This window comes from Oncorhynchus keta, chromosome 29 (genome assembly GCF_023373465.1).
Source record: "Oncorhynchus keta strain PuntledgeMale-10-30-2019 chromosome 29, Oket_V2, whole genome shotgun sequence".
NCBI lineage: Eukaryota > Metazoa > Chordata > Actinopteri > Salmoniformes > Salmonidae > Oncorhynchus > Oncorhynchus keta.
Genome location: NC_068449.1, coordinates 38,739,208 through 38,811,296, shown reverse-complemented (window position 1 = coordinate 38,811,296; position 72,089 = coordinate 38,739,208). Strand labels below are relative to the sequence as shown.

The window sequence follows — 72,089 nt, the reverse complement described above, 5'->3', positions numbered from 1 at the left end:
ATCAATTACTGCATTTGGACAGTACTTTATTGGACAGTACTTTATTCCATTTTATAATGATACATTTGTTCAAATTAGTATAGTGCTTTTGGAGATATGATTTTTATTTTTATTTGATGAAATACGTCTGATTGCTTTGACTCCCTTTGTCTCCTATTCACGAGGCAAGGACCAAACATTGATATAGGTTTACGATAGGGCAGAACTGGCTATCAGATAACAGACATAAAACCGATTATGCCGCGCCCTGTCGTAGGATAATTATGCAGTTATAGATAGAATTATGGTCGACTGATGATATGCAAACACAATAAATTACCAGGAGTAGGGATGGATTTCGCCAGAATGTCACCTTGTCGAACATCAAGGTGTTCTAAATTCAAGTTTGCTTGATGCATCTGACACCACAGATGAAGTTCCCGCTGGGAAAACAAAGTTAGTCGTGTGCCATGCTAGGTTTCGCTACGCTGTGTTTCCAACAGCTTCAACTTGACTATCGAATTCATGTGTCACGTGAATTCGTTTCAAAAGAGACTTGTCAAGTAATCCATTCTAGAAGAAAATAACCAATGCAGCATATCATTTCACTACTCTACCTTCCCCACATCCTTTACCTTATAAACCGCCTCTACCACGCCACAATCATATTTTTCTTCAAAGTCAAATTTGGGGTTAGTGGGGCCCCTCAACTCAACAGCATTGTGTGTGTGTGTGTGTGTGTGTGTGTGCTTGACTTCCACACGTTTTCCTGGCGGCTCAGGCTTTGATGCAGTGCTTGACTCTGAAATAGGTGCCAGTACTCATTTTGGGTGCCGGTACTGTTTACATTTAGGTGCAAGAACGCCGCAATACTCTGACGAACTCAAACAGTAGAACAGTTGAGGTGGCGGTACTCAGTACGCAACTCCTGTCTAAGTCAAGGACTGCGTTTGATCAATGACTTTGCTTTGTCCTGTACAGTAGCATAGGGCTGTTTGACACCGGTCATTTCTTATACTTTATGGAAAGCCCGACCTTATGAAGTTGTTGAAGCTCTGTGTTGTGAATAGTCTCCCTTGTGGTTGGGATGAGTCTGGGATGACTGTCTTCTGTTCTGTTGGCTGTCTGGCGTCTGAAGCTGTCTCAGACCAGATGATGCCCCCCAACCCCTGCCCCTCAGTGCCCGCAGCAGCAGCTCAATCAGTCAGCTAATCTCTCCCAGGCCAGCCTAGCCAGATCTCCATGCCAACCAGGAGGCCCGGGTCGGGGCCATGCCTCACCGCTCTACTCTGCCTGCCCTGGGCTCTGCTCTGTTGGGTCGGCTGGGGCCGGAGATGTGTCTAGTTTGAGAAACAGTGTCTAGTTTGAGAAACAGACACCTCACAACGTCACGCCCTGACCTTAGAGATCCTTTTTATTCTCTATGTTTGGTTAGGTCAGGGTGTGACTCGGGTGGGAAAGTCTATGTTTTCTATTTCTTTGTTTTTGGCCGTGTGTTTCCCAATCAGAGGCATCTGTCTATCGATGTCTCTGATTGGGGATCACATATAAGTTGTCATTTTCCTTTTGGGTTTTGTGGGATCTTGTTTTCTGTTTAGTGTCTGTACCTGACAGAACTGCGTGCTTTCGTTTTCGCATTTGTTATTTTCGTTGGAGTGTTTTTGAATAAAGTATCACGAACACTTTCCACGCTGCGCTTTGGTCCACTCTTCCTTCTACCAACGAGAGCCGTTACAGAAGATCCCACCACCAAAGGACCAAGCAACGTGGCCAGGAGGATCAGGGTTCCTGGGTCCGGGAGAAAAGGGAGTGGAGGACATCCTGGACCTGGGAGGAGGTAATGGCAGGGGACAAGACCCTGCCATGGAAGCAGGCGGAGGCAGTGAGTGAGGAACGGCAACGATAGCGAGGAGTTCAGACAACGACGGAAGCCCGAGAGACAGCTCCCCCCCAAAATTGGGGAGATTGGCGGAGTCAGGGTTTAGACCTGAGCCAACTCCCCGTGCTTACCATGGGGAGTGTGTGACTGGTCAGGCACCGTGTTATGCGGTGATGTGCACAGTGTCTCCAGTGCGCATTCACAGCCCGGTGCGCTCTGTTCTAGATCCCCGCAGTGTCTCCAGTGCGCATTCACAGCCCGGTGCGCTCTGTTCTAGATCCCTGCAGTGTCTCCAGTGCGCATTCACAGCCCGGTGCGCTCTGTTCTAGATCCCCGCAGTGTCTCCAGTGCGCATTCACAGCCCGGTGCGCTCTGTTCTAGATCCCCGCAGTTGCCGTGCTAGAGTGGGCATTCAGCTAGGACTGATTGTGCCGGCTCAGCACTCCTGGTCTCCGGTGCATCTCTTCGGCCCAGGATATCCTTCGCCAGCACAACCCAGTGAGGCCTGTTCCAGCTCCCCGCACTTGCCGTGCTACAGGGGGTATTCAGCCAGGACCCATTGTGCCAGTTCTACGCTCCAGACCTCCAGTGTGCCTCCACGGCCCAGTATATCCTGCACCGGCTCTACGCACTATGCCTCCAGTGCGCCTTCATAGCCCGGTGCATCCTGTGCCAGCTCTCCACACTCACCGAGCTGAAGTGGGTATCCAGCGTTGTGGCAGCTCCACGTACCAGGCTTCCAGTACGTCTCCTCAGTCTGGTGAGACCTGTTCCGGCTCCACGTACGAAGCCTCCAGGGATGATCCATGACACGAAGCCTCCAGGGATGATCCATGACACGAAGCCTCCAGGGATGATCCATGACACGAAGCCTCCAGTGATGATCCATGGCACGAAGCCTCCAGTGATGGTCCCCAGTCCGGAGCCTCCCGGCGATGATCCCTGCACCAGAGACGCCACCAAAGTGGGGGGAGCCTCAGGGTACTGTCATGCCCTGACCTTAGAGATCCTTTTTATTCTCTATGTTTGGTTAGGTCAGGATGTGACTCGGGTGGGAAAGTCTATGTTTTCTATTTCTTTGTTTTTACATATAATAATAATATAAAAATATATGCCATTTAGCTGACGCTTTTATCCAAAGCGAATTACAGTCATGTGTGCATACATTCTACGTATGGGTGGTCCCGGGAATCGAACCCACTACCCTGGCGTTACAAGCGCCATGCTCTACCAACTGAGCCACAGAAGGACCGTGTGTGTTTTCAGAGGCAGCTGTCTATCGTTGTCTCTGATTGGGGATCACACATAAATTGTCATTTTTCCTTTTGGGTTTTGTGGGATCTTGTTTTCTGTTTAGTGTCTGTACCTGACGGAACTGTGCACCTTCGTTTTCGCGTTTGTTATTTTTGTTTGAGTGTTTTTGAATAAAGTATCACGAACACTTTCCACGCTGCGCTTTGGTCCACTCTTCCTTCTACCAACGAAAGCCGTTACACACAGGTCCTCAAATGGCAGCTTTGTTAAATAGTACACTGCTCCAGATACTCGTCTGAAGAAGGCCAGAAGGCCAGGTATTAGTCTAAAAAAGGCCAGTTTTATTGCTTCTTTAATCAGGAAAACAGTTTTCAGCTGTTCTAACATAATTGCAAAAGGGTTTTCTAATGATGAATTAGCCTTTTAAAATGATCAACTTGGATTAGCTAACACAATGTGCCATTGGAACACAGGAGGGATCGTTGCTGATAATGGGGCTCTGTACACCTATGTAGATATTCCATAAAAAATCAGCTGTTTCCAGCTACAATAGTAATTTACAATATTAACAATGTCTACACTGTATTTCTGATCAATTTGATGTTATTTTGATGGAACATTTTTTGCTTTTCTTTCAAAAACAAGAACATTTATAAATGACCCCAAACTTTTGAACGGTAGTGTATATTTCCTGAGCTTTCTTACACAGTATCTCCTATATATAGGAAAGACACTTCAAAACGTCTGGCTGTTGCGGATGGGTTATTAGTAATTGTGGGCGGGTGTGGGTGCCAAACAGCTGTACTGCGCATCACTAGTGGGTGTGTTTATACAAATCTAAATATATTTACATATCCAGCCCTGATTGGCGGATCGGATCGTCTAGACTCAAGACAAGAGACTACCCCGCTTACCCCTCCAAAGTAGGAAGATACATATGCAAATAAAAGACGACTGGTCATAGGTCAGAATAATCGACTGCATCTCAGTGCTACAGACCCTGGTTCGTTTCCAAGCTGTATCACAACCGGACGTGATTTGGAGTCCCATAGGGCACAATTGGCCCAGCATCATCCGGGTTAGGGTTTGGCCAGGGTAGGCCGTCATTGTAAATAAGAATTAGTTCTTAACTGACTTGCCTAGTTAAATAACAAAACAAAGAAATTGTGATGTCATGCTTTTGGCCAAAAACTCCATCCAACCTGAAGAAGCTGAAATTCCAGGAGTTAAAAATATAAATAATGTCACGACTTCCGCCGAAGTCGGTCCCTCTCCCTGTTCGGGCGGCGTTTGGCGGGCGACGTCACCGGTCTTCATGCCATCGCCGCTCCACCTTTCATTTTCCATTTATTTTGTCTTGTTTTCCTGCACACCTGGTTTACGTCTCCTCATAATTACTATGTGTATTTAGCCCTCTGTTCCCTCTATGTCTGTGTGAGGTATTGTTTATTATCGAGGTTGACACGCTTCCGGCTGGTTAGCGCCAGGTTTTATGTATACCTGTGTTTTGTGGCATCCGGTACTTTGTTTGTGGTACTTTGTGCTGCCTTAATTGTTTTGGGCATTTGGTGTTGGTGATGCTGTTGCATTCTGGACTTACTATTTTCCTCAGTAAAGTGATTTGTGTTCACTCATCTCTGCAATCCTGCACCTGACTTCCATGCACCAGCTACACCCACTGTTGACAAATAAGCTCTTACACTAAAATGGCATTATCATAATTTGAACAATTTCAGAATGTTATTTCACCCTCATAGTGTGGAAATATAATTTTAAAAAACAGGAAATCATGTTTTTGACAGGACTGCCTCTTTAAGAATTTTCGGCCGGCTTATATTATTTGAACCGGACACTTCTGGAATTGTCACGACTTCTGCCGAAGTCGTTGCCTCTCCTTGTTCGGGCGGTGCTCGGCGTTCGACGTCACCGGTCTTCTAGCCATCATTGATCCTTTTTTCATTTTCCATTGGTTTTGTCTTGTCTTCCCACACACCTGTTTTCAATCCCATTCATTACCTGTTGTGTATTTAACCCTCTGTTTCCCCTCATGTCTTTGTCAGAGATTGATTTGTTGTCAGTGTAGTGTTATTGTTTGTATAGGTGCGCGTCGGGTCTTCGTACCCATGTTTTGTTTGTTTGTACATTTATTGTTATGGAGCATACTTGTGGAACTTTATTAAAAGACTCCATATTTACACTCCATTTGACTCTCCTGCGCCTGACTTCCCTGCCACCTATTACACCTATGCTTGACAGGAATATTTTAGTTGTGGGAGTAGCGTAGCTCCCCAGAATGATGGATTGGGGGTCCATCCGGTGAGGTGAGAGTGGAGAGAGAGACAAAATACAGGCTGTGATTACGAACATACAGGCTGTGATTAGTTCATCGGGACTGTTAGTAAAACAAGAAGCCATGACATGTTCTAGGTCATTACTCCTGCAAATCTATCAGACAGAGGGAGAGATGGATGTTGGGATAGAGAGAAAGTGAGAGAGAAGTCCAGGACTGGGAGGAGAACATGTAGACAGGAAAGAGAGAGAGAGGGAGAAGGGGGAGGGAGGAGAGAGAGAGAGGGAGAGAAAGTGAGACCGAGAGTGTGGTATAGAGGGCCACGATTGGAAGGAGATAATAGTAGACAGAATACAGGAACATGGCCAGTAAATTGGGACTCAATCAATGTCCTTGTTTCTGTGATGCTCAAAGTCAGAGCCAGTCAGAACACACGCACGCGCACGCGCACGCGCACGCACACACACACACACACACACACACACACACACACACACACACACACACACACACACACACACACACACACACACACACACACACACACACACACACACACACACACACACACAGGAGAGGTTCTGTATGGTCACCACCTTTGGCTGTCCTTTCTCTTCTCTCCTTAATACTCCCATTACCTCATTATACTGATAACCCCCACGCTATGACGTCATCAGCATTGGAAACAATGAGCCACTAGCAAAGCTTTGATGTGGTTGCTAGGCAGATTAATGTTCCCACCACATCATAGTTTGTCCATAAACACCAGTGCTGTCAGCCAACAGGTTATTGACACCGTTAATGAGCAGACCGAAAGTACCACACCCATGCTTCAAACGTTACAAACATCTTACATTGATGTATAATTGTCACATCAGTGGCAGCTGTGGTGGTAACTTGATAGCACGGAAGCAACTCCTTTTTATGGATATACTGTAGGACGTAAACACATCATATCCTCAAAGAGTTTTCCCCCTCCAAAAGCCCTAAACGTCGCTCTTACTATTATCACGGGCATGTTTACGAGATTTATGTAGAGATTTTGTATCATGTCATTTCATCTGAGGCGTAGCTAAGCTTTCTTTCATCCATCCATCCCCAGGCCAGATACAGTCTGTCTACACACGCTACAGGCATCCTGAATTTAGGAGCAGATCCTGGTAACAAGTCACAGGAGATCAACATGTTGGCTACTTCCTCGTTGTCGTAGAGGCGGTGAACGAGTGGACGACTGCAGAGAAAACAACTTGTGTCGTTTGTGACTTTTTAACGTGGGGTGGTGTTTCTGTGTAGGTTGACAATCTTTTTGTTGGATGATTGCTCAGCTTAGTGTCACCGAGAAAACATTCCAGCGCCTCTCTGTGTTTGACTTGGATAAGTGTCAAGAAGTGGCTTACAGTCAAAACAAATACACTCCACACACGCGCACACACACACACACACACACACACACACACACACACACACACACACACACACACACACACACACACACACACACACACACACACACACACACACACACACACACACACACACACACACACACACACACACACACACACACACACACACACACACACACACACACACACACACACACACTATGGGAAGAGGCACCGACATGGTCAAATGTCAAGAGTGTATTTGTCCTTGTCTGCACTGTTCTAGACACATTGTGTGACTGTTCTTGTTGCATTCAGTGTTTGTGTGTAAAAAAATAGGGGGGTCAGCTACAAATATAACGAGAACATAACAAGAACATTTCACAGAGGTTTCTCATACTAGAATAATAGGATAATCTCATGGAAGCCATTGAGATAGATCGGTTCAGAAAACAATTATCTAAACCCATACCCGCCTACCCTCAAACTGTTCTCATCAAGACCAATTTCCAGCCGGGCATGTCGTTGGCAGGAACACAACTATTTGTTAGGGAAAAAAAAGAAGAAAAAAAAACAATCAACAGGATAAAAACAACGGTTTCCTTGACAACGTGTCATTATTTATCAGGGTTGTGTGTCCTGCGCCATGGTTACAAGAAGCTTAATCAAAACAGGATATGAAACGGGGATGTGTGTTTGATGATCGTCTATAGTAGTTTCCGGTTCTCTCTGGGTAGAGTGAGACGTGAAGCATTAGGTTCACCCTTATCAATGAAATGCAATATTTTATCAGCGAAATAAAATCTCTCCATCAACGTTCAAAGGAGGTTGAAGATATGACAGATGAATTCAAACGTGTGTGAATTGTCAATGACTTGGTCATCCAGATACACGACCCGCACTTTGCCTGAATCAAAGTGGACTTCGCGGCGTGAAAAAGCAATATTGTTTCAGTGTGACTATGAAAAGGTAAGGCATATTTTGGAAAATAAAACCTCGTCCAGAAGCATCTATATGTCATCACCATCTGGTTCTCAGTGCTGCAGTAGTCTTCCTCCATCTCCCCCAGCACTCTCACTGTGTTGTCATATTTACCGCTCCGATATGATTCACTTCATGATTTTTCACGGTACAAAACAGAACTTCTCCAATATTTGTTAACCGTTTGGGACAGAAACCTCATATATCACTTTGGCACTGTTTTCTATATATTGTTACAGCAGCTATAGGTATTAATTGTATCCGCAGATGTGTGTGTGTGTGTGTGTGTGTGTGTGTGTGTGTGTGTGTGTGTGTGTGTGTGTGTGTGTGTGTGTGTGTGTGTGTGTGTGTGTGTGTGTGTGTGTGTGTGTGTGTGTGTGTGTGTGTGTGTGTGTGTGTGTGCGTGTGCGTGTGTGTGTGCGTGCGTGCGTGCGTGTGTGTGTGTACGTGCATGTGTAGGTGCGTGTGTCCTGCTCAGACTGGCTCTGGCTCGTCCCTTCTTGTTGACAGGACATGCCCTCTGTGTGATCTTATGCTGAGAACACATCAGAGACATGACAATGATGATGAGACATGATGCGCTGAAGACAGACACCTTCGAATGCACAAATAGGTCCACTAATACGGGACTAGTAAAGGCTCAGTACACTATTTTTATGAAAAATTGTGAAAAAATATTAACTACACTACCGGTCAAACGTTTTAGAACACCTACTCATTCAAGGGATTGTCTTTATTTTTTAGTATTTTTTACATTGTAGAATAATAGTGAAGACATCAATACATATGGAATCATGTAGTAACCAAAAAAGTGTTAAACAAATATTTTATATTTGAGATTCTTCAAATAGCCACCCTTTGCCTTGATGACAGCTTTGCACACTCTTGGCATTCTCTCAACCAGCTTCAAGAGGTAGTCACCTGGAATGCATTTCAATTAACAGGTGTGCCTTCTTAAAAAGTTAATTTGTAGAATTTCTTTCCTTCTTAATGCATTTGAGGCAATCAGTTGTGTTGTGACAAGGTAGGGTTGGTATACAGAAGATAGCCCTATTTGGTAGAATACCAAGTCCATATTATGGCAAGAACAGATCAAATTAGCAAAGAGAAACAACAGTCCACCATTAATTTAAGACATGAAGGTCAGTCAATACGAAAAATATTCAGATTTTTCAGGGGGTGCTGCAGCACCCTCAGCACCCCTACTTACCCCGGCTATGCAGCTGAGTGTTTTATTATTACATGAAAGGCTCCAATTGTCTACACTCATACAATAGCCCTTTGATATAAAAGTAATGTATATATGAGTAAGGACCTGGAGTTTTGCCTGATAATGTGTCATCACCAGGAAAAGCTCTCAGGCCTACTTATGAGACCTAACTTCTTGAGAAGGTACAATTAGATACAATATAACCGAGACGAATGACAGAAACTTTTCATGACATCAATACTGTGAACAATGTACACCTTTTATCAAAAATATCATTTTCAAATATATATCCAACCAACTTTATTGATACCCTAGATCCCTGGGTGTCTCCGGTGACAGATCCGGTGATTTGTGTGAATGATCTGTCAAAAAAAATTAAGGATGAAAGAGAAAGAGAGAGAAATAATATGCATATTTTCGAAATGTTGCTTCAATATTTATGCTTTGTTTTTATCTGGATTGGATTTCCTCAGACTAGCAAGAAATGAAAAAGATACAATTCCTTCTTTGTGCTTTGGCCTGTATGAAATGAATGTACTTCATCCAGTTAATGTAAATCTACTCCCCTCTCCTTGGCCCCAAAAGATCCAAACATGCAGTGTAAATAGAAACCCGGGGTACGGTGTTGATCCATACACCAAAAGCCTAGTCATACCAGCTACACAGGCTCTACCAGTTACACAGGCTCTACCTACTGAGCTACACAGACTCTACCTACTGAGCTACAGGGGCTCTACCAGCGACACAGGCTCTACCTACTGAGCCACAGGGACTCTACCAGCGACACAGGCTCTACCTACTGAGCTACACAGACTCTACCTACTGAGCTACAGGGGCTCTACCAGCGACACAGGCTCTACCTACTGAGCCACAGGGACTCTACCAGCGACACAGGCTCTACCTACTGAGCTACACAGACTCTACCTACTACTGAGCTACACAGGCTCTACCTACTGAGCGACAGGGGCTCTACCAGCGACACAGACTCTACCTACTGAGCTACACAGACTCCACCTACTGAGCTACAGGGGTTCTACCAGCGACACAGGCTCTACCTACTGAGCCACAGGGACTCTACCAGCGACACAGTCTCTACCTACTGAGCTACACAGGCTCTACCTACTGAGCGACAGGGGCTCTACCAGCGACACAGACTCTACCTACTGAGCTACACAGACTCTACCTACTGAGCTACGGGGGCTCTACCAGTGACACAGGCTCAACCTACTGAGCTACAGGGGCTCTACCAGCGACACAGGCTCTACCTACAGAGCTACACAGGCTCTACCTACTGAGCTACAGTGGCTCTACCAGCTACACAGGCTCTACCAGATACACAGGCTCCATCTACTGAACTACACAGGCTTTACCTACTAAGCTACACAGGCTCTACCTACTAAGCTACACAGGCTCTACCTACTAACTACACAGCTCTACCTACTGAGCTACAGTGGCTCTACCAGCTACACAGGCTCTATCTACTGAGCTACAGGGGCTCTACCAACTACACAGGCTCTACCTACTAAGCTACACAGACTCTACCAGATACACAGGCTCTACCTACTGAGCTACAGGGGCTCTACCAGCGACACAGGCTCTATCTACTGAGCTACACAGGCTCTACCGACTGAGCTACAGGGGCTCTGCCAGCTACACAGGCTCTACCAGCTACACAGGCTCTACCTACTGAGCTACAGAGGCTCTACCAGGTACACAGGCTCTATCTACTGAGCTACAGGGGCTCTACCAGGTACATAGGCTCTATCTGCTGAGTTACACGGGACTCTTGACAGTCCTGAAGGTTTCTGTTGTGGGTGTGTAAAAAGTCATGCCTACCGCCTGGCTTCTGTCAGTTCTGGTAACTCTCTGCCATGCTTACGGTCCCACTCAGTTCTCAGCAACCTACTCTGGGTAGCCTACAAAGACAGGAAGGAAAACTCAGCATTGAATGTACAACTCTAAATAGTCCTGATAAGTTGTGAACTTTGAGTAGACATTAGTTTGGAGCCTGTAAGATGTGTTATGGTATATATACAATATATGTACTCTCAGGAAGGAGGGAAGGAGGGGTTATATGATTTTGATTAAGGATTAAAGGTTCTCCATTATGGTTTAGTGCACCATAAGGAGGTCTAATCAGTAATCACACACACATGGACCTGCAGACCTACAGTACATCAGAACGTTCTCCATGACAAAACCCCACTATTGAGAAGGTCTTCCACTCCTCCACTTTAACAGGCAATTTTACATTACACAGGGGTTTCCTTTTGATGTTTTTAATAGCTTAATGCTCGGTTTGAATCTCAACTGAAATTGTATTTAAACTCGGAACAATGTAGCCTACTGTACAGTATGTAAGTAATCATAGAAGCTATACCAGAGCTTTGAACGGCAACATTTCCATCCCTTCGTATAACCACATAAATACCCTTTCAGATCAATCCCTGTACCCATACTTCACAAACTGCAGGAAATTACATGTCTGTGCTATTTTGTCATAAGTCCTGCATATAACAAGTTAGTCCAGTACAGCAGTTCCAATATTCATTGCACAACAGCAGCCTCTGATTAACATAGTGTGGGATTTATTTAGAAGAATTATTATTGGACTCTGTTATTTTCTATGAAACATCAACTGGATAGTATTCCTCTCATGACTGCACAGCCAGGCACGACTCCGACACCGTTATTAAGTTTGCCGATGACACAACAGTGTCTGATCACCGACAACAATGAGATAGCCTATAGGGAGGAGATCAGATACCTGGCCGTGTGGTGCCAGAACAACCTCTCCCTCGACGTGATCAAGACAAAGGAGATGATTGTGGACTACAGGAAAAGGAGGACCGAGCACGCCCCCGTTCTCATCGGCAGGGCTGCAGTGGAGCAAGTTGAGAGCTTCAAGTTTCTTGGTGTCCACATCACCAACAAACTATCATGGTCCAAGCACACCAAGACAGTTGTGAAGAGGGCACGACAAAACCTATTTTCCCTCGGGAGACTGAAAGGATTTAGCATTGGTCCTCAGATCCTCAAAAAGTTCTACAGCTGCACCATCGAGAGCATCCTGATGGGTTACATCACTGCCAGGTATGGCAACTGTTCGGCCTCCGACCTCAAAGCACTACAGAGGGTAGTGCGTACAGCCCAGTACATCACTGGGGCAAAGCTTCTTGCCATCCAGGACCTATACACCAGGCGGTGTCAGAGGAAGGCCCTAAAAATTGTCAAAGACTCCAGCCACCCTAGTCATGGACTGTGCTCTCTGCTACCGCACGGCAAGTGGTACCGGAGAGCCAAGTCTAGGTCCAAGAGGCTTCTAAACAGCTTCTACCCCCAAGCCATAAGACTCCTGAACAACTAATCAAATGGCTTTTCTTTTTTTTTTTACTGTTGCTGTTTAATTATTTGTTACTTTTATTTTTTTACATGTTTTTTAAACTTTTATTACACACATATATATATATATACACATATATATATATATATATGTGTAATAAAAGTTTTATAGACATATACAAAAATTATATGTGTATATATATATATATGTATATATATTATTTTACTTTTATTATTTTTGTCGGTTAGTAAGCATTTCACGGTAAGGTCTACTACACCTGTTGTACTCGGCGCATGTGACAAATACAAATACAATGATTGACTTTGTATTGATTCATGTTCAGTGATTGTGGAATTCGTTTATATTATGGCAGTGTCCAATGGCTTTGATTCTAATAGGTTCTGATGGAAGAACAGACCAGAGGGAAGCTTGAAGCACAGGATGCATTATAGTCTGGTAGAGCAGCTGTGGCCACTGTTACTCCCATTAACCAATCTCCTCCATCAAGTCAGATGGCGTAAGGAATGAATGCTAAGATATGCTTTGTTGAATTCCCTCCGCTCCTTCTGAAAGCTTTAGTGGAGTCGTTTGATCTCTCTAGTAGCTGATTGTTCCCAACTTCCCTCTCGCACAATCTGGTGCTTGGACCGTTTGTGGGAAATGAATGGGAACAAATTAATAAAATGGACTGGTATGTGGAAAATACTGTACTGTAGTATGCAACAGGAGAGTTGTGTGAGGCAGTGGGGGAAAAAAGAACCAAAATAGGTCTCATGTATTTATGCCCTCAAAGAAGCAGTGTTTCTGGAGAAGTCATCAGTCAGGAGTCTCTCTTCGCTCCACAAAACCTGTGAACGGCAGAGACCCAAGCTGACCCAACATCAAATGGATGTCTGGTCACAGACTCATACCGTGGATCACTCTTCTGAACGGGTTCTGTCGGACAGTGTTCGCTACTGTACGGCCATCCTTATGTCATCTATTATATACAGTAGAAGAAGAAAAAGGGTATATCTACTGTAGCTGCACAGATCAAAGGGGGTCCATTTTGAATGAATAACAGAGTGGTTTTTATACTGAGCTGACCTCCATGGCCAGGTATGAGGCAATCTGGATTAAAGGTTCAATAATAATTAGAGGATGCTGACGGTACTCTGGGCTCAGTCTAGAAGGTCTAGCGGAGCTTTGGAGTCTCGTGAAACGTGACTCTCCTCCTAGTTGGAGTCGGTGCTGATCGTAAATCTGACTGTGAGCATTTAGTTCACTGCTTTCTTTCTCCCACCAACGTTGCTAGAACTCTCTGGTGGTTGCATTTGTGGTCTGCTGTTTACGATGGCTGTTGTTCTTTATAAAACCGGGCCATTAAGTATGGCAGAACTCTGGAAAGCACCAGTAAATCACGAGAGAGGTAGGCCGGGATTACAGATTCAGTAATGAAAAACACACCTAAATACGGGTAACTCACTACTTCGCCAGAATGACCATATTTACTCCAATCGGATATTTACTCTGTCATTAGGCCTTCAGATGTTTAGCAGTTAGAACTAGCTATTAAGCTGATACTCCACAGAGCTGACCACCATGGTGTAGTTCACCCCCGGCCAGTGATGGGTGGTGGTTACAGTGTTTCCCCTGTACTTTCCCGCTCTCTGCACTCCATTCCAACTGTATGAAGATATCTTCATCTCATTTGCAGAGATATTTGAACAACTCTCTCTGATGTGGTGGTTCTGTCCGTCCCAGAAGCCTGCCGTCTGAGTTCTGGAATGTTTCCTTATGGCAGTGCTAATGGGTGGGACAAGGAACAGAGTCTATCCAGAAGGTTCGAGAGAATTGAAGTGGATTTATGAGTATGACTGAGAGAAAAAGCAAATAGTGTAGACTTTGACGAACCTGGCAGGCCTAGAACTGGATTGATTGCATACGGCATGTTTGTTTCTTCCCTGCTAAAATATACATGTTCAGTTTGACGCAGAAACAAATCTGCAGTGTATTAAATGTCCGGAATCATGTGGAGCTCAGATGATTGTTGTTCATGAATAAAACCACCACAGAGCCTTGCAAGATGTTGCTTTAGCCAAGTTGTATTTTTGGTAACGGTTGTATTTTTGGTACAGTTAGGTTGCACGTATGCTTTATTTCTCTCCAGCAGTCCAAAGATCATTGAATAACAAACTCATCTGAACTACCATTTTTTAAATTCTACCTGAGGAAAGAGTATTTTTTACCAACAAAAAAAACATCCCACTGGGGCACACACTGGTTTAATCAACATTGCTATCAGGAATCAAGGTAAGACCCAAGTGCAGACTGTGTGAAGTAACAATGTTTATTGTAACCACAGGGGCAGGCAAACGACAGGTCAAGGCAGGTAAGGGGTCGATAAGTGGGGAAGATGGGCGACACCTGGAGGGGGTGGAGACAAGCACAAGGACAGGTGAAACAGATCAGGGCATGACAGTTGCTTCCACGTCGTTTCAATTAAACATGGACTAGATGTTGAATTGACGTCGTGCCCAGTGGTATTCTACTCTGTTGGAAGGAACCAAGAGGGCTGTTACTGTGGTTTCCTCTGATACAATCCTGCCTCAGCCAATCAACTATAGTTTCTTTTGGTTGGGGATTTTAAAACCACATATCTGACAACCAAAACCCCTGTCAATTCCTGCCTGCTCTGCTCAAGTCCAGCGACTAACATGGCAACCCATAATCAAGTGCTAATCACATGTTATCTCAATGAGAGGTCGGGATTTCCAGTCATTTGGGGATCCAATTCCATAAGTGTTCCTGTAAAGCACAGCTTCAAACAATCTAATTGGATCTCTATAATATCCTCCCAAACTGATTTAAAACAAGCCCAGAGCCTTGTTGAGATCCAAAATATAATCACAAAGGCCATTAGAGAATCAAGTCAACTTCCTCTCTAACATCTCAAAGGGGGACATGGGGCTTTATTTTTAAGACACTCTCTGTCTGTATGATATAAAAAGTATAAAAAGAACTGGAATGCACTGAGTCTGAGATCCTTGGTGGATCTCCATAGCAACCATCTCCCCTTCCAAAACACAAACAAACTCCTTGATTTTCTCTCCAGATGAAAAAAAGAGGGAGGGAGCGAGAGAGAGCAGAGAACATTTTTTTTTTTTACCAAGTAATAGCTGTGGAGGGGCTCCTGCGGTGGTTCTGCAGTTGGAACGCTTCCAAACTGCTGAAGAATTCAGTAAAATAATATATTTAGCTGCAGCTGTGAACTGAACTGGGCTAGAATTTGCATTTCGGTTGTGCCCTGCTTTTTCCACATTTTGACAGTCTGGTGTATGTAACTGTATTGTACTCTGCTGATACCGTATGGTGACTGAGCGGTTAGAAAGCCATAGATGTCGAAAAGCAACAGGCCACTGACTGAATAGAAAACTACACGAGAAAAAAAAATGTGCCTACTCTCAATCTCAAGAATGATGTTAGCTCTCCTTTTTACCACAAGTGTCAGGAGAGACTTGACACTTTGTGATGAACTTGAACGATTGTCTAATTGACACCTGTTCCTCCTATTTTGCTCATCATCTACTTACCCTCCACACTTTTTTCATTCCATTCATTTTCTTCTCCTTCTCCATGATCGTACTCCTACTAACTGCCTCCAGCACTTTGCTCCTCCGCTACCTTCGTCACCCGGTTTTCCATCCCAGTTTGGCAGCTGGGACACTGGGGCCATTGTGTGAGGATCCCCAGGCTGGATGCACAACTACAACAGAATGGAATGGGTTGTGAGTGACATCACTGGGTTGTGGTCCTGGATATGAAACCAATGGTCGGTAGCTCCATCCCGGAACTAGGCATTATTTATCTAAATGTTTATTTTAACATTATAATATGTTTTTATAAACTGGGTGGTTCGAGCCCTGAGTGCTGATTGGCTGACAGCCGTGGTATGTCAGACCGTACACCACAGGAATGTCAAAACACTTATTTTTACTGCTCTAATTATGTTGGTAAACAATTTATAGTAGCAATAAGGCCCCTCGGGGGTTTCTGATATATGGCCAATATACCACGGCTAAGGGCTGTGTATACCACAACCATTGGCCATGGTATATTGGCCATATATCACACCCCCCCGGGCCTTACTGCTTAAATATAAATGCCTAGTTCAGTTCCATATCCAGGGCCACCACCTGGTGATGTCATTCACAACCCATTCCAAAATGTATATTAAAAATGTTTATTTGAACATTATAATAGAAATGTTAATAGAAATGCCTAGTTGCGGGACAAAGCTAAGTGGTCAGTTGAATTCAGAACTATCTAACTAGCACGGACTATCAAGCTGGCTAGCTAATGGGTAGGCTACGGGGTAACCATTTGGAAGCTTTATTGTTAAATGAAAGGCACAAGAATGTGGGGAAATGTTAACATGCAACATTTCATCAGATACATTTAGCCCCAACCGTATAAACCATCAGTTCTGACAAACCATCATTATTATAACATCGGCTTAGTTGGCTCCTCCCCTAGAAAGCTCCGGTCTAGTTTCTGGTGGGGGGTGTTGGACTGCTTGTGGACAACAATGTGGCATCCTATTTCCTATTTCGTGCGCTACTTTTGACCAGAAGCTTAGTTCACTAAATAGAGTATACAGTGGCTTGCGAAAGTATTCACCCCCCGGTATTTTTCCTATTTTGTTGCATTACAACCTGGAATTAACATGGATTTTGGGGGGGTTTGTATCATTTGATTTGCACAACACGCCTACCACTTGGAAGATGCAAAATATTTTTCATTGTGAAACAAACAAGAAATAAGCCACAAAAAAAACTTGAGATTGCATAACTATTCACCCCCCCGAAAGTCAATACTTTGTAGAGCCACCTTTTGCAGCAATTACAGATGCAAGTCTCTTGGGGTATGTCTCTATAAGCTTGGCACATCAAGCCACTGGGATTCTTGCCCATTCTTCAAGGCAAAACTGCACCAGCTCCTTCAAGTTGGATGGGTTCCACTGGTGTACAGCAATCTTTAAGTCATACCACGGATTCTCAATTGGATTGAGGTCTGGGCTTTGACAAGGCCATTCCAAGACATTTAAATGTTTCTCCTTAAACCACTTAAGTGTTGCTATAGCAGTATGCTTAGGGTCATTGTCTTGCTGGAAGGTGAACCGTCCCAGTCTCATATCTCTGGAAGACTGAAACAGGTTTCTCTCAGAATTTCCCTGTAGTTAGCGCCATCCATCATTCCTTCAATTCTGACCAGTTTCCCAGTCACTACCAATGAAAAACATCCCCACATTATGATGCTGCCACCACCATGCATCACTGTGGGAATGGTGTTCTCGGGGTGATGAGAGGTGTTGGGTTTGCGCCAGACATAGCATTTTCCTTGATGGCCAAAAATCTCAATTTAGTCTCATCTGACCAGAGTACCTTCTTCCATATGTTTGGGGAGTCTCCCACATGCCTTTTGGCGAATACCAAACGTGTTTGAATGTTTTTGTCTTAAAGCAATTACTTTTTTTCTGGACATTCTTCTGTGAAGCCCAGTTCAGTGAAGTGTACGGCTTAAAGTGGTCCTATGGACAGATACTCCAATCGCCGCTGTTGTCAACAGTGGGTGTAGCTGGTGCATGGAAGTCAGGTGCAGGAGAGCAGAGATGAGTGAACACAAAGCACTTTACTGAGGCAAAATAGTAAGACCAGAACGCAACCGCATCACCAACACCAAATGCCCAAAACAAGTAAGGCAACACAAAGTACCACAAACAAAGTACCGGATGCCACAAAACACAGGTATACATAAAACCTGGCGCTAACCAGCCGGAAGCGTGTCAACCTCGATAATAAACAATACCTAACACAGACATAGAGGGAACAGAGGGCTAAATACACATAGTAATTATGAGGAGACGTAAACCCCGTGTACAGGAAAACAAGACAAAACAAATGGAAAATTAAAGGTGGAGTGGCGATGGCATGAAGACCGGTGACGTCGACCGCCGCCCGAACAAGGAGAGGGACCGACTTCGGCGGGAGTCGTGACAGCTGTGCAGCTCCTTCAGGGTTATCTTCGGGCTCTTTGTTGCCTCTCTGATTAATAATATAATAATAATAATAATATATGCCATTTAGCAGACGCTTTTATCCAAAGCGACTTACAGTCATGTGTGCATACATTCTACGTATGGGTGGTCCCGGGGATCGAACCCACTACCCTGGCGTTACAAGCGCCATGCTCTACCAACTGAGCTACAGAAGGACCACATTAATTAATGCTCTCCTTGCCTGGTCCATAGGTTTTGGTGGGCTTCCCTCACTTGGCAGTTTTGTTGTGGTGCCATAGTCTTCCATTTTTTAATAATGGATTTAATGGTGCTCTGTGGGATGTTCAAAGTTTCTGATTTTGTTTTATAACCCAACCCTGATCTATAATCCAACCCACAACTTTGTCCCTGACCTGTTTGGAGAGCTCCTTGGTCTTCATGGTGCTGCTTGCTTGGTGGTGCCTCTTGCTTAGTGGTGTTGTAGACTCTAGGGCCTTTCAGAACAGGTGTATATATACTGAGATCATGTGACAGATCATGTGACACTTAGATTTCACACAGGTGGACTTTATTTAAATAATTATGTGACTTCTGAAGGTAATTGGTTGCACCAGATCTTATTTAGAGGCTACATAGCAAAGGGGGTGAATACATCACTTTTCAGTTTAGAATTTGTTTAGATTTTTCATTTCACTTCACCAATTTGGACTTATTTTGTGTGTGTCCATTACATGAAATCCAAATAAAAATCCATTTAAATTACAGGTTGTAATGCAACAAAATAGGAAAAATGCAGAGGGGGGTGAATACTTTTGCAAGGCACTGTACGATGCCATTTGGGATGCAGCCAGGGCCTCGGTGGAACTGATCTGGTAACAGCAGCAAAGGGGATATATCACCCCATACCACTTGGCATCATCTGACAGCTCAGTGCAGTAGGAACCCTAGTTATTCTATCCTACCTGGTGACCGGGCTAGCTTTCCGGCAAAGGTGAAATTATTGAATCATTCCTCTTGTACATATTTGAGCAAATTTGGGTCTGAACCCTGTGACGAGGTCGCTAGGTGTTGGGTTTAAGGTCACTACAATACATTGAGATAAGCAGAGCAGAGGGTAGCAAATCACCTTGCATGTCAAAACCGACTTATGCCTAATCTTTAACTTAGAAGTGTGCATACAAACAGAGTGTGTCACTTAGGTGGATAATATAATATATCATATATACCAGTGACGCAGTGCACACATAACAAACCATGTTTGACTTTCTTTTGATTTGAGTCTGTACATTTTGTGTACGGTACGGTATTGGCACTTCTGTCTCGGGCCTCGGACATGTTTATGTACATAGTGTTAATGTAGTTGTATTATTGTTTAATGGTTAGGTGTACATGTCATCATAGGGAATTACATCACAGTCAGAACATGAGGGGTAAGAGCGTTGGCGTCAAAATAACAGCAACAACAGGAAAGGCAGTGACAAAAGAGGGAAAGGACTCGGGACAGACAGACGTGATGAGGGGCAGGCGGTGAGGTCACAGCACATGATCAGCGAGCCAGCTGTTTCCTGATGTCTGAGAGGTGCTATAGTACACTGAGATTACATGGATATCATAAAACCCAATGACTAATCGTTTGAATAGCACATTTACAGCTTAGAGCGTGTGTGTGTGTGTGTGTGTGTGTGTGTGTGTGTGTGTGTGTGTGTGTGTGTGTGTGTGTGTGTGTGTGTGTGTGTGTGTGTGTGTGTGGACGTGTTTAACTATACTTGTGTAAACCAACAACAATTTGACCAACTGGGGATAGTTTGTTAGTCCCCACATGGTCAAATGCTATTTCTCGGGGGTTTAGGGTTTATGTTAGAATCAGGGTTAGGTTTAAGAGGGTTTCTGTTTATGCTGGTATCAAACTTTGGGTTGCAGGGGCCTATTGCAACTTTCTACCCTGTTTCTATGTTGTCCATCAGACCGGTCTGGAGACGGTGAGAGAACATGAAAGGCCCAGAGCTCAGAGGGGTCACCCATCACAGTTCAACAACAGAAGGAACACAATTGTTGATAAAGTGCTGGGGGTAAACAAGTTTAATTTTAGAACACATTTTATATAATAAAATCGTAATAAAACATTCAATCCGGATCAATAAATGAATAGATAAATAACTAAGTACATCATTGGAGATCAAACCAAGGGATGGAGTGATTAAGTGGTACAAAGACGAGTGCTATGTTGAAGTGCTTGACATAATACAATTAAATATAAAAAAGACAAAACCAGATTGAGCATATCAATAACACATTTTTTGTTCAATTTCCTCCTCGTGTCGGTGGCTCCTCCGGCTCTCTTAATGAGGCCCTCACTAACTCCCACTGTCAGTGTGTAACGTCTGTGTTCAACTCACACTCCCAAACATCCCCGGAATACAGCCCACTTTCAAGCTCACTCTCCAGATCCCAACCACCGGAATTCTAGTCACCTGTTCACACACCTGCATGTCATCCTCCCACACTATTTACTTCAGTTCCTTGCACCAGCTCTCTGTCTCCCCTCGTGTTCGATACACAATGCTTTATCCTACTCTTTGCCATTCATACCAAGTGGAGCCACGGTCTTAAGGTTTGCTATCCACCTGGATTCAGCTGCTCTTCTCTGGTCTATGGTCGAGGAGGCTTTCATCTCTGGACCGGTGATGCTGAGGGAGGTTGTAGGGTGGTTTTGGAAATGTTTGACCAGGTGTGTTTTAATGTTGTTGTTTTTTCAATTTTGTGGAGGTACAGTTGAAGGCATGTCCAGACTGTGACTGGTTTCTCCTATATAAATGTTGTAGCATAATGTGCATGTTATGGCATGGACAATTTTGGTGCTCTGAATTGTCATGAGTTAAGGGATCGGACTGGAGGTTTGTGCATGCGGATTTTGAATGTGTGGAAGTTGTCGATAGTACTGTGATTCATTAGGTGGTTTAGGAGTGGGTTTGTTGGCACAATTTACATAGACTAAGAGATATCTCAGTTTTTTTCTTCTTCCAGAATGCTGATATAGGGGGGGGGGGTATGGAACCAGAATCTGGAAAGGGTTAAAAATAGGTGTGGGCTGTTCGCCCAGGTCAGGAGTCAGTGCCTGGTCCAGAGTTCTGCAGGGAAAGTTGTGGAGGTTAGGGTTAGGGGGGGATCAAGCATTCTGTTCTGGGTGAGGCCTGCCAGTGTGTGTGCGCCTTTATGTACCCCAGTGACAGCTTTGAGTATCCCCTTAGGGTTACGGTTAGGTTTTTGGGTTAGCAGTTCGGGAAAATAAATGTTTTTTTATTGGGACTGAATGGTATCTCCCCACAAGGTTAGCTCACCAAGACTGTGTGTAGTTGCTTTTCATCTCTTTAGCTAGTCCCTGTAGTATAGGCAGAAAGGAAACTCGGTGAGAACTCCCGCTGTGGAACATGGCCACTTCCAACGAGGACATGAAGAGCAGAGCACAGGAAAGGCCGGGTGTTGGTGTTGGAGAAGAAACCAAAGGGAACTGCTAAGCTACTGCTGGAGCGTTTCACTAACTAATCTATCATGTAAATCCCTGCCTGGACTGGACTGTGTAGATCAGGGACCAACTGTGTACACCAGGGGCCCAGGGCCGACGCAACACTTATCCCTGTGTGTTCCCCACTGGCCCCCGCCGGCCCGGCTGTCAACTTTCATCACAGCGCAGACACACAATGGGTGTGAGAACATGATAAAACAGCTGGTTCCTATGAGATATGCCCATTCATAATATAAATCCATACATACTCCCATCCATAACTCCTGTACTAAAAGTGTATATAATCTTCTTTTATAGTGTTGGTCTGGCCACCTTATTGGGCCAACAGGGAGAGAGGGACATAGTAAACTGTGGTAAAGGAGAGGACGAGGTGGTGGGAGGATTGGATCCTGGCCTTGACAGTGGCAGGGTGCATGTTTTTTCGAGTCGCTCTCATCAATTCGAAACGTTAGTGCGCCTGCCAAGCCGGCCCACCTGTGCCGATCTGAGACGCGATTATGTAGGGGGGTGGTGGGGGGGTTGTCAGTGGGTCCAAGAAGGGTTGAAGGATTGTGCCGGGCCAGAGAATATGTCTGGGCCCTCAGGGTAGCAAGGGAGCTCTGGGTTCCATTTGGACCTCCTCTTTCATCATTGCATCATTACAACATTAACTGTGAACACGCAGGTTTTACTTGATTGTCCAATGGCTCTCTGGAGCTGGGGCTGAGTAGGGAGGGGAGAGGGAGGAAGAGGAGCCATCTATGTGAAGCTGATCCATCTGGGATACAAGAAACATCTGTTTCTATGCCTGAACTTTTAAATAAGGCTCTGGGTAGTAGAGACAATCCGATAGGAGGACATAAACAAGCCAAATCAATAGGAATGCAATTGGAGTCAGAACATCTTTGGGTCAGGTTCACATCTGCTAAGTAAGATGTTGCAACTGGAGAGAGACATGGAGGTGGAGCTGGGAGGGAGAAAGGGAGGGAAAGACACTGACATAGAATTATCGTTAGGAATAATGGGATGACACAGACGATGACGAGGGGGAGGATGAGGAGAATAATAATGATGGTAACAACAGAAACGCTGTTGATAACCGTAATGCCGCCAGTATGGTCAGCATTAGAAAGCCTCTATAATCACCACAGATCAGTGAAACCAAAGGGAGCAGGCATCTCATTACCATTATTGCCAGCTAGGCGCCTCACCAAGTCATTCTGACGTTTTAACTGCGTGTGAGTGTGTGTGTGCGTGCACGCGTGCACGTGTGTGTGTGTGTGTGTGTGTGTGTGTGTGTGTGTGTGTGTGTGTGTGTGTGTGTGTGTGTGTGTGTGTGTGTGTGTGTGTGTGTGTGTGTGTGTGTGTGTGTGTGTGTGTATTCGCAATGGTTTAACTACTGGCTGTGAAAAACACTGACTTTGGCAGGCAGTCACCAGAAATCAAACCAATTGCAAATAGAATTTGGAGATAATTGAATCTAACATGGGGAAGTCCACTGGAGCCTGTGGCTCTGGGCAGGATCTGTGTCCGGACCGGCTGCCACAGAGGGTCTGGGTCAACCACTCACTGACCGTTGTCATAGTGAGAAAACAACTCCAGAATCCCTGACTCACTGCCTCCCTGCCTCCCCCCCTCTAAAGCTGTCTGAATATCTGAGTTCACATCTTAAAAACATTAAAACAATTGTTATTTGAGTGCAAACTCAAGACAAATGTTGAGTTAAAAAAAAAGAAGATGAATACTGTGTACTAGATGATGTTGTGAGTCCTGTGCTATAGTGTATGTATGAAGTTGACGCTACATGCGAAGTTAAAGGTTAAAGTGGCTCAATGGTCCTTTGAGACTACTGGGATGTGTCCCAAGTAGCACCCATTCCATAGTGCACTACTTTTGAGCAGATTCCTATGGGCCCTGGTCAAAAGTAGTCCACTACAAAGGGAAAAGGGTGTCATTTGGGATGCGGACCTGGAGTCATGGTTCCATTTTAGTGACCCATCCAGTCCCTCAAATCCCATAAGCCCAGGCTCTGGCCACATTACTGAGGGTTTGGGACCAGTCCATCTGGTAGATGAGTTGAATCTATGCTACTTTAAGTAGACATTTCTATTTAGGAGGTTACTGTAGATGATGGTGGAAATATCATTTGGCAATGTCAGTCAAAACCTCGATGGTCAAGGAAAAAATGAAGACTACAAAGGGAAATACAGTGGCTTGCAAAAGTATTCACCCCCCTTGGCATTTTTCCTATTTTGTTGCTTTACAACCTGGAATTAAAATGTATTTTTGGGGGGGGTTTGTGTCATTTGATTTACACAACATAACATTATACAACGGTTGTGTGACCCGTCTTCACTCACCACTTTGAAGATGCTAAATATTTTTCATTGTGAAACAAACAAGAAATAAGACAAAAAAACAAAGAACTTGAGGGTGCATAACTATTCACCTTCGGTGCTCCGTGGGATCTTTGTTCAACGTTTCTGCTATTTTTTTATAACCCAACCCTGATCTGTACTTCTCCATCAATTTGTCCCTGACCTGTTTGGAGAGCTCCTTGGTCTTCATAGTGTCGCTTGCTTGGTGGTGCCCCTTGCTTAGTGGTGTTGCAGACTCCGGGCCCTTTCAGAACAGGTGTATATATACTGCGATCATGTGACAGATCATGTGACACTTAGATGTCACACAAGTGGACTTTATTTAAATAATTATGTGACTTCCGAAGGTAATTGGTTGCACCAGATCTTATTTAGGGGCTTCTTAGCAAAGGGGGTGAATACATATGCACCCACCACTTTTCAGTTTTACATTCGTTTACATTTTTTGAAACAAGTTTTTTTTTTTTTTTTTCACTTCACAAATTTGGACTATTTTGTGTATGTCCATTACATGAAATCCAAATAGAAATTACAGGTTGTAATGCAACAAAATAGGAAAAATGCAGAGGGGGGTGAATACTTTTGCAAGGCACTGTATGTGTGTCTCTCTGTTGAAAGAGTAGTCTTTAAAGATCCTACAGAGGACGTTTCATGACTCTTTGGCAGGTTGTTCGGTAGTTTGTGTGAATGTTGTTTGGTGTTTGTGTGCACGTTATTTGATGGTTGTGTTGTCTCTGTCTCTTTGAGAGTGTATACACTGCCCAGACCCAGGGAAGGTTGTCTGTAGGTTATATGAAAGTTGTATGAAGGTTGTGCGGTAGTTGTGTTGACCCAATGTCTCTGTGAGGGCACACACTTTCCAGAGCCTGTGGAGCAGTGAGGGAGATCTTGGAGCAGAGCCTCCACGGACCCCTGTCGTTATTCCTAATGTTGCCTTAATTTAAACAGACCTGTTTCCTTTGGCTAACCATCACAGGGCCTGCAGCTCTCCCAGCTAGCACATTTGGCTCTGACATTGTGGGAACGTATGTTTTTGGTTTCACATTGGCTGTGGGAATGAAGCCATATGTTTCCTGACCTGTAAAATGTAACTTTTTTTTTAAACGTTCTGAGAACATAAGTAAAAAATTTCACCAGTTCTGGGAACCTTCATTTTTAGATTGTAGGGAGGATCTGAGAACGTTTTACTCTGGTTCCTTGAAAGTTTTATTCATGTTCTGAGAACGGAAATTACAATTTAAAACTTAAAACTTTCACAATGTTTCAATAAAACTGCTAGCTTATTTTGGGTAAACTTTTTAAAAACTCTCAGCACATGTAACAGTATAGCTTCCGTCCCTCTCCTCGCCCCTACCTGGGCTCGAACCAGCCAGCCTCGAAGCATCGTTACCTATCGCTCCACAAAAGCCAACTACTTCAAGGTCTCAGAGCGAGTGATGTCACTGATTGAAACGCTATTAGCGCGCACCCTGCTAACTAGCTAGCCATTTCACATCGGTTACACACACAGATGGAAGACATGGAAATTCACTTCCTTCGGCATTAATCATGCTAATGCATGTATTTTCTATTGTGACACAGCATCAGTGAGATTCAAACCTATAATCCTCTATTCACTAGCCATGGAATTAGTCTACTGTACCACCACGATGGAGCTAGCATGCCATGGCTTTTTTTACGCATAGAAAGCTGTCCATTTTAGTCTAGTCAAACTGGTGCTGAGCGATTAGTGCTTTTTGAGGTTGGTTCGGCTTCAGTTCGATTCGAGGGGGGGGAAGTCAAGTGCATGTGTTGGTTCAGGATATTTATTTGTATTTAAGATACTCTTTGAAGAGGTGCATTCGGAAGATGGGCAGGGACTTTTCTGTTCTAGTTTCATGAAGAAGCTGGTTCCACCATTGGGGTGACAGGACAGATAAGAGAGAAGTTCCTCTTGCTGCTCCTCCGTAGGGCAAGCGCCGTGGTCTCGTATTGGATGTGAGCTTAGACTGGAAGCCAGTGGAGTGTGCGGAGGAGCGGGGTGACATGGGAGAACTTGGGAAGGTTGAAAACCTGGCGGGCTGCAGCGTTCTGGATAACTTGATGATGGGTTTGATGATACAAGCAAGGAGTCCAGTCAACAGTGAGTTGCAGTAGTCCAGACGGGAGATGACCTTTGCCTGGATTTGGACCTGCACCGCTTCCTGCGCGAGGAAGGGTCGTACTCTACGAATGTTGTAGAGGATGAACCTGCAGGAGCGAGTCACTGCTTTGATGTTTGCAGAGAACGACAGTGTTGTCCAGGGTCAAGCCAAGGTACTTTGCACTGTGGAGATGTCAACGCTAAATGAGAGGTCTTGAGTGGACAGGCCTTCTCCGGGAGGAAGAGCAGCTCCATCTTGTCGAGGTTGAGCTTGAGGTGGTGGGCCAACATCCAAGCTGAGATATCTGCCAGGCACGCAGAGATGCGTGTCACCACATGGGTGTCAGAAGGGGGGGAAGAAGAAAAGTAGTTGAGTGTCATACGCATAGCAATGATAGAAGAGACCATGTGAGGATATGACAGAGCCTAGTGACTTGGTGTATAAGAGAGAAGAGGGCCTAGAACTGAGCCCTGGGGGACACCAGTAGTGAGAGCATGTGGTGCAGACACAGATCCTCTCCAAGTCACCTGGTAGGACCGGCCTGCCAGGTAGGATGCGATCCAAGACTGTGCAGAGCCTGAGACGCCCAGCCCTGAGAGAGTGGAGAGGAGGATGATGGTTCATGATGTCAAAGGCAGTGGATAGATCTAGGAGGATGAGAACAGAGGAGAGAGAGTCAGCTTTGGCTGAGGAGGAGGAGAGGAGAGCAGAGGAGAGCAGTCTCGATTGTGTGACCCGTCTTGAAGCCAGACTGGTTAGGGTGAAGAAGATCATTCTGCGAGAGATAACAAGAGAGTTGATCAGAGACAGCATGCTCAAGTGTTTTGGAAAGAAAAGAAAAGGAGGGATACAGGTCTATTGTTTTTGACGTCAGATGATTCGGTTGTTGGTTTCTTGAGGGGAGCGACTCAGGCCTTTTTGAAGTCAGAAGGGATGGATGAGTTGATGAGGAATGGGAGAAGGTCTCCAGAGACGGTCTGGAGAACGGAGGAGGGGAAGGGGGTCGAACGGAAAGGTTGTCTGGCGGCCAGACCTCACGAGTCAGAGGTTTTCATCCGGAGACAGGGGGAAAAGAGGTCAAGGCAAAGTGTAGTTCTGTGTGAGTGGAACCAGTGGACTCAATAGGCTGAGTGAATGGCAACACAGCTATCTTTTGGTTATCACTATGGCAACAGCCTCCAGGAACATAAAAAAAAAAACAATATTTACAATGAAAAAAGTATTATTTACAATGACGGCCTACCCCGGCCAAACCCTCCCTTAACCCAAACAATTTTGTGCGGCCCTATGGGACTCCCGGTCGTAATACAGACCGGGATTGAACCTGGGTCTGGTCGTGACTCCTCTAGCACTGTGATGCCGTGCCTTAGACCGCTATGCCACTCAGGATGATTTATCTCTAGAGAAACTGCAATGTACGTATTGAGCTCACAGAAGAAGAAAAAAAAACTAAATGGAATTCAAATAATTGAACAGATGTCGGTCAATTACTTGTTTAATAACCAGAATGTTGGTTAATCACATAGCACTAATTCAAACAGACCCCATGTCAAAGGAAACAAGCACACATTAAGATCAGGTGTGGTCAATTAGTGGGTGTGGCCAACACACCTGAACACAATTAACAAGATAGAGGACAGAGATAGGTTTGTTGATGTTGGAAACAGAATGTATATGTTTTTAAATCATTACTTTAAATGGAACCATGAAAACTGTATGCTGAAGTATTGAAATTCCCACAGAAGAGCAATATTTCTTAATGTTCTCTGAACGTTCTGAGAACATTCCCAACATACAACCAGTTGGAGAACGTTGCTTGAACATTAGCAAAATTGAAATGTAACCTTCTGATAAAGTAATGAAATATCAAGAAAATTAAGTATTTTTGTCAAGATCCTTAAAATGTGCTGAGAATGTTGCAAAGTCAAGCAACTGTCCAGCACCATTCCCAGAAGGTTGTATGCAAAGTAACCATAGGACAACTATGCTCTCACCAAGCTCTAAGAAACATACGGTTCACAGAAAGTTATGTGCTAGCTGGGTAGTGACAGTTTGCAGCCTGGTCAGTCTGTATAGCTTGTTAGCAGAAGCAAGGGACTTCTGTTTAGTAACCAGGCAACCACATAGTTCCCTACGGTGTGGCTAGGGGCGGGGCCATCATGGTCCAGTCTGGTCAGACTGAGTGATGGAAGTGAAGGGAAATGTTTCCACAGGGTTGGGATCTGACCTAATATGGATTATAGAGGTCTACATATCCAACGATAGGACTGAACCCCAGTTTATATAGCCTACTGATAGAGCGAAACGCTTAATGAGGAGGCAGGCTAGTCTGTCCTAACTGGTTTCAGTGTCATTGGTTGTAATAACATGGGGATGATGATGAGGGTAACGATGTTAATTATAATGGTGAGGATGACATTCGTGATGATTTTGGTCAGCATATTCTTGATGACGTTGACGTGATGATTTGAGAATTGTTCACGGCGCACGTGACCTATTAGATAGCTTGGTCTTGGTACTATATATAGGTGGTTAGAGCTCTACCTGTTCGATGGAGTGAAACTGTTATATATTTGTACACAGTGAGGTAAAGCTGAAACTGTACAGTAGGCGGTAGGCATTCCTCGAGCTGTAAAGTACCGTGTGTGTTATTCTCATCCTCCTATTGAGACAGCCTGGAGGCTTGGGAGGTCAGTCAGGTCTGCAGTACAGCCCTCTGCAATAAGCTACATCGCTTCAGTTCTTCACACACACACACACACCTGGACTGCATGGAGGCGTTCCAAACGGCACCCTATTCCCTAGTGCACTACTGTTGACCAGGCTCTGGTCGAAAGAGGTGCGCTATATAGGGTGTAGGGTGTGATTTGGGACGTAAAGATTTACAAACGTGTCCTCACTCTCTGTCTCTCCCAAACCAGCGAACTCAAATCTAAATGATTATCTCGCATGCAGTTTTCCAGCGAACAATATATCGGAAATGATTGTGATGATTATGCGGTTTACATTCAACCCTTGTCAATAAGTTCATGTGGGCGTGGCTTTTATCGTTTCCAGATGGCGTCATACAGCAATGTGTCATGTTGAAGGATGCTCTTCAACCCCACATCCCCTTAACTGCCACTCCTCCCTCCTTCAACACCTCCTCCTCTCTCTCCTCCCAGGTTTGTTACCCCCATACAAACAAGATAAAGCAATGTCTCATGTTGAAGAATCATTGTCAGTTCAAACATAACTCATCCTTAACCCGTCGTTCCTCCCTTCCCTCTCTTCTCCCAGGACCCCATACATACACAGTGTGTGTGTGTGTGAGGAGACATCTGAGGCTCATATTGTTCTTGTTTCCCAGAATTCCATGCTGCTCGCTCCCGGTGCTTAACATAGTTGGCAGTTCCCTTCATCCTCCTAACTACACAGTATGGCCTTTTTTATTTGAAGACGGCCAGACCAGGTGCATATTCTCTTCCAGATCCAACTCTGTTCTGTTCTTGTACTGAAGCTCTGTCCAGCACCACTGCTCAAGCGTGTCCAACACTTTCACTGAAGAGAGAGAGTGAGAGAGAGAAGAGACGTCACAGAGTGAGAGGAAAGATTTGAAGAGTGGAACAAAGACACCAGCAGAAAAAAGTACATTTATATATAAATATATATTAAAAAAATCTAACCGTACTATCAAACATCCACACCCAGTTCCATCCAAACCAACTCTACATCCAAACCCCAAACCCCAGTTTGGAGATTCCACCAAAACAGCCACATCCGGCAAGTGTGACTCACACAGCCACATGAGAAGCAGTCTTACTCTGTACAGATGTCTTACTTATAGCTTACTTACTCTTACATTACAGAGAGTAAATCCAGTATTGTACACTACAAACCCAGTATTGTACACTATTCGAGCTCAATGTTATGTGGAATAAAGGCACTGTATTTATAAAGACAAGAAAAGCCAAATGAACATATGTCAAACAATGGTTCCATCTTGTGCTTAGACCATGTAAAGGCACGTTAGATTCCTGCTCCAATACTGCCACGTCGTGGATCTCAGTAAAACAACTACCCTCAGGCACAGTGTAAGGTGAAGTTGGCCCTAGAAAATGATCCAGTTTAGCATTTTCTACACTAAATGGGTTAAGGTTAGGAAGATGATCCTAGATCTGCACCTAGGGGGGAAACTTCACCCTGGAGCCAGAAACACACTGGGGTTATGTTCATTAGGTACAACGTGAAGAATAATGGAATGAAACGGCAAATAACCTGGTCCAATTACAAAAAGTACTTTTTTCCCCTCCCCTGTTGCAAAACATTTGAAAACAACCCTGATCTCATGTCATGGTAAATACATGCACGTTTTGAAAATGACCAACACACTTATTCCATCAGTATTGCACAATTTTAATAAAACAGTGCTTTCCCATATTTTTTTTAACACAGGTGGTAAAAATCTAATTGAAACAAATAAATGACATAGTAAAAAGCACTTGAGAATCCATTTCATTTGACATCATTAGTGTGAAATGAACCCCATATGAAAATAGCATTGAAAGTTTGCATTCATAGAATTTAATTTATAGATATATATTAGCTAAATAAACCTTTACATGTTTTCTATTCCCTTCCCTGATTCGATGAAAGCGAATAAGGTTTACAGCTTCTTAGCATTTGTGGCCCTCAATTTCATTCTCGATTCTGTTTAACGGTATTAAAACATTTTTTTCAAAACAAACAAACGCCTCGTGACAATCTCTGGGGAAGTAAAACTAAGGAGATATAAATTAAGATGACAAAAGTGAAAAGTCAGGATTAAACCTAGTTTTCCACAAATGGCTGAATTTCAGAAGGATATTTGACCAAAAGCAGCACATTTGCAAGAAGCCATCCCCCCACACACACACACACACACACACACACACACAAACACCCCAGAACGCAGAGAACATTCCCAACAGACAGACACACAGTGCATAGTACGCAGGTAGGTTTAACCTAGCAAGGTAATTGGAGCAGTTACTCTCCGCTCCCCACTCTACTTAACAAGAAAATGTTCTGCCTGCTCATTTGTTGCCATGGCGACAGATCGAGCCAGCTCTGGGAATAGAGATATGAGATATAGTGCTTGGCAGAAAGAGATGGATCGATAGAGACAGACTGTTACGGGAAGCCCCTTTTTTATTTTTATTTTAATAGGCCAGACAATAGGAGTCGTCTCCATAGAAATAGAATGACCAGAGCAGACCTTCCCATTCAATTCAACATCATGTTTCCCCCTCTCTATCCTCCTGGTGTAACGATATGGTTGACAGAGGGTTAACTGCCTATAAAGCTACTAAGGACCAATTTGGAGAGGGCACAAAGAGGGGCATTCTGGGTACAGGATGGGGGGAGGGGGGGCATCAGGGATCACGTCGTTGTTCTATTTGCACATTCTATTTACATGTACTTTTCTTCTCTTCTCCGACTTCTCTTTCTTTCTGGAGGTCTCCTTCTCAAACCTCGCAGTTCAAAACAGACAACAAAAGCAACGTCATAAATAACCCTGTGGTCAAATGAGAACGAGAGCTTCAAAGCAACCTGCCGCAAAAACAATATAATAATAATATACGAGACAACGGTGACATTATTAATAACAATGATCAAATTAACAGAAACAACAATATGACCATTTGATATAATAAGCGAAAAAAAAAAAAAAAAAAAAGCAACAGTAATTTGTTGAATATCAAAAAATAACCTTTGTAAAATGAATGGTCATTCATTCGAAGATAAAAACCGTGTTTAAAACATCCAAGGCATCGACAGTGAGGAGGAATACCAAATCTATTTAAAAAGAAAAGTGACAAGGTAGGGATTCACAAAAACTAAAACCCAAAAGTACAGCACTTGAAACGAAGAAAGAAACCAGTTTGGTGAACTGAGGACCGATGCATCTGTACAAGCTTTTGGCAGTCTTGAGTGGGAAAGGTCCCAAACATGAGAAACTATGAAACACATTCAATACAGTGTTCTCTAAACAGATCGGTTCTTCACATGTAGGCATGTCACCACACAGGTAGTGTTACCACCACATCAGTCTATCTGAGCTTTTCCTGATCTAGAAGTCCTTCCCACTTTAATATTGCATTGTCCCAATCACTCATTTTATCTCCTTCTATTCACAGCATATCAAACTGCAGAGAGAGCGCAGGGCGGTGGCCAAGCCGGGTTGCATTGTGGTTCATGTAGTCTTGCGTTGCCAAGCATCACACAGTGTTCTCGTTTTTTAAAGCCTACACGGCTGGGGGCGTGGCTATGAGTTCCCACCTGATGAGTGTCTGTGTGCTGTGACTGGCTGAAAGTGCTGACAGGAACAGGAAGAAGCCAGGGGAGGATGGCAGACAGGAGGGGGGGAAAAAAAGTCATGGCGTTCGAGAGATACCCTACTGTATAGCCGTGGGGCGTGTCAGAGATCGGTAACCCTTCCCTTTAACCTGCTTGTGATGCGTTCAGCATAAAGGGAAGAGGGAGAAAACCTGTCCCTAAAAGTGTCACGATAGGCGATCCTGTTCCATGAAACAATGAAAAAGACAAATGCTGCTAAAGCAGGTGTCACAAGAGGGCGTAAAATGTCCCTAGAGCGCGAGGAGCAGCCGAGGCCTCGTACTTCTGTTATGTTCCCCTCACCCTGCCAGTAGAGGAGCAGTCAGTCTGTCTTGTTTGTCTGGCCGTCCGCCTTAGCCATAGAGATGACTAGAGGGTGCACTTGCCATAAAGGCATAATATGTTCTGGGCTCCCTTTCTATCTTCATGGTCTCAGTGCCAGTCCTCATCTTCCTCGACATCATCGTCTTCGTCAGATGAGTCATCGTTAGCGCCGTCTCCTCCAGCTGCGTTCCCCTCCCGTGCCCCGTTCTGCCGCGCGGCCAGTAACGCTGCAGCTTCCGCCACCGCCTGGGCCTCTGCCCTCTCCTCCGCCTCCTTCTGCCTCAGCGCAGCGGCCTTCTTCTCCTGCTCCGCGTGGCTCTTCATGTGGGCACTGCGGCTCTTCACCTTGTAGAAGATCCTAAGGGGAGGAGGAGGAGGAGAGGGGCAGAGGTTAGAGAGAAGGCTGGGTTGGCTTCCTTGTTAGCTTTCGTATCTGTGGACAAGCACTAGCTCTAATTTGATAACCCCGTTGCAGGAAATGTCTAACTTTCTACTGTATCTGAGGTTTAAAAAGGCTTCTGAAGATTGTAATTTCTACTTGACTTTCCCTCTTGAAAAATGTCCATTCATTATATAATTCACATTTCCTGTTGCTGCATGATTATTTTCCTGCTGCAGAAAACTGGCTCAAATTAAGCTCCTACATCTATCTGTATGGTGTTGGTTCACAGTAGACAAGTAGAAGGTCCGCACTTCAATTTGAAGAGCGTAGACCTTCTCTTTGCACAAGCATGGTACTGTGTGTGAACCTGGAGGAAGGAGAACTGATGAAGTCCAAATGCCAGAAACATCTGCCCATTAAATATGACTTTTCCTTACTTCATATTCAAAGGTTCCCAAACCATACAATGCTTAATTATAGACCTGGATGAAGTGTAACACCATGCCAAGGCAGAATACTGTAGAGTAGTCTGCAGTGTGTGGACCAGTGAGGAATCGGATATGGGATAAGAGCTGCATAGACTGGGGGCATAGCATGCCATATCACTGCTGTGTTTCAGTTGCTAGGAGACAGTTGACAATAACAGAACTGTGGTTGCTAACTGGACGAGCTCTTCAATCAGAGGCAGTCAGCACTGCTTGATTTTTTTTTATAGCAGGAAGCTCAAACAACCACCAAGGAGCACTTTTCACTGTATTACACATGCGCATGCACGCACACACACATCGCTCAGAGTGCTTCCCAAGTCAGTGTTTCTGCAACCAACAGCCGCTCCAAGATCCCAACCTATTCAAACCAACCGGTGCAACACTGCAGTTACCCTGCAGATCTTGTCGAAATCGCTGTACTCTCTGATCAAGGTCTCTCCTCCAATATGCAAATCACAACTACCAGTCCATACAATTCACTGTCGGAGTAACATGCGTCAAAATCACGAGCGGTGATGTCATTGGTTAGTGTGCTAGCACTGTAAATACAGAGTGGACAACTTCTAATTGCAAACATAGACAAAATGCTTTATCCAGAACTGGAATCTACCTTTAACCAGCACCTTCAACCAGCACCGCATCAAGAGTCCGGCCAACTTTGACACAAATGACGACGCCATGTTGTTCTGCCTATTGGCATCTAAAACATATCTTAGATATGGGGGCTCCTGAGTGGTGCAGCGGTCTAAGGCACTGTGTCTCAGTGCTTGAGGCGTCATTACAGACACCCTGGTTCGAATCCAGGCTGTATCACAACCGGCGGTGATTGGGAGTCCCATAAGGCGGCGCACAATTGGCCCAGCGTTGTCAGAGTTTGGTCGGGGGTAGGACGTCATTGTAAATAAGAATTTGTTCTTGACTGACTTGCCTAGTTAAATAAAGAAAAATAAATATCTCAGACACTGACCGGTCACACTTCTTGCAGGGGAACTCTCCCTCTGGTCCGGCAGGGCCCTTGGTCCCTGATATGGTCCCGGTCTTGGGGGCCGGTCGTGGTTTCGAGGTGGCGCCGGAAGGGAGCTGAGGAGGGAGACTGACACGGGACGACGTCTGGTCTCTCCCCAAGCCCTCCTGACTCTTCAACACCAGGACTGCTCCAGCCTGCACATGGAAATACTTCATTTGCTAATTGATTTAAGCATGCAAAAGATCATTGGATGCAAGGACACAGGCATGGATACAAAAAGCACCCTCTCCTCCCAATTGCCAAGCTGCCTAATAACCATGACAGCTGATCAGAATCAGACACAGGAGGTTAGTGGCACATTAATTGAGGAGGATGGGGCTTATGGTAACGGCTGGAGCGGGATGGGTGGAATGGTATCAAATACAAATGATACCAATGTGTTTGGTCTGGGTTTGGCCGGTGTGGGCCGTCATTGTAAATAAGAATTTGTTCTTAACTGACTTGGCTAGTTAAATAAAAGGTTAAATCAAAATAAATACAATTTTAAATTCCATTATCCCCATTCCAGCCATTATGAGCCGTCCGCCACTCAGCAGCCCCCAGTGATGTCAGAGCAGTATCTTGCCAACTGCACCCACAACTCTGGTCAGCACACACACTCACACACCTCCCAAAGTCAAACTAACCTAGACATTGTATACCTGGATAGTACAAAATAAGTACAAAATAATAAGGCAGTTTTTTTTTTAATATACACATCTTACAAAACATAAACAAAGCTTTATTTTTCACCTCAGGCCATATTTTAAAACCATAGATTTCTACCAGGTCACCAACTTACAGCAGAAATGGTGTCAAAGGTTTTCTGAGTCATTGTTTGCTGACAGAGTCAAATTACACAACATGGGGAGAGGGGAAGCCAGCCAAATCAGCTGTTCAGTATTTAGCCACTAGACGGCAGAAGACCTATGAACACCGCAGCTTGGTGTCCCTCACCACTGTTCTACTGTGAACTCAGCTGAGGCAAGTTCAAAAGTGCAAATATTGTTGACTGCACGGGGTGTTGATGACACAAGAATAAAACTCACATACATCCATGCTCATTCATCTTCTAGTCAGTGTCTCCTCTACTCAGGAGGAGATGCTCCTCTACACAGACACAGTTCCCCTGCATCTCCCACTCACGTTCTCAGTGGCTTGTACCTTCTGTGACATCCTGCTTGGACTGGAGCCCCACTGCTTCCTGTCAGCTGACACCTCCCACTTCCTGCTATCTTCGTCTTCCTTCCGAGATTCTAATCTCTGAGAGCACTGTTGGTAGAAAGAGAGAGAGAGAGAGAGAGAGAGGTATTTTCTCAATTAGAATTGCTCACTTCCTGCGTCCTCGCTCACCTCACTTTGAAAAAGTCAAAGTTCAAATTGATGAGAGCGAACGTGGATGGAAATGCGCTCGCTTGAAATGAGATGGTCCTTCTCCAGTCCTGCGTTATTAGGCAAACTACATTTGCAGGGGTGGATCCCAAAATAAATGCGTAAAGTGCTCAAAACAAATTAAGTTAGTTCTGCAAGACATTTCATGGATAAAAGGATAAGTAAAAACGATTTGCTTCCTTGCCAAAAGGAGGCTATCAATGAGGGGAGGACCATCTTCCGTTTGCATACTAACGATCTGACCCACTCCTCGATCTCTTATCGGAATTCTGGGTCACGGAGGAGAGAGGACGGACTTTTGCCCAAACGAGAAAGCGAGAAAGCGAGAGAGAGAGAAAGCGAGAGAGAGAGAGAGAGAGAGAGAGAGAGAGAGAGAGAGAGAGAGAGAGAGAGAGAGAGAGAGAGAGAGAGAGAAAGCGCGAGAGAGTAAGCGCGAGAGAGTAAGCGCGAGAGAGTAAGCGAGAGAGAGTAAGCGAGAGAGAGTAAGCGAGAGAGAGTAAGCGAGAGAGAGTAAGCGAGAGAGAGTAAGCGAGAGAGAGAGACAGAAAGCGCGAGCGAGAGAGAGAGAGACAGAAAGCGCGAGAGAGAAAGCGCGAGAGAGAGAGAGAGAGAGAGAGAGAGAGAGAGAGAGAGAGAGAGTAAGCGAGAGAGAGAGAGAGAAAGCGCAAGAGAGTAAGCGAGAGAGAGAGAGAGTAAGCGCGAGAGAGTAAGCGAGAGAGAGAGAGAGAAAGCGCAAGAGAGTAAGCGAGAGAGCGAGAGAGAGTAAGCGAGAGAGCGAGAGAGAGAGAGCGAGAGAGAGAGAGCGAGAGAGAGAGCGAGAGAGAGAGCGAGAGAGAGAGCGAGAGAGAGAGCGAGAGAGAGAGAGAGCGAGAGAGAGAGAGAGAGAGAGAGAGAGAGAGAGCGAGAGAGAGCGAGAGAGAGCGAGAGAGAGCGAGAGAGAGAGAGAGAGAGAGAGAGCGAGAGAGTAAGCAAGAGAGAGAGAGAGAAAGCGCGAGAGAGAGAGAGAGAGAAAGCGCGAGAGAGTAAGCGAGAGAGAGAGAGAGAGAAAGCGCGAGAGAGCGAGAGAGAGCGAGAGAGTAAGCGAGAGAGAGCGAGAGAGAGAGAGAGAGAGAGAGAGAGAGAGAGAGCGAGAGAGAGAGAGAGAGAGAGCGAGAGAGTAAGCGAGAGAGAGAGGGAGAGAGTAAGCGAGAGAGAGAGCGAGAGAGAGAGAGCGAGAGAGAGAGCGAGAGAGCGAGAGAGAGCGAGAGAGAGCGAGAGAGAGAGAAAGCGCGAGAGAGCGAGAGTCACTGTAGAAAGATTGTTTATGTTGGTAGGGAGATGCAGAGATGCGTTTCATTGTGCTTTCAGAATTGTTTATACCGTATACAGTCGGCTGTACAGTAACAGGGTATCCCACACAGTACATTTGATGAAATACGTCTGCAATGCTGTTATGAATGGGTTATGAACGTGTTATGAAATCCGTATATTAGGTAGCCCTCAAAATAAAGTCTTACCAACAAATCACAACTTGTGTCCTAGGTTAAAATGGGTGGCTGTGAGTGAGTCAGCACCTCTAAATAATACACTAAATCATTTTCTCTGGGTGTGCGCCAGCTCTTGTTTTTTATTATGCTTTTTATTTGGCTGAGGGACTGACACGATTTTATGCACTTTGGGGTCGACTACTTCCTCTGTTCTTGTCATGCTTACATGCTTATATATATATATATATATATATGTATATATATATATATATTTCTATATTATAAAATGTGCTATGAAGTCCTTAATGTCGGTACTCTTCATTGGCTTCAGGACATGCTTCTGAATGAACTATGTACGGGCTATGAATGTGCTACATGAAGTCCTTATGTAGGTAGTCAATCAACTCACTTTGAGGTCCAGCTCCTCATCAGTGTTCCTGCTCTCAGGTGGCTCTGTGTCTCCGTAGATCAGAGCGCCGTTCCGACCGATCTTTACCCGTTTCTTACAGGTGTAGTAGAACTCCACGCACTGAGCCACTGTCTTCGTGCTCACCTGTGTACCAGCGACACACACAGAAACACACTTCATATCTAGGCCCAAGGTTTAGAGCAGAAGACAACGAAAGCGTCAACTCAACTACAGTACCAGTCAAATGTTTGGACACACCTACCTCATTCCGGGGTTTTCCTTTATTTGTACTATTTTCTAACATTGTAGAATTATAGTGACGGCATCAAAAGTACGAAATAACCAAAACAAAAGTGTTAAACAAATCAAAATATCTCCTCTGAATGGTTGATGTTGAGATGTGTCTGTTACTTGAACTCTTGTGAAGCATTTATTTGGGCTGCAATTTCTGAGGCTGGTAACTCTAATGAATTTCTCATCTGCAGCAGAGGTAACTCTGGGTCTTCCTTTCCTGTGGCGGTCCTCATGAGAGCCAGTTTCATCATAGTGCTTGATGCTTTTTGCGACTGCACTTAAAGAAACTTTCGAAGTTCTTGAAATGTTCCGTATTGACTGACCTTCATGTTTTAAAGTAATGATGGACTGTTGTTTCTCTTTGCTTATTTGAACTGTTCTTGCCATAATATGGACTTGGTCTTTTACCAAATAGGGCTATCTTCTTATACCATCTCTTCCTTGTCACAACACAACGGATTGGCTCAAACGCATTAAGTAAAGAAATTATACAAATTAACATTTAACAAGGCACACCTGCTAATTGAAATACATTCCAGGTGACTACCTCATGAAGCTGGTTGAGAGAATGCCAAGAGTGTGCAAAACTGTCAAAGGGTGGCTACTTTGAAGAATCTCAAATATAAAATATATTTTGATTTGTTTAACACTTTTTTGGTTACTACATGATTCCATATGTGTTATTTCATAGTTTTGATGTCTTCAGTATTATTCTACAATGTAGAAAATAGTAAAAATAAAGAAAAACCCTTGAATGAGTAGGTGTGTCCAAACTTTTGACTGGTGCTGTACATCCTCCTGGAAAAAAATGACTCACCCGGGAGTTTTTTGGGAGACAGAGGCAACCTCTCAGTAACCTTTGCAGCATATTACAGTAACCAAGTAGGAATGGTGAATGGGAACAGATTAAGCAAGGCCCTCAGTTGACTTATTTATGTGAGCACTGAGCAGCCCATGCCATTTATAGATATATACATAGACTGGCACATACCAGTTTCTGGACCATGAAGAAGTCTTTCTTATAGGCAGCGATCCCTTTGTTGAAGTAACGTCTCTCTACTGAGGTCCAGCTGTCTGACCCTGAGAGAGAGAAAGAAAGAGAGACAGACGGACAGACTGACTGGTGACGGTCTGCTTCTGTATGCACAGGGTGGACACACACACACACACGACTGGTTCGATAAACAATGCTTCTCTGTCCTCTGTTCTCTGTCCTCTGTTCAGCTGCCATTGTTAAAAGGTGTCCGCAAGCTTCCTAGCTGAAACAGTTCTATCAAGTTCGTGCATATGTTATGACAACATTTTGGGACATTTTTGTTCGTTATGGAATTCGGCTAGGGTTTTGCCTGCTGTTCGGGTACACAACATTTCTTCTGTAAGTAAGCCGAAGTCTACGCCACTTCGTCTGTGATTGGTTAACAGTAGGGACGACACCAAACATCATAGTTAGATGTCAAATTGGGCGACTAAGATCTCTTTCGGCAAAAACGTGAAAATTAATGACAGATTGCTTGAGTCATCTTAGATGAATTCTGACTATTTTGACTATGGCGTCTCAATATGAACAAACAGTACTATTGCTTGAAAAACGAGAGGAAAGCTGCAAAGGTATTTTTAAGGGAGTATGCAAGCACACTCGTTCGGTTCGTCGAGCCGAGTTCTGGCGCTAACACCTTAAAGCTGAGAGGAGCTCTGGAGACATCCCTGCTACTATCCTGAACAAAAATATAAGCGCAACATGTAAAGTGTCGGTCCCATGTTTCATGAGCTGAAATAAAAGATCCCAGAAACTGTTCCATATGCACAAAAAGCTTATTTCTCTCAAAGTCTGTGCACAAATTTGTTCACATCCCTGTTAGTGAGCATTTCTCGTTTGCCAAGATAATCCATCCACCTGACAGGTGCGGCATATAAAGAAGCGGATTAAACAGCATGATCATTACACAGGTGCAGCTTGTGCTGGGGACAAAAAAAGGCCACTCTAAAATGTGCAGTTTTGTCACACAACACAATGCCACATGTCTCAGGTTTTAAGAGAGTGTGCAATTGACATGCTGACTGCAGGAATGTCCACCAGAGCTGTTGCCAGATCATTTAATATTCATTTTTTTCTACCATAAGCCGCCTCCAACGTCGTTTTAGAGAATTTGGCAGTAGGTCCAACCGGCCTCACAACCACAGACCACGTGTAACCACGCCAGCCCAGGACCTCCACATCCGGCTTCTTCACCTGCGGGATCGTCTGAGACCCGCCACCCAGAAAGGTGATGAAACTGAAGAGTATTTATGCCTGTAATAATGCCCTTTTGTAGGGGAAAACTTATTCTGATTAGCTGGGCCTGGCTCCCAAGTGGGTGGGCCTATGCCCAGTCATGTGAAATCCATAGATTAGGGCCTAATGTATTTCAATTAACTAATTTCCTCGCATGAACTGTAACTCAGTAAAATTGTTGATGTTGATTTTATACATTTGTTCAATATAGAAAATAGAAGAAAAAGGCCCCATGCAAGCATACAACACAGGCTTGCCTGCAGGGATGCACTTTGACATACTCCAGTGAAGTGTGATGATTCTGACTCAGTAAAAGGACCCACAGAGAGTTATGCACACAGGCCTGCCTGCAGGAATGCACACACACACACACACACAACATAACCTGGTGGACACAGTAAGAAATTACCAGTACCCATAGAACTAATAATGCACAGATAGTGTCTTAATCTATGACACGACAAACCTGAGTAGTGGTAGTCTCCTAGTCGGTGGTCCTTAGGGAAGACGGGGTTTTTCAACAGCAGGAAGGCCAACGCTCCCTGAACACCAAGAACAGCATTATCAGCCCAATCGTTCACAAATTAACTCACAAGGTTAAACACGTAGATCAACAGCTCACGAGACACTGAGCAATACTTGAAATCAAGGGCTACTTGGTTGGTTTTCAGAGCGCACACACAGGACGCTGATCAGGGTAATGCTTGATATTGACATTGACCGATTCCTTGATATTGAAGCTGATCTGTTGGTCATTGTGATGGGATGGATTAACCCGGAGAGCTACTGTAAGAGAGCAACAGCAATGCCTCCTGATGCTGGAGAGAGAGACAGAGAGAGAGAGAGTGGGCGCACCGCACACACTGATAACCACCCTCGGTCTCCTTGACAACAACATGGTGCCACTACCATAATGCCCTCTTTCTCTATCTTTTTCTCCATCTCCCTTCCTCTAACTCGATGTCTCTCTCGCTCTCTGAACACTCTGCTGAACATATGTGACCTTTACTCCAGAGTGAGTAAGAGAGAGCGTGTGTGTGTGTGTGTGTATACACGTCTGTTTTCTACATTGGGCATATGGAGCACTGGGCATATCTTATAACAAAACAACACACAGATTAGGGCGACCGAATGAATGGGCACAGTCATTATGCTCTTTCTAGAATGCCCATTAAATTCTGTTTAGGTGCATTTTTCTCTCTGGTTAAAGTAGTAATACATTTAAATAATTGTTGTAAAAACAGTGAGTGCTTCATCTTACATCGAAATATGACATTATTTTGACATTGGTAATTATTTTATATTACGCAAATTTCTCGACAGTGGAAAGAACGTGTTACTACATTAGACAAACTAATTTTTTCAACCGAGCAACCTTTTGCTACATTGCGCACTAATGAACAGGCCCCTGGCGTAAGCTGATCTGGCTGATGCGGAGGGGGTGAGGGATGTTTAAGGAGGAAGCGTTGCCTAGTCTGTGCCCAGCTGAATCATATCTTGTGTAGGCTACATGTGAACTCTCAACGCAGTTACCGAAGGCAATCTCCATCTCACCTTCACAAATCTCCAAACTATCTTTATGACTCTGGCCGAGACAAAATATAACCTGCAGCTTCTCAATATTAACAAAATGTCCGGTAGATTGTGTTCACAAACGTGCTTGAGGAAATAGACATCTTTCCATGATGTTACAATAACGAAAGCGAGTGCACGGGCTTGACTGATTTGGGGGGGATTTGGTCAACCGCGCCACTATCCAAGGTGCTGAATCTCTGCAACTACACAAAAATATGGTGCGTAAAAAAACAACCCAATTTGGGTTAGCTTGTAACCCAGCGCTGGGTAAATAGTGGACAGAACACAAACTGGGTTATTTTGACCCAGCCAGTTGGGTGGTTTGGATTACCCAAACAGGTTCATTTAACCATTAATCGGGTTTATATTCACTTTAATGCTGCGTTGACCGAGAAACCGGGTCTTCTTTATTCTAATTGCTAGGTTATTTCCAGGAGGTGTGGCCAATTAGGGGTGTGGCTTTCAGATAGTTATTTTTGGCCACCCGTGAGAGTAAACGTCATTCTGTTCATCATGTTAACTTCATACACTGCAAATAAAACTGATCCTTGAACATTTTTGCACTTCACATATTCTAATTTAACATTAACAACATTATTATTTACATATTGTAACAAAGTGGTAACCATCCCAGCAGTGGGATATGCATAAGAACTGATAATCGTGTAAGCCTCCTTTTTCAACAGGATGCTACTTAAATCAGGTAAAACCTATTGAAGGAGACCAAATACATGCTACGATTCATTGATTTTGATGATAGTGAAATCATGAAAATAAGTGTGTCTTGCCTATATAGATTCAAGGAGAACAAGGCAACTTGGAGGAATAGTGAACTCAAGAGCACCTGTGTTGTATCATACCTTGTTACATATTCACCACAGTTTTACACAGCCCTCCCCTTACCATACACCACTTGTGGTTGCAGTAGGAAGAGAGTGCTGCGCTACAGTAGCCAGAGTGGCCATGTGGGTTCGATTCCCGCTGGGGCCACCCATATGTATGCACAGATTACTGTACGTTGCTTTGGATAAAAGCGTCTGCTAAATTACATATGTTATTATATTATGAATGTATTGTGAATACATTCGGAGGTGGTATAGCTAGCTGTTATTCTAGTAGGATATTGGAACACAGCCTGCGTCCAGTTAAATCACAGCCACTAAAGCCACGGTTGTTCTCAGTAGACACAAAATGGATGATAACCATCACAAACAGACAGATATACCATCTGCAGTTGTCCAATAACACACACTCTTTTTCATTTTCAACCCATTTCGCTACAGTGTGCCCTAATGAACAAAACACAGCTCTCCTCCCCTCCCGGTCATCCCTTCTCAGTCAACATGACCCATCATGCATTGCTCACCATGATGTCACCCTTGCACTCATACAGGCAGTGCAGCACCAGCTCCTGATTGGTCCCTCCTCCGTGCAGAGCGCTGGAGCATGACAGGTGCATGAGGTCATCCACTGGAGGGGAGAGAGAGGGGGGGAGAAGGGGGAGAAGGGGAAGGGAGGAAGGGAAGGAGAGAGAAAGAAAGAGATTGGGATCAAGATCGAGATAGCGTGATCAGCCCATTGTTGTCATTGGGTTCTTCAAATCAGCACTGAATTACTGATTTACTGAGACTTAAATTTGACAAATACCAACCTGAGTATTGACAGTTTTAGGACAGAGGATTAAAGATGTGTCAGCTGATATGTTAGTCTGTTACCTCTCTCGTGGTGTCCAGGTTTAGCCTCCAGGTCGTGGAGAGGAGCCCAGACCAGCAAAGCTTTGTGATGGTCGTGTTTGGCCACTGAACGCTGCCTCAGTTCTGGAACCTCTGCCTGGTACCGGACGCCGATGTTTATACGCCTGAGATAACAGAATGTACAGTCAGTGGCTGGTTGGGAAGAAAGAGAGAGGGGGTTACATTTGTTTGCATGAGGTACCATCTTAGCCCTGATATGGGTTAGCCTTCACTATTCTGATGTCTGTGGAGGACACAGCCATATGTTATGGCTAACACTCTGGGATCAGGGGTACTCAACTCTTACCCTACGAGGTCCAGAGCCTGCTGGTATTCTGTTCTACCAGATAATCAACTGCACCCACCTGGTGTCCAAGGTCTAAATCAGTCCCTGATTGAAATCATGAAAATAAGTGTGTCTTGCCTGGAGGGGAACAATGGAAAAACACAGTGGAACTGGCTTTGGTGTCCAGATTTGAAATTGGAGGGCTCTAAATCATATTATTGTCATTGACAGGGACAATCTTTCGTAACTACTGTAAATGTTCTATTTAAAAGAAATATCACGTCTGGATAAGAACATTTATTCACATGTAGCTACCTAGGGGGTCGGCTGTGTTGCAGAAATAAGCCAAAGCTCATCATTAAGAAATACATCTCTGCACCCAAATCTACAGGGTAAAAATTATGCTGTAAGTCTATCAGATTACCCTCAGGATACTCCAAATATAGCTAATGGCTGCTTTGGAAACCATTTGGAACGCAGCCGATTTTTTTGCCTGCTCCCTGCCTGGTCACAAATTGCAAAGGCCTGCAGACTGCGAGCTCAGTTCGGGCCCCTCCTCCTTCCTCGCAGAGTGGGCTAGCTGGGGCGCATTCAGGAGGGCACAACGTTGTCGAACGTTCAGAGAGAAATGTATGAGGCCTTTGTAGAATAAAGAATCACGTCAGTTGTGTTCGTTACATTTCAATCTGCACCTTTCACAAAGATTGCCTCCTGAACTAACCCTGGTATAAGCTGATCTGAAGACTAAATGGACTTGTCTAACAAGAAACAATAGTTTTGATTTCCCATTGTATTACGTTTCAAAATATAAACTGCGGCTACTCACTTAACAAAATGTCTGATACATTGTGTCCACAAATGTGCTCGAGGAAATAGACATGTGCAAGGGTTTGACTAGTCAGATTTGCTGGGATTTGCTCAACCGCGGCGCTATCCATGGTGCTGAATCTCTGCTACCACACTAAAAAAAATGCTGGGTTAAAAACAACCCAATTTGGGTTAGCTGGTAACCCAGCACTGGGTAAATATTGGACAGAACACAAACTGGGTTATTTTGACCCAGCCAGTTGGGTTTACGTGAATAACCCAACATGTTGGGTGGTTTGGATTACCCAAACAGGTTCATTGAACCATTGGTTGGGTTTATATTCACTTTCATGCTGCTTCATATATCAGCTTTCATTCAGCTGGGACATTTTTTTATTCTAATCCGTAGGCTATTTTCAGGAGACGTGGCCTATTAGGGGCGTGTCTTTCAGGTAGATATTTTTGGCCACTCGTGAGAGTATATGTCATTCCTGTTCATCGTGTTAACTTTGTACACTGAAAAATCAAATGTTCCTTTAATATTTTTGCACTTTACATATTCCAACATAAAATGTATAACATTAGTATTTACATATTGTAACAAAGTGGTAACTATCCCAACATTGTAGAACTAATGCTCGTGTGTACGCCTCATTAAAAAGCATCAAAAACTCATCCTGGCTCTTTTTAAAGAAAACAACTCAACTAAGTGACCCAATGTCTGCAACCCAGCAGAGGGGTCATCCCTGTGACAAAGTCACCACAATAAGAGAGATATCATAAGGAAAAAACTCAACCTTCCGATATCCCCCTGAGCCAGGTACAAGGGGAAAGAAAAGGGCCTGGCTGTCATCTTTCAGTCAAAGGTAAGCTAAAACAACTGTCATTTTAACTAGGCTGTAGGCTACTAACTTCACAATACCTTAGGTCTACATTCAAACTATGCTACATCAACAAATTGTGTGGCGACTTTGACAGAACTTTGAGTTGATTCAATTGTGACAAATGCAACAGGAAATCAGTAGATTCCTGTCTATATTGAACGGGAATACCGGGATATTACAAAGATGGTTGTAATTTTCTCTGGAAGAAAAATGTATAGATTTTCAGGAAAATATTCAACCCTAGTGTGTGTTCTGTACTCACGGTTCTATACTGACTGGAGTGGCCTCGCCGATTGCAAGGAGGACTGGTGGGGTTATGTCAACGCTGTCTGAAAAACACACAAAAAACATGTCAACGCTGTCTGAAAAACACACAAAAAACAATGTCAACGCTGTCTGAAAAACACACAAAAAACAATGTCAACGCCGTCTGAAAAACACACAAAAAACATGTCAACGCTGTCTGAAAAACACACAAAAAACATGTCAACGCTGTCTGAAAAACACACAAAAAACATGTCAACGCTGTCTGAAAAACACACAAAAAACATGTCAACGCTGTCTGAAAAACACACAAAAAAACATGTCAACGCTGTCTGAAAAACACACAAAAAAACATGTCAACGCTGTCTGAAAAACACACAAAAAACATGTCAACGCTGTCTGAAAAACACACAAAAAGCATGTCAACGCTGTCTGAAAAACACACAAAAAGCACGTCAACGCTATCTGAAAAACACACAAAAAACATGTCAACGCTGTCTGAAAAACACACAAAAAAACATGTCAACGCTGTTTGAAAAACACACAAAAAACATGTCAACGCTGTTTGAAAAACACACAAAAAACATGTCAATGTGAAAAACACACAAAAAAACATGCTGTTTGAAAAACACACAAAAAACATGTCAACGCTGTCTGAAAAACACACAAAAAACATGTCAACGCTGTCTGAAAAACACACAAAAAAACATGTCAACGCTGTCTGAAAAACACACAAAAAAACATGTCAACGCTGTCTGAAAAACACACAAAAAAAAAAACACAAAAAAACATGTCAACGCTGTCTGAAAAACACACAAAAAAACATGTCAACGCTGTCTGAAAAACACACAAAAAACATGTCAACGCTGTCTGAAAAACACACAAAAAGCATGTCAACGCTGTCTGAAAAACACACAAAAAGCACGTCAACGCTATCTGAAAAACACACAAAAAACATGTCAACGCTGTCTGAAAAACACACAAAAAAACATGTCAACGCTGTTTGAAAAACACACAAAAAAACATGTCAACGCTGTTTGAAAAACACACAAAAAAACATGTCAACGCTGTCTGAAAAACACACAAAAAAACATGTCAACGCTGTTTGAAAAACACACAAAAAAACATGTCAACGCTGTCTGAAAAACACACAAAAAAACATGTCAACGCTGTTTGAAAAAAACACAAAAAACATATTACCCCAGGTAAGTTGACTGAGAACACATTCGCATTTACACCAACTATCTGGGGAATAGTTACAGGGGATAGGAGGGATGAATGAGCCAATTGAAAGCCGGGAATGAGTAGGTGGCCATGGTGGCCAGATTGGAAATGTAGCCAGGACATCAGGGTTAACAGCCCTACTCTTACCATAAGTGCCATGGGATCTTTAGCGACCACAGAGAGTCAGGACACCCGTTTAACATTCCATCCGAAAGACAACACCATACACAGGGCAATGTCCCCAACCACTGCCGACAATGTCCCCGACCACAATGTCCCCGACCACATGATTCAACTCACACAGCTACAGTTCATTCTGAGCACAGCTTGTTCAAACCATAATGTCTGGTTTCCAGGTCCCAGATTAAGCCTTTCCCTGGACTAAAAAGCATGAAAGAATCTCCATTGAAAGTGTTTTTTTTTAGTCCTGGACTTGTCTTACACTGTGTCTGGGAAACTGGTGCCAAATCATCTACAACCCCCATTAGGACCCAGGTAGAATACATTTGGGACTACAAATCCTAGTCGGACCCAGGTTGAGTTGTTTGGACTACAAATCTCAGTAGGATTTAGATAGAGGATCTTTGAACTACAACCCCCAGTAGGACCCCAGGTAGTGGTACTCACTGGATCTCAGCAGGCTGCGTGTGGCTGATTTGGGTGTTATGGGTGGAGGCAGACCCTGGCTGGAGACAGCAGCTGCAGCAGAGGAGAGGAAGGTAGAGAAGTAGAGACCTGATCCTCCTCTCACAGGGCTGAGGATGGGCGGGGGGGTGTAGGGGGGCATGGTCAGGGGGTTGTCAATCAGCCGGACAGGAGAGCGGAGGTGGCTCTGGTAGGGAGTGATGCTGGAGTAGACAGTCGGGGCGATGAAGGTGCCAGGTTTGGGAGGTGGGATGAAGAGAGGTTCGGGCCGGGGACGCCGTTTGGACTTTTTTCCGTCGTCATCGTCGTCCCTCCCTCCCTGGGTGCCGCCGTTCTAAAGGAGGAAGTAGCACATCAATACAAACATTCTTGCATAACTGACAACACAGCACTGTTCCAATGTCCAAACTAGCATACACCAGCTAGTAAGAAGAGATGTATTGTAAGTGAGTTGTTTATCTGGTCAGATACATTCTGCAATATGTAGAATTATCCTCCCACACATTACATGTCCAGTTCACCCCCACCATGGTACTTGTACAGTACATATTCCCTCATAGATTGTACTGTATGTACAGCACAGTGGTAGGCTATATCTCCATCAATAGTGTGGATAACCCCTGCTAATCTGCTTGACCTCATCTGAGGCAGCAGGAGGGAGATTCGGAATGAGGGCAAGGGGGGAGAGAGAACATAGGGGAACCAGGGGAGAGTGGGAGAGAAGATGGTGGCAAGATATGAGAGACTATAGGAGAAGGAGGTATGAACCAAGCTCTTTAGTTAGGTGTGAGGGGAGGGGGAAGAGTTGCTGGACCCACCTGTCCTGAGCTGTCCGTCAGAGAGTTCCTGAGCGATCGTCGGCGGGTGACGATGACGGAGGGTTTGCGGTTCATGCTGGTCATGTCCTGGAGCGTGGAGGGGCGCTGTGGCCAGCTTGTGCCCAGGATAGAGTGCTCCCTGTCTAGGGAGGATGAGGACGAGAGGGTGTCTGGCCTCCGTACGGGGACTGACACAGGGATGACCAGGGGCATCATGCTCTCATCACGAGGCCGCTTGGCGCTGTGGCCTCCAGAATCTCTTTCCATGGTCCCTCGCCGTGGCGCTGGCCTTTGGGGGCTCCAGGGTCTGTGGGGCTCCTCCTGCGGAAGAGACAGACACATACACACATCATCCCATATCGAATGTGAGAATCCCTGAACAGGCTTCCTTTACAGACCAAATGAGCAGCCATAGCTATTCCTTACTACGTCATGCATTACCTTTATATTGTCGTGTTGAAGTAGAGGCACGGAAAATCTGTTTCAGCAGAATCATACTGCCCAGAGGGTTACAGAAGTATATTGCCAGGAAGTGACTTTCCATTCGCTAAATAAACATTCTAAAAATGAAGTGAGGTTGTTGCTCAAACCTAGTAGAGTATTTGATCAGCTGAAGCGAGTGAGTGAGCGTGGCAGAAGCCTATAGGAGTGAGCGTGGCAGAAGCCTATAGGAGTGAGCGTGGCAGAAGCCTATAGGAGTGAGCGTGGCAGAAGCCTATAGGAGTGAGCGTGGCAGAAGCCTATAGGAGTGAGCGTGGCAGAAGCCTATAGGAGTGAGCGTGGCAGAAGCCTATAGGAGTGAGCGTGGCAGAAGCCTGTAGGAGTGAGCGTGGCAGAAGCCTGTAGGAGTGAGCGTGGCAGAAGCCTGTAGGAGTGAGCGTGGCAGAAGCCTGTAGGAGTGAGCGTGGCAGAAGCCTGTAGGAGTGAGCGTGGCAGAAGCCTATAGGAGTGAGCGTGGCAAAGCCTATAGGAGTGAGCGTGGCAGAAGCCTGTAGGAGTGAGCGTGGCAGAAGCCTATAGGAGTGAGCGTGGCAGAAGCCTATAGGAGTGAGCGTGGCAGAAGCCTATAGGAGTGAGCGTGGCAGAAGCCTGTAGGAGTGAGCGTGGCAGAAGCCTATAGGAGTGAGCTTGGCAGAAGCCTGTAGCAGTGAGCGTGGCAGAAGCCTATAGGAGTGAGCGTGGCAGAAGCCTGTAGGAGTGAGCGTGGCAGAAGCCTATAGGAGTGAGCGTGGCAGAAGCCTGTAGGAGTGAGCGTGGCAGAAGCCTGTAGGATTGAGCGTGGCAGAAGCCTGTAGGAGTGAGCGTGGCAGAAGCCTGTAGGAGTGAGCGTGGCAGAAGCCTGTAGGAGTGAGCGTGGCAGAAGCCTATAGGAGTGAGCGTGGCAGAAGCCTATAGGAGTGAGCGTGTTAAAGCCTATAGGAGTGAGCGTGGCAGAAGCCTGTAGGAGTGAGCGTGGCAGAAGCCTATAGGAGTGAGCGTGGCAGAAGCCTATAGGAGTGAGCGTGTTAAAGCCTATAGGAGTGAGCGTGGCAGAAGCCTGTAGGAGTGAGCGTGGCAGAAGCCTGTAGGAGTGAGCGTGGCAGAAGCCTGTAGGAGTGAGCGTGGCAGAAGCCTGTAGGAGTGAGCGTGGCAGAAGCCTATAGGAGTGAGCGTGGCAGAAGCCTATAGGAGTGAGCGTGGCAGAAGCATGTAGGAGTGAGCGTGGTAGAAGCCTGTAGGAGTGAGCGTGGCAGAAGCCTGTAGGAGTGAGCGTGGCAGAAGCCTGTAGGAGTGAGCGTGGCAGAAGCCTATAGGAGTGAGCGTGGCAGAAGCATGTAGGAGTGAGCGTGGTAGAAGCCTGTAGGAGTGAGCGTGGCAGAAGCCTGTAGGAGTGAGCGTGGCAGAAGCCTGTAGGAGTGAGCGTGGCAGAAGCCTGTAGGAGTGAGCGTGGCAGAAGCCTATAGGAGTGAGCGTGGCAGAAGCCTGTAGGAGTGAGCGTGGCAGAAGCCTGTAGGAGTGAGCGTGGCAGAAGCCTATAGGAGTGAGCGTGGCAGAAGCCTATAGGAGTGAGCGTGTTAAAGCCTATAGGAGTGAGCGTGGCAGAAGCCTGTAGGAGTGAGCGTGGCAGAAGCCTGTAGGAGTGAGCGTGGCAGAAGCCTATAGGAGTGAGCGTGGCAGAAGCCTGTAGGAGTGAGCGTGGCAGAAGCCTGTAGGAGTGAGCGTGGCAGAAGCCTGTAGGAGTGAGCGTGGCAGAAGCCTGTAGGAGTGAGCGTGGCAGAAGCCTGTAGGAGTGAGCGTGGCAGAAGCCTGTAGGAGTGAGCGTGGCAGAAGCCTGTAGGAGTGAGCGTGGCAGAAGCCTGTAGGAGTGAGCGTGGCAGAAGCCTGTAGGAGTGAGCGTGGCAGAAGCCTATAGGAGTGAGCGTGGCAGAAGCCTGTAGGAGTGAGCGTGGCAGAAGCCTGTAGGAGTGAGCGTGGCAGAAGCCTGTAGGAGTGAGCGTGGCAGAAGCCTGTAGGAGTGAGCGTGGCAGAAGCCTGTAGGAGTGAGCGTGGCAGAAGCCTGTAGGAGTGAGCGTGGCAGAAGCCTGTAGGAGTGAGCGTGGCAGAAGCCTGTAGGAGTGAGCGTGGCAGAAGCCTGTAGGAGTGAGCGTGGCCTGGTCCTGGAGCCCTATTCACTGTCTATTCCCAGTGGAAAAGTCGAGCCTCCAGCCCCAACACCAGGACAGGAGAAAGAGAGGCATAGATTCTGCTGAGCACTGCACCCCAGCCCCCTACACCGGCCCCCACTGGCTTCTGCCTGTACCCCTCCCCAACAGAGTCCCCCCCAGGGAGTGGAATTTCAGCCCTTATGGTGGAATGAATGGGGGAGGAGTGCAGAGTGAAATGGGTCTAGTCAGCATTCAGCAACGTAGCGGTCCTATTTTATAATGTATATGGTAAGGCATGAGGCACCCACGTGGCAGTGCAACGTTACTAGCTAACTGCACAGTCACGTAGGGGAAGTCCAGGGCTGCATATCCCAGCAATTCCATCATCACTCACCATGTTCTAATGTATTATAAAGTAATAGGTCAAAACTTTTCTAGCAGTTTCTTTACACAAAAAGATCAGGAGCAGTGCTTATTATCTGTCTATGTGCCTGAAGACCGTGAATGCCTCAAATGTAAACAAAACCTAAATGCACTGATGTTCCGTCCTGCCAAAATCAATCAGTTCTCCTGTTTATATTGGGTTGATGACTGCTTATTCCGCTCAGAAAAGTGCTAATCATTCATAAACAACATCATGGTCTGACTCAGTTGGCCTTGGCAGATGCATTAAAGGCTTTTGTTTGTTGCCATTCTAGATAAGGGAGCCGTAATCCCTCTGCAATTATACCCAGGTAAACAACAACAAAATGGATGTTTTAACATCTATAGAAGATTCCTATTAATGCAGCTCCTACAGCCCAATAACTCTTCAGCACTGTGTTCTTTGAGTGCATGCGTGAACAGTTGGGTTAGAATTAGGGGTGTGCATTTGACAATATTTAAATAATATCAATATCATCGCTAAAAGTAACAGTGAAAGAGAAGCCTGATTTCCACTGTGAACCGATTCTGATACGAAAAGGTTTTCTGGTGAGTGTTTTTGCATTGGTCTGTGTCAGGTCTTGTGGAAACTCTGTTCGGCGCATGCCTGTAATTGCTATTTGAAGTGGGGAGAATAGCATATGTCAGGGTAGGCATGGTTATAAAAATGACACTCAAAATGTTGGTATGTCATGATATAATGTCCTTGTCGGAAACAATTTCACAAAGATACATCTAATTGAATTCATAAATAAGCTTTTTCATTGTCACATTTTGTTTTGTTTTATCCAGAACATAACACTCACGTAATCGAATACTAACTTCTGTTCAGATACCCAGATATCTGGGTAACAGGGCCCATTCCTAGTTAAAATTGAGGGTGGGGATATCCCTGTTAAATCATGTAACTACACTATACCTTTCAAAGCGTGACCACAAGCACCAGGACATGCAGCCATATTTACCTTGACGATGTGTGGCGGTAGTGACTCCATCTCGGAGGCTTTCTGGGCCAGTGTCTCCAGGTTAACCTCCTGGGAAATCCTGTGTTTCCTGCATGTGCTCTGAATGACCCCTGTAGGGGCCAACTGGGCAGCATGGACCCCTTCCGCCTTGGAGGCTCCACCTGGCCCTTCAGAGGCCCCGTTCTGGGCCCCATCAGATGGGATTACGAAAGGGTTGTCAACTGGTGGTGATCCACCTTCCTTGGAGAGTCTCCTGGACCGTCGAGGCTGCAGCTGAAGCTGGGGAGGTTGGAGCTGTGTCTCTGTGTCGGGGAACTGGGGGTCTGTGCGGGGGGGATGTGTGGAGAGTCTGGGGATGTTTCCTTGAGGTCTGGGGGGGTTGGTGGAGGAATGGTCTCCTGGGAGTGCACCAACACAGGCGGCTGGGAGAGAGGATGTGGGTGGGTAGGTGGGTTTTGGTTGCTGGGGTAAAATTCTAGTACATGTTGTGGTTGTGGCTGCAATTGCTGTTGTTGTATTCGGCGTCGTTGTTGTATTCGTTGCTGTACTTGCTGCTGTTGTATTTGTTGCTGTTGTATTTTCTGCTGTTGCTGCTTCACCATCTGCTGCTTCATCTGTTGGTGTTTTTGTTGCATTTGTTGTTGTTGATGTAATATTTGTTGCTGTTGACGTTGCTGTATTTTCTGCTGCTCCTGCTGTTGCAGCTGGAGTTGTGGATGCTGTTGGGGTTGTGGATGCTGTTGGGGTTGTGGATGCTGTGGGGGTTGGGGATGCTGTGGGGGTTGGGGATGCTGTGGGGGTTGGGGATGCTGTGGGGGTTGGGGATGCTGTGGGGGTTGTTGGGTGTAGTTCAGATTGGGTAAAGTCCTGTTGCCCCCCTGAAACACCTGGTAGTAGCCAGCCGTTAGGTGCTGCTTGGGCTGGCCGAAGGCTAGCTGGAAGGGCTGAAGCACGGAGCTGCCCCCAGGGTTGGATGTGCTGTGCTGCTGGGCGTTTAGAGCACCAGGTTTAAGGGTCTGTGGGAACGCCTGAGACTGAGACTGGGACTGCTGTTGGGAAGTATGATGCTGCTGCTCCCACTCTAGACTTTGAGCCTTGGCCACATCCCTAATGTCTCTGTAGGCCTCTCCTCCAGCAGGGAGAGAGTTAGGGTTAACCACCTGCTGCTGCTGAGGTGGCTGCTTCTCTGCAGCCCTACTAGGGGGCTGGGGCTGCTGTGGTTGCAGGGGTGAAGGCCCCTCACGGATCTGCTGCTTGGCAAAGGCATTCTGGACCTGGGAACGCGAGTCACCGACACCCCCTAGGTACGGCGCAAAGTTCTGCCCCCAGTTAGCCATAGTGACACCCTGTGTCCAGTTCCCAGTCCCAGTTCTTTGTGGAGGCTGCGGTTGGGCTGCTGGGTCCTGGTGAACCCACTTCATGGGTACAGTCTGTTGGTAATGTCCCCGACTCTGGTCTCCTTTCTCTGGGCTGAATATCACTGAGTTGAGGTACATACCAGTATGGGCGGCCTCTGGGTTGGAGGTTGTAGAGGTGACGGTGCCTGCAGCCTCACTCTGCCCAGGACCAGGCCCTGAGGCTGGGGCACCAAGGGCGTAGTAAGAACCTTCTGGATGCTGCTGAGAGGACGTCTCCTTCATCGCCACTCCTTGGTCGTTGAAAAATGAGATGCGCTTGCCTGTTCTCTTACTGTTGGGTTTCTGCTGGGGTGGCAAACTCATGGCTAGCATGAATAACGGGGTGAGGTTGAAGTGGGGGGGGGGCTATGGGGTACTAGGTGCATAACAGTCCCCCAGCCACACAAACCACCAACAAATATGTCCCCTTTAACTGGCCCAATCTGAAGACAAAATGAATAGAATGTTCACAGAACACACCCTAGGAGAGGGGGTTGCATATTTGAATGGAAATCATCAAACCACATGTCAGGGAGTTGGACTAAACGTAGACAACAAAAAAAACAATCTTCTTCCCTTTATCTCCTCTTCCTGGTGTATTGAGAGGTTGCCGGTGCTGATAGAGATGTCTGGATGTCCACTGGCCTCATTCATTTATGGGAGACACCCTGTGAAGAGACCAGAGGGGTCAGGCATGTTTTTACAGGGCAGTCCAGAGAGGTCGAAAACACGGGTCCTAATGGTCCTATTGTAAAAGCTGCCTGCAGCCATGTGAAAACCTGCTATGGCCTGGGGGGGCCTTTCCAACACAATGGAGTACCAGGGAAATGTATTGGGTTGGGTGGGAATGAAAGCGTGTGTGTATATGTGGAGTGTGAGATAGATTCAAGAGAGGATTTCGGACAGCAAACATTGAACATGATGATATTGGCACGGGCAGTGATAATTCAGATGGAACATTAAGCAGGTGTGATGCCGAGACTCAGATCTTTCACTTTAAAATGCATGCCAAACAAAAACCAATGATTGCAAAGTTAACACAAAACATACAACTCCATGCACAAGGACAACTTTTAACAATTTCCACTACATTTTGTGCCGTCTTTCTGTTACCAAACTTTGCATGTACACTCCAAGACAATACGTTTTTGTAAAATGTTCTGCAGATTTTTTTTATTTGTTTAAGTAGTCCAAAGAGTTGCATAGTTTCTTTAACTTCACAATCATTGGTTTTGTTTGACATACATTTTAGGCCTGACCCCATTTAGTCGACTGAGATTTCTTTAGTCGAGCAGTAGCAAAGACAACTGTCTGATTTGCGTCTGTCTGAGTGGACTGATCCATTGTGGAGGCCATGAGGAATGGGGATGGCACAGTCAATCACTCCAAAACATGCTACTGAAATTGTATATGGTTATATTGAATAAGAACAATGGTGCAACACTAATAAAAAGATTATTTTATAACAAATGAGCTTTCTCCCGCGTTGGATAGTGGCCGCTGTCCGCGGTTCTGAAACACATCAGTGCGCTGTTGAATTGGCGCCTTTTCCTAGATCATGTTGCTATGTGCATAATAGAAAAGTTAACCAGGTGTTGAGAACAATGCGGCGGAGGCAGCAGCAGAATGAGGAGACGAGAAAACAGCCCTTACCTTATTGTCTAAGAAAGGTGAGGAAGCCAACTTAATTAGGTCTATAATCAACAGCCTAACTGTTAAAGGCTTTATAAATCATCGATATATATCTGCAGAAATAAGACAGATCCTGCTTCTGTTGCCTGATTGAGTGATTGTTTAATAACCTACTGATTCCGTGAGAGCCAAGTCTCACGCAACGACAATTTCACAAATTCGGCTGTTTTTAAATCATTGCTTTCTGTAATAAAGGCTCTCCACTTTTTTTGTTCATTATACAACAGCCTCTCTGGTATTATTTATAGATTATTTAGGGTGTGTTCGTAAATTCATTTTCTGGGTATCTACTCTTGATTTCAGAGCACTCTCGCCTGAATGTGCCAGACCGCAGAATAACTGATGAATTTACGAATGCGAAACACCTGTTGAATATGACAGGTGTCCGTAAACATCAGGAAAAAAACATAATTAAATTGGTGCTAGCAGCACAGTTACAGTCACCAATGATCTAGACTAGAGGTCGACCGATTGTGATTTTTCAACGCCGATACCGATTATTGGAGGACAAAAAAAAGCCGATACGGATTAATCGGACGATTTTTTTATTTTTTTATTTGTAACAATGACAACAATACTGAATGGACACTTATTTTAATTTAATATAATACATCAATAAAATCAATTTAGCCTCAAATAAATAATGAAACATGTTCAATTTGGTTTAAATAATGCAAAAACAAAGTGTTGGAGAAGAAAGTAAAAGTGCAATATGTGCTATGTAAGAAAGCTAACGTTTAAGTTCCTTGCTCAGAACATGAGAACATATGAAAGCTGGTGGTTCCTTTAAAACTGAGTCTTCAATATTCCCAGGTAGGAAGTTAAGTTATAGTTATTATAGGACTATTTCCCTCTATACCATTTGTATTTCATTAACCTTTGTTCTTATAGGCACTTTAGTATTGCCAGTGTAACAGTATAGCTTCCGTCCCTCTCCTCGCTCCTCCTTGGGCTCGAACCAGGAACACAACGACAACAGCCAACCTCGAAGCAGCATTACCCATGCAGAGCAAGGGAAACAACCACTCCAAGGCTCAGAGCGAGTGACGTTTGAAACTCTATTAACTCGTGCTAACTAGCTAGCCATTTCACTTCGGTTACACCAGCCTCATCTCGGGAGTTGATAAGTTTGAAGTCATAAACAGCGCAATGCTTGACGCACAACGCAGAGCTGCTGGAAAAAAGCACAAAAGTGCTGTTTGAATTAATGTTTACGGGCCTGCTTCTGCCTACCACCGCTCAGTCAGATACTTAGATACTTGTATGCTTGTATGCTCAGTCAGATTATATGCAGCGTAGGACACACTAGATAATATCTAGTAATATCATCAACCATGTGTAGTTAACTAGTGATTATGATTGATTCATTGTTTTTTACAAGATAAGTTTAATGCTAGGTAGCAACTTACCTTGGCTTACTGCATTCGCGTAACAGGCAGTCTCCTTGTGGAGTGCAACGAGAGAGAGGCAGGTTGTTATTGCGTTGGACTAGTTAATTGTAAGGTTGCAAAATTGAATCCCTCGAGCTGACAAGGTGAAAATCTGTCATTCTGCCCCTGAACGAGGAAGTTAACCCACTGTTCCTAGGCCGTCATTGAAAATCTGAGCGCACTCTGACACTCCAGTGTAAATTTACACTGTTTACACTGTTTCAAAATGATTATTTATAATAATAATAATAATAATAATAATGATGCTCCTTTTTCTTGATCTCCTTCTTATTGTGATTACTTATTATTGTAATGATAATAATAACAATGTCATAATTAGGCTTATAATAGCAGCCTTGTAATCAAAGGGTAACCCAGACTATTTGCATTGCCCCACCCTATTTTACACTGCTGCTACTCCCTGTTTATTATCTATGCAAAGTCACTTTAACTACATGTACATATTACCTCAACTAACCGGTGCCCCCGCACATTGACTCTGTACCGGTACCCCCTGTATATAGCCTCGCTACTGTTATTTTACTGCTGCTCTTTAATTATTTGTTACTTTTATTGTCTATTTTTTACTTAACACTTGTTTTTTTATTAAAACGGCATTGTTGGTTAAGGGCTTGTAAGTAAGCATTTCACTGAAAGGTGATTTGATTTGTATTACCACCATTGAGCTGTAGGCCTAAAAGGGCATCCTGTTTAACCTTAATACCTTAACTTACTTAGGCCTTTATTTCAATACTTATACAGGCTACTGTATCAATCAATCATTCATTTGTTCAAGTCATCACACAGCATACAAGTCATTCATGATTTGAAATGCAATCAAGCATTTTCATTTTAAAATAAAGCGACCCTTGAATAATTAGCTTAAACAATAAATATAACGTTCCATGCGACCATTTTGTCTTTTCTGTAATAGAGGCTTGACAACAAAAAACACTACAACAGACTCTCTGGTAGGCTTATCATTTATTTAGTGTTGTTTACATCGTTCCAAATGGTCAGAAACGTTATATTGTAATCTAACAGCGCCAGTTTGGGACACACAATATGCACGTAGTGCTTTTCTCCTTACCTTCTCTTTCTAGATCTCCAGCATTTTCTACAACTAGTCAAATTCATTCCACACACCTGACTTCCCCTTTACCTCAGGAGGAAAAGAGGAACCAGTAGCCTAAACACTCCCCCGTTTCGAGTTTATTTGTTACGTCCTCTGCATCCATTTTGCTGATACGGTGTTCGGAGTTTGTTATTTAATTTAATTTGTTGATGTGATTATGATATGCTATAGGTCAGGCCCTATTGGTCACGTGCATGCGATGCTTTACATGTGTCACGTAAAGAGGGCAAAGGGTAGAGGGAATGTAACAGAACTTTTCGGTCAGAAATGGCTGTTATTATGTTGCAGCTTCAGCAATACTGTGGCGGTCGCTGCAGCAGGGAGGAGAGAAAGACAACGGGTGCTAGTCACAGTCTTTAAAAAAAAAAAAAAAATGTAAACACAGCAAGTCTGAGCCCGGCCCCGGCACAATCAAATAAATTGCTGGTCGGACTCCCTCTAGTCATTTGTTTGTCTTAATTATTTCATCAAACAGTGTGCTTAATAGCATCAGACAATCACAGTGAATATAGTGGATTTGATTAAAACACATAGGATGTGTCTACAAAGGGGAAAAAAACTAGTTTTAAAACGTCGACCAATAGATTGTTTTTAGTCGGGACAGCTCTTAATGCATTTTAATCTGAGTCTCAGCCTCATTATGCTACCGTGGAATAGCCCTGTGGCAAAATATTACTTGTAAAGAGTCTATTCCTTATGGACCCTGGTCAAAAGTTGTGCACCATATAGGGAATGCAGCCTACTTGCTCTTTTTGCACTGAGGCTCTGACTCAGTGGTCTCCAAATCATTCAGGACAAAAGGGGAACCTGTCACTCGTTGATCCTGTTCCTGCATTGTCAAAAGGGAAAGGCAAGAGAGAGGACAATGAGAGAGAACAACTATGAGTCACAATAACCTTCGTCGGAAAAAAGGCCAAAAGTGAAAAATATTACATTTTCAATTTCCGTCACAGCTAATCAGTCGACCTAAGAGTAAAAAATTATAATACGAGGGGGGAAAAAAAGGCACATTTATTGTAGTCCAAATCTTTCTGGGCATCACTTTCATTGCCATGGCAACACATTATGATAATCACAATCTGGATGTGTATCTGAGGGCATAGTGTTTGTGCAGAGTATACTACGATCATCTTCCTAATGCACAAAGATACAGACCCCTCTGCAATTGCATTTACAGTTTGAAGAGATGGACTTTTCCAATGGTGAGAGTGGTGACGATGTAATGCAATGGAATACAATGCAACTGTCCTCTGGTCTATATAAGAATACTGAAACTGAAAATGTCCCAGTTCTTCCATGGCCTGCATATTCACCAGACATGTCACCCTCTGAGCATGTTTGGGATGCTCTGGATCGACAGCGTGTTCCAGTTCCCGCCAAATATCCAGCAACTTCGCACAGACATTGAAGAGGAGTGGGAGAACATTCCACAGGCCACAATCAACAGCCTGATCAACTCTATGCGAAGGCGCTGCATCACGCAAATGGCGGTCACACCAGATACTGACTGTCTTTCTGATCCACCTTATCTGTGAGGTATCTGTGACCAACAGATGCATATCTGTATTCCCAGTCATGTGAAATCCATAGATTAGGGCCTAATGAATGCATTTTAGTTGACTGATTTCGTTATATGTAAATTGTTGCGTTTATATTTTTGTTCATTACATATTACTCAGGCATATCACATATCATTTAAGCTATCCCCCTATTCAGTAGTTGACTGTGGCTGCATCTTCAGCACAACAACTTTTTTTTAATTTTGCAGGACTTTAGGGCCAAATATATATATATGGATTTTATAAATACGAGATATTTATTGTTACCGAAGAGTAGCTTAGAGAACAATCGATAGCTGCGCCTATTCTGTTCCTGAAGGCAGGCAAGGCCGAGATGAGGGCAGTAGGCCATCCTACAGTTGTCTATAATATAGACTTATACATGTTATAGGCCTCGTTGTATGGTAGGCTACACTGATTGTACAAGGTACAGGTGACCGAAAACTGTGCAAAATATATTTGGTAGAACTTACAACAACACACTGCCTAGGCTACTGTTTAGCCTAGTAGGCAGCAACCATTTAGCAAACACACACCTTAAAATAGACAGCTGCAGCTGCTCATATCCTGCACAGTGGCAGGATATATACAGTAATTTACTTGTCTGACCGACCACGCACACTTCAGGGTGAGGACACTATTGCATTGGCCAGGGAGAATTAAACACCATGTTATATTATAGCATGTTCTTCTGTATGCTTATTACATGATAAGGTTGTTCAGAAATCCAAATTATGAACAATTCTGTAGATGCGGTTCCGCTATAGATATAAATATATATATAAAATAAAATAAACAATGTGCATGCGTCACTGTATTTATGAAGAAATACCTCTATCAATTTCCGGGAATGGGAGAGGCGTGGCTTAAGAAGACCATGGAAGACGCATTGCCTTGGCCTATTTTGCTTAACAGCAGAAATCATATGGAGTGGGTTTTGCAGTGTTTGTTTTTCATGGAAGGGTTTCTGCCATATGAAATACTTGCACAATAACACGATTCCCCCCTAACCTTTCAGTAGGCGATCGGGTGTAGACTAGTAGAGCCATGACAAAGTGGACCGCACGTTGCAGCTAATTACACAACCCCCTGTCGGGTTTATTAACCCAACCAACCAAGGAAAAGCCGTTAATATAGTCTAGGCTTGTACAGTCAACCATAATTACCTAATCCATGAGACGGTCGAGCGTTTCTTAATTTAAACAGAGAATACCCTTGCAGCCAATGGGGCATGGCGGTGAAAGCGAACGCACATTCGATGTCGGCTATAGGCTGGCTATTTGACATGGAGGAGTGAGAATCCCCCCCCCCCAGACAGTACCAAAAGAAATCTAAGTAAAAAAACAAAAACATGCTGCGTCCTACTTCTGAACAACCCTTGCTGAACCCCCGCCTCCTCTCCGTCCCCACCGCCAGCCAGCTCAGCGCTATTTACGAGAAGGCAGCCCTTTGTTACAGAAAACGGATTATCCAGTCACTAATTCCATGGCACATTACAACAAAGTGAGACAACAATGCACCCCATATTGGCTACACAAGTACCACGACAAAAGTAAGGATAATATAAACCGCGCAGCTAGGGCTGCTCAACTTATCAACATGGTTAATAGCCTACGTCATAGGAACTGATATTGCTTCCTATGTTTATGAAAATCCCCATATTAAGCAATAAAACACACACAGGTATCAACAGCTGATCAACAATCTTGATGTTCAATATGCATAGAAGCCTATGTAATGAAATGGTAAACTTTGTTTACAACTAATGTCATCCATTCACTTGCATGTTTCTTGGTTCACATTTACCGATCAAAAAGCCGGATATATAAATAAATCAAAGTTGCTATCCGATCACTTACCGTGCTTGTCATGTTTCTGCGATGCCCCAACAATCACCCACCACCAACCAGTGCAGCAACTATCCCCAGACCCACGCGCCCAGCAGTGCAATGCAATCGAACCGAGACGACAGCATACATCTCTAGCGTTGAGTCATTCTATGCTGACCTCACTATTATTTTTCAAGCCAAAGGTAGATCGATGTCGTTAGAAAATAAGTGCTATCCAGTCCGAAATGGGGCACTGATCTGCAAAAATGTGGACATTATTGCGTTAGGATTGCACAAATAGCCCACATGCACACAACACACCACTGTCATACGCGGCCTTTTCTCTCTCAATGTAGAACGCTCTCTCAAACGTTCTCTTTCAGTTTGTCTTGTGATCCCCTCCAGTCTGTTCGCCACACCTACTTCCACGACCATATATGGCTTTCATCTTGTATGCGAGGCGCTGTAATTTACTGGGCAAACTCTACTCAGATCCATGCAGGGAAATTCCGTCAGTCGGCTACTGATACAAAGAGGGGGCCCTTATTTAAATCCCATCAATATTAAAAATGGCAGGGGCGAGCCTCGCACTAGTTCCAAGTTAGAGAGAATATGTCTACCTACTCTCAGTATTCATTATCAGTATTCATTAACATTATTACAGCATTATTCACAGCCATCACACCCACACACACTCATGAGTACACTAACATCTAGACTTTACAAACTGTTGAGTAAACAGTCCATCAGCAGAACCCCACAATCCAACTGCAGCTGCCTTTTTCAAGATGCATTGAGAAAAAGCAGCAAGACATTTTTCGGGGTGACACTATGAGATGTCATATCTATGATCTCATACACACTGATCTCAGTGAATCAGCAGGTAGACTCATTCATTCAGTCATTGATAGAAAGATGCACTGAGATTTAGGAATAAAGCAGTTGAGATGGAGTTTTCCGCACAGCTTTCAAAGGCTGCTGTTCTCTACTGTTTTCAAACGCTGCTGTGTGAATGCAGACTGGCTGCACAACTGGGGTGCCTAGCGAATAGCAGTGACCATGACCAAGCATGTTCCAGCTGACAGAAAGGAGACACTGCCAGTCCCTCTGTGTCAGGGTATGCTCTGCCCTCTGCTATCTCTGCTGTACCTTAAAATAACGCCACAAAGCCTGAAAACATTCATGCGTGCTATTCATGCGTGCATAAGAAATATGCCCGCCTTGCTATGTGAGAGTGCGTGAGATACGTATGATTGTGGGTGTGTTGTGGTTTTGAATCAAAGTCATGTCCACATCATATCCACTCTTTCAATCTGTCATTGGGAGAAAGGCCTAAATGACCAAATTGATTGTAGAAATAAGATGCAAATCTACCCTCGAAAGAGAAATTATGTTTGGCACTTGGCATAACCATTATTGACACATGGCATATCCATTAGTGATTATTGTGATTTTGCTTTTGTAAATGTTTGTAGGTCTATGTAGCCAAATTGTATCTGTGATCTTATGCGATTTTGGTGTGTTGTTTATTTTTTTACATCTGAGAATGAACCAATGATATCAGGCCACACCCAGCCATGATTACAGACACCTGTGTGTGTCCTTTGACACTATATAAACTAGTCACCCCGCAGTGTTTGTCATTATACCCTGATGAAGACAGCTTCTCTGTAGAAACGTGGGTTATTAGGTTATTCAATTACTGCATCTGAGCCCTTAGAGTGTGCGGCTCTCCTTTAAATGTTCAAGTGTTCTACTCCGCTAGCCAGCAATTCGCCTAAATAGGTGTGTTTTTGTTTTTTTTCGACTCTAGATATCAATTGACGTAGTTATACTTGTCTGTCATTAAACTGGTCATATTTAAACTGTTAATAAAATGAAGACTGTAGTCTAGTCCACTCTTCTGTGCAGGACCGTGCAGGACACGTACGGTAGCTCAGGTGTGTTGTTACAGACTGATGGACACTTTCTGGTCTGCGTATCAAAGTAGGGGAGGGGAGGTATACGCAGTATCAATTAATACGGCTAATGGAACAGATCAGAATGTTTGGCTTACAATGTTGACAAACTATTATGTATTCACATTTTGAGCGCAGCAATATGCACACAGCGGTAGTCCTGCGCAATTTGCGGGGAAAAAAACTGTTCTAAAATGCTTCAAGAACTGAGATGTACATATCCGTTAGAAATGTATAAAGAGGTCAATTCTAAAGACGCAACAACTATCACGGGTTGCTAATATGACTAGGATAATGATTTAGGCTTCTAGACAATGAAAGAAAGCTGAAAGAAAACCAATAAGTACAGAAGAATGCATAAAAGGAAGTCTGTAAAATAATCGCATCCACGTTTCTATGGTGGGATTTTTGCTATAGGCTACTTTGAAGCAAGGTAAGACATGCTTCATAATATGAAGTAAAACGTCCAGGTTTCAAACAATTAAGGTTCAGGAAAAAATATAGTGATGCTGCTAATGATAGGCCTAACCGTCTTCTGGTTGATGGAAAAACTTTCACAAAAACTAACTAGCTACAAAGTAGCCTATGCCTGCACCTGGCAGAATGATAGCATTAATATTTGCATCAATCCAGTGGCCATTTGTTTTGCAAACGCCGTCTCATGTGGTCTACAGAAACATGCTAACCAAACAACAGTGCTTGGTGACCGTACCGTTAAATTAAAGGGTAAACTACACACAAAAAAATCTAATTTTCTTAGATTTTTTACCCAGACCTCAAAAGTGTTCTCCTGCTGCTGAAGAAAATATGAGCATTTTCCCACCTGTGGTGTTTCCACCAAATTGACTATTTGCCGATAAAAATCACCGCATGATGTGCATCGATCATCATGTCACCAGAATAAGACCCTCGATATTTATTGGAAAGCAGAATCAAGATCACACTACTTTCACCACCCTGTTTAGTTCATAATTTATTTAATCTGTAGACTAATAAACTACACGATTTCCCGAGTTCACCAGCGACCACGCACCATATAATCGCGTGAGTCCAAGTTTACTTAGATATGATGGTTATTATATCGATATTTGCGCAGAAAGGCCTTTCCACGGGCACTTCTCTCATAATAAATTTGACCGACACAAAATGATCCCACCATGTCGAAAGAACAAAGTATCTGTAGGCATTTATAAAATTGTACCGAAACTTCCAGTTCCCATCACAGCTGTCGTGATTTTTTTTGGATATACACTGACTTTACTTTCATAAAAGCAGTGGATGTCAAACAGGTCGCCTTCGCAGGGCGGGCCGTTTTGGAAATGTTTCTAGGTATATTAAGAGTACACCCACCCGCTTCTCCAGGCACAACTAGGGAGGTGCACAAGGCTACTCCTCATCGTGCAGCAACCATTGGCATCCGAGCTATATCGAACCACGCGAATCTGTATCTAGCCTAGACTACTGTATATAAATTCTTAGACCCATCAGCAGGACCCTCCATGAACATTAATTGAGATGTGTTTTTTTTAGATGCAACCATTGTCGCTGACATATGCAGCAGGGAGTGGACAATAACGATGAATCTTGAATCCTGAAATCTTATATTGACACCTTGGCTTTTTTTTTAAACCATAGAGCAGTTTAAAAACACGAATAAGTTGTTACGTTACTACACACATGAATTAAACAATGTAGGTTATACGTTACCTTGTAGGCTAGTATGCATCGCTGGCACAATTTGTAGTTTGCATTTTCTCCCTCTTCAGAAACAGAAAACTTTTTTTCTGTTCTTCGAAGCGTCACTTCCTACTCTTGCTGCCGAAGTCCTTGCATGATGATTGTGAATGTAACTATAGCATTAAACTGTATGGTGAGTTGTTGCGATGCCAACTAAACTACGCTAATCTCTTCAAGTATTGCGACAGAGATACAAAATAAAAATAAACAAAGAATATCTAGAATTTATGAGAAACCATGGCGCATACCATTTCAATACATTTAACGATACCCTACTGTAGGTGACGCAAACGCTCAATCGCAAAGAGTTGAGGAAAAGAAAGTGTCAACCACCACACCTCCGTTCCGCCAGCAAGAATAAGCAAGACCTAGCAAGGATAATCCCCGAGCTCGGCGATTCTCCTTCAAAATAAAAGCAATACAATTGTCATAATTATTAACATTTTATGAGGAAATGTTACAGACTTTAATTTTGTTTAACAATATAAAAAAAGGAAATAAGGCCAACGCCTTTATAGCACAAATAATATTATAGCATTGACATTATTGTTACAGCATTCAAATGAATGATTACTAGACAGTTATCATGGTAACAGCAGTAAAACAATTCAAACACATTATTTATAATAATAGTAATAACAATATTAATAATATTGTTACAATTACAATAATACACTTTAGAAAACACTTCAATCCCATTGTTAATTAGCCCATTGATATTGGACGATGTTCACTACATTTTTCATATTGGACAGACATACAGTGTGATCAGAAAGTATTCATACTTTCATGTTTCTATTTATTTCACCTTTATTTAACCAGGTAGCCCAGTTGAGAACAAGTTGGTGCAAAGGAGCAAAATAAATAACAGTATGGGGGATGAGGTAGTTGGATGGGCTATTTACAGATGGGCTATGCACAGGTGCAGTGATCTGTGAGCTGCTCTGACAGCTTGTGCTTCAAGTTAGTGAGGGAGATAAGAGTCTCCAGCTTCAGTGATTTTTGCAGTTCGTTCCAGTCATTGGCAGCAGAGAACTGGAAGGAGAGGCGGCCAAAGGAGGAATTGGCTTTGGGGGTGACCAGAGAGATATACCTGCTGGAGCGTGTGCTACGGGTGGGTGCTGCTATGGTGACCAGTCAGCTGAGATAAGGTGGGGCTTTACCTAGCAAAGACTTATAGATGACCTGGTGGGTAGTATATGGGGCTTTGGTGACAAACGGATGGCACTTTGATAGACTGCATCCAGTTTGCTGAGTAGAGTGTTGGAGGCTATTTTGTAGATGACATTGCCAAAGCCAAGGATCGGAAGGATAGTCAGTTTTACGAGGGTATGTTTGGCAGCATGAGTGAAGGATGCTTTGTTTTGCGAAATAGGAAGCCGATTCTAGATGTCATTTTGGATTGGAGATGCTTAATGTGAGTCTGGAAGGAGAGTTTACAGTCTAACCAGACACCTAAGTATTTGTAGTTGGCCACATAATCTAAGTCAGAACCATCCAGAGTAGTGATGCTGGATGGGCAGGCAGGTGTGGGCAACAATCGGTTGAATAATATAATAATAATATATGCCATTGAGCAGACGCTTTTATCCAAAGCGACTTACAGTCATGTGTGCATACATTCAGCATGCATTTAATTTCACTTGCATTTAAGAGCAGTTGGCCACGGAAGGAGAGTTGTATGGCATTGAAGCTCGTCTGGAGGTTAGTTAACAGTGTCCAAAGAAGTGCCAGAAGTATACAAAATGGTGTCGTCTGCGTAGAGGTGGATCAGAGAATCACCAGCGACATCATTGATGTATACAGAGAAAAGAGTCGGCCTGAGAATTGAACCCTGTGACACCCCCATAGAGACTGCCAGAGGTCCGGACAACAGGCCCTCCGATTTGACTGTCTGAGAAGTAGTTGGTGAACCAGGCGAGGCAGTCATTTGAGAAACCAAGGCTGTTGAGTCTGCCGATAAGAATGTGGTGATTGACAGAGTCAAAAGCCTTGGCCAATACAGTTGCACAGTATTGTGTCACGTCCTGACCTTAGTTATTTTGTATGTCTCTATTTTGGATTGGTCAGGGCGTGAGTTGGGGTGGGCATTCCATGTTATTCATTCTGTTTTGTTCTGTGTGTTGTATTTCTATGTGTTTGGCCTGGTATGGTTCCCAATCAGAGGCAGCTGTCAATCGTTGTCTCTGATTGAGAACCATACTTAGGTAGCCTGTTCCAACCTGTGTTTGTGGATAGTTGTTTTCTGTTATGTGTATTGCACCTTGCAGAACTGTTCATTTGTTGTTTTTGTTCAAGTGTTCATATTTATTAAACACATTACGAATACTTACCACGCTGCACCTTGGTCCTCTTCTTCTTCTCCCGATGACATTCGTTACATATGGTCTCTTATCGATGGCGGCTATGATATCGTTTAGGACCTTGAGCGTGGCTGAGGTGCACCCATCACCAGCTCGGAAACCAGATGGCATAGCGGAGAAGGTACGGTGGGATTCGAAATGGTCGGTGATCTGTTTGTAAACTTGGCTTTCAAAGACCTGAGGAAGGTAGGATAGATAGGTCTGTAGCAATTTGGGTCTCCCCATTTGAAGAGGGGGGGATGAGTGCGGCAGCTTCCAAATCATTGGGGATCTCGGATGATACGAAAGAGGTTGAACAGGCTAGTAACAGGGTTTGCATCAATTTTGGCGGATCATTTTAGAAAGAGAGGGTCCAGATTATCTATCCCGGCTGATTTGTAGGGGTTCAGAGTTTGCAGCTCTTTCAGAACATCAGCTATCTGAATTTGGGTGAAAGAGAAATGGGGGAGGCTTGGGCAAGTTGCTGTGGGGGGTGCAGGGCTGTTGACCGGGTAGGGGTAGCCAGGTGGAAAGCATGGCCAGCCGTAGAAAAATGCTTATTGAAATTCTCAATTATCATGGATTTATCGGTGGTGAGTGTTTCCTAGCGTCAGTGCAGTGGGCAAGCTGGGAGGAGGTGCTCTTATTCTCCATGGACTTTACAGTGTCCCAGAAGTTTTTGGAGTTTGTGCTCCAGGATGAAAATTTGTTTGAAAAAGCTAGCCTTTGCTATACTAAATGTCTGTGCATATTGGTTCCTAACTTCCCTGAAAAGTTGCATATCGCGGGAGCGCCCCTTGACCCCTTGACTTATTCCTAGTTGTCATGCATAGGTGTAATAGGTGGCAGGGAAGTCAGGTGCAGGAGAGTCAAATGGAGTGTAAAATGGAGTCTTTTAATAAAGTCCACGGAGTATGCTCCATAACACTAAACGTACATAAACAAACAAACATGGGTACGAGGACCCGACGCTCACCTAATACAACAAACACACTACACTAACAATAAAACAAACAAACATGGGTACGAGGACCCGACGCTCACCTAATACAACAAACACACTACACTAACAATAAAACAATCTCTGACAAAGACATGAGGGGAAACAGAGGGTTAAATACACAACAGGTAATGAATGGGATAGAAAACAGGTGTGTGGGAAGACAAGACAAGACAAAACCAATGGAAAATGAAAAAAGGATAGATGATGGCTAGAAGACCGGTGACGTCGAACTCCCAGCACCGCCTGAACAAGGAGAGGCAAGAAGTCGTGACACTAGTTTTGTGACAGCCTGAATTCAAAATGTATTAAATATACTTTTTTCTCACCCAACTACACACAATACCCCATAATGACAAAGTGAAAACATGTTTTTCTACATTTTTGCACATTTATTGAAAATGAAATACAGAAATATCTCATTTACATAAGTATTCACATGTTAATCTCCTTTGGCAGCTGTGAGTCTTAATGTGTAAGTCTCTTAAGATCTTTGCACACATGGATTGTATAATATTTGCACATTATTCTTTTTAATATTCTTCAAGCTCTGTCAAGTTGGTTGTTCATTGCTAGACAGCCATTTTCAAGTCTTGCCTTAGTTATTCAAACTGATTCAAGTCAACTGTAACTAGGCCACTCAGGAACATTCAATGTCATCTTGGTTAGCAACTCCAGTGTACATTTGGCCTTGTGTTTTAGGTTATTGTCCTGCTGAAAAGTGAATGTCTCCCAGTGTCTGTTGGAAAGCATACTGACCCAGGTTTTCCCTGTGCTTAAATCTATTCCATTGATTTTTATCCTAAAAAACTTCATAGTCCTTGCCGATGGCAAGCATACCCATAACATGATGCAGCAACCACCATGCTTAAAAATATGAAGTGGTACTCAGTGATGTGTTTGTCACCCCCATCTGTTTCACCTATCTTTGTACTTGTCTCCACCCCCCTAAAGGTGTCACCCATTATCCCCAGTGTATTTATACCTGTGTTCTCTGTTTGTCTGTTGCCAGTTGTCTCGTCAGGTCTTACCAGGATGTTTTGACGTCCCCCTGCTCTCTCAAGTTCTGTTTCCCCGGTTCTGACCATTCTGCCTGCCCTGACCCCGAGCCTGCCTGACGTTCTGTACCTGTCTGACTCTGACCCATTTACGAACCTCTGCCTGTCCTGACGCCGACCCTGCCTGCTGTTCTGTACCTTATTGACTCTGCCCTGGATTATGGACATCTGCCTGCCTTTGACCTAACCCCGGTTTGGGTCAATAAACATCTGTGACTCTAGCTGTCTGCATCTGGGTCTTATCTTGAGTTCTGATAGTGTTGTGTAGGATTTGCCACAAACATAATTCTTAGTATTCAGAATATAAAGTACATTTCTTTGCCATTTTTTGGGCAGTTTTGCTTTAGTGCCTTATTATAAACAGTATGCATGTTTTGGAATATTTTTATTCTGTGAAGTAACTACAATGTTGTTGATCCATCCACAGTTTTCTCTTATCACAGCCATTCAACTCTGTAACTGTTTTAAAGATACCATTGGCCTCATGGTGAAATCCCTGAGTTTCCTTAGGAAGGATGTCTATCTTTGTTGTGACTGGGTGTATTGATACACCACCCAAAGTGTAATTATTAACTTCACCATGCTCAAACGGATATTCAATGTTAGTTTTTGTTTTATTTTTACCCATCTACCAATAGGTGCCCTTTGCGAGGCATTAGAAAACCTCCCTGGTCTTGGCAGTTGCATCTGTGTTTGAAGTTCACTGCTCGACTGTAGGCTGTCATAGTAAACAACAATGGGTTCTTAACTAACTTGCTTAGTTAAATGAAAGTTAAAAAATATCTGGGCAGAGTATTGTGTATATACAGTATCTCCCTCACTAGCTTTAAGCACCAGGTGTCAGAGCAGCTCACAGATTACTGCACCTGTACATAGCCCATCTATAATTTAGCCCAAACAACTACCTCTCTCTGTATTTATTTATTTTGCTCCTTTGCACCCCATTATTTCTACTTTGCACATTCTTCAACTGCAAATCTACCATACCAGTGTTTTACATACAATATAGCATTTACTTCGCCACCATGGCCTTTTTTTCCCTTTACCTCCCTTATCTCACCTCATTTGTTCACATTGTATATGGACTTATTTTTCTACTGTATTATTGACTACTCCATGCGTAACTCCATGTGTAACTCTGTGTTGTATGTGTCGAACTGCTTTGCTTTATCTTGGCCAGGTCGCAATTGTAAATGAGAACTTGTTCTCAACTTGCCTACCTGGTTAAATAAAGGTTAAATAAAGGTTAAATAAATATACAAGTTCCCAGTAATTTATTGGGTAAATCACCAACGTTTTGGCATAACTGTGCTTCTTCAAGATAAAGTTATGAATGCTTGAACCAGGTTATATAGACTGCAATTAGCGCAACCATAAAAAGTCTCAAAACATAATTCCACTTTGACATTATGGGATATTGTAAGTCGGCCAATGACACAATCTCAATTTAATCCATTTTAAATTCGGGCTGTGACACAAAAAGTGGGAAAAGTAATGTGAATACTTTCTGAAGGCACTGTATTGCAGTGTAACACAATTTCCTGTAGCCTACATTGAGTCGCAGTAAAAGCGGAGTCCGTTCTTTCCAAATCCAGAGTTTCTGCCCAGAGGAAAGTCACTGCTCATTCTGCAGCCCTTACAGAGTGGCCTATCAGCCTATATCCAATCCGTTTTTCATGTTGGACACCAAAAATACACTACCGTTTAAAAGTTTGGGGTCACTTAGAAATGTCCTTGTTTTTGAAAGAAAAGCACATTTGTTTTGTCCATTAAAATAACATCAAATTGATTAGAAATACAGTGTAGACATTGTTAATGGCACGTTGTGTTTGCTAATCCAAGTTAATCATTTTAAAAAGCTAATTGATCATTAGAAAACCCTTTTGCAATTATGTTAGCACAGCTAACGGTGCACAGCATCAGCTAACACTGTTGACGTTGAGACTGGTGTTT

General features: G+C 44.1%; 1 protein-coding gene across 1 annotated transcript; it reads right to left on the bottom strand.

Annotated features, from left to right (window-relative positions):
- Positions 1 to 30,740: 30,740 nt before the first annotated feature.
- Positions 30,741 to 54,720, bottom strand: mideasb (mitotic deacetylase associated SANT domain protein b). Its single transcript, XM_052485226.1, has 13 exons — positions 54,087 to 54,720; positions 53,000 to 54,003; positions 48,988 to 49,308; positions 48,152 to 48,503; positions 46,299 to 46,365; positions 44,042 to 44,184; positions 43,693 to 43,796; positions 41,218 to 41,293; positions 39,471 to 39,559; positions 38,186 to 38,329; positions 36,065 to 36,190; positions 34,880 to 35,073; positions 30,741 to 33,400 (listed from the first exon to the last, which is right to left on the bottom strand). The coding sequence occupies exons 1-13, from the start codon at positions 54,718 to 54,720 to the stop codon at positions 33,151 to 33,153; spliced, it is 3,504 nt and encodes a 1,167-aa protein (XP_052341186.1). The 3' UTR covers positions 30,741 to 33,150.
- Between the last annotated feature and the right edge of the window lie 17,369 nt (positions 54,721 to 72,089).

What these genes read in the sequence shown, in the direction of transcription:
- mideasb (XM_052485226.1), bottom strand. Translation starts at nt 54,720, where the DNA reads ATGAGTTTGCCACCCCAGCAGAAACCCAACAGTAAGAGAACAGGCAAG. An exon ending in GGATGTGGCCAAGGCTCAAA is followed by an intron (nt 54,004 to 54,086) that starts GTCTAGAGTGGG and finishes ACCCTTAAACCT; the next exon opens with GGTGCTCTAAACGCCCAGCA. An exon ending in ACTCCAGTCAGTATAGAACC is followed by an intron (nt 44,185 to 46,298) that starts GTGAGTACAGAA and finishes CTGTTATCTCAG; the next exon opens with GCGTATAAACATCGGCGTCC.